Raw genomic sequence first — 60,948 nt, 5'->3', positions numbered from 1 at the left:
TCCAAGTCTTCCAACAGGAGATTGACTTTGCTAATAGGTACGCCCTGTGGTTTTTCAGGGCATGGGGATAGGGGAGAATCGCAAGATTCAGACAGTCACTTAATTATTGGTGTTTACTCATGTTATATATTTTCTTGTATTACATAATTTTATTAGGGAGAGCCAGAAAGTGAAAATGGATCATTTGGAGTGAGAATGGAGAGAAGAGAGGCGATAGGAAAAGAAGAATGGAAAAATTAAAATGCAATGCAGATGTGTTTTAAAATGTGAATTTTAAAAATAGTCATTATGTTAATTCATTATTTAGTGCGATTAATTACCAATACATGTGCTAAGAACTGGAGATAGAAAAGTACTAGTTCTTGCCCTTGAAGAAGCCTTCAGCTTGGAAGAGGAGATTATCTTGATGCAAGGCAGACTAATAACCACCCCGTAGGGGGCACAAAGTGCATACTTTGGGAGCACAAGCGAGTGAGGAGGGGAAGGCAAAAGCCGCTGATCCCAGCAGTATTACTCTAGTCCAGGCAGCTTATTAACGAGATTGTCAATAATGTCATGGTAAATGTTTCCAATGTTTTTTTAAAAGCCTCCAAGCATTTTATTGCATTTGACCCTTTATCTAATAAAGCTATCTGTCCATGCCAAGTGGTGTCAGCATACCAGTTAACACGGAGGAGCGCCTGAGTGAGTCTGTTCCAAGGCCCTCAGTGGACAGGGTGGGGGGAGGGGCTTCTTCATGGAAAGTGGTCCCTCCTCCCCTGTGTCTAATTCAACTCACAACCCAGGGCAGCTTGAGCTGTGTCCTGGGGTGTGTAGGCCAATTCCACCCAGGCCAGTCTGACAATCTCCTGGGTGTGTTGTGGGTCCTAGTTCTACACTGGACACCAAAAATCTGTCCCTACTGGGAATCCAAATAACATCATTCAGGAGTGTGAGCCAGCCAACATGTGTGGGTTCACATCCTGGCTCCACAAATGAGCCTTAAGTCCATGGTGAACACCAGTTTTCTCATCTTTAACACAGAAATTATGAGCACCTGCCTTGCTGATGACCTCTGGTTACTGTGGATACCTTACCAGTTCTCTTCCACCAGCCTCACCACCCCCAGCAATACCTAATGCTCCCTGACAGCTTTGCTGGTGCCAACAGCTAACCCAGGCCAAGTCTGTGCAGGATCCCATTGAATCCTCATAATGCCCTGGGGTTAACTGTGTCTTTACCTCCATTGTGTAGATGAAGTCAGTGTAGCTGTTACCTCAAGTAACCTGCCCAATATCACACAGCTATTAAGTGGCCAAGACAGAACTTGAACCTAGATTAATCATGCCACCAAAATAAGCCCTTAATGATCACACCACACTCACAAAAATGTGGTGCCTAAGCAGGCTAAAAGACCTAACTTAGAAAAGGTACAGTACAACACACACACACACACACACACACACACTAATGCACACCCCCCAGGCTTCACCCTGCAGCTCCTGATTTGGTGCATCTGGGATAGGGTCTAGCAACATGTATTTTTTTTAAACAAACAGTTCAGTTGATTTTGACAAAGCTGGTTCTTAGGAGCCTCAATTTGACTTGAAGAAGGTCTTGTTCAATTCTACTCTGATAGTAGAATCTGGTATACATCTTTAGACTTTTCAATCTCATTAGAAGGTCATCCATTGGTCCATTGATGCTGCTCACCCTTGTGCTGGACACTGGTGATACAGGCAAGAGGAGGTCACAGTTCCCAATTGGGAGGCACTCAAGGCTTATGTTTGTCCCATGTTTCCTGGAACCCTCCTCCTTTCTGCTTCCATGCATTAGTTCCAGAATGTGTTCTGGAGGCCTAGAGGGTGAGTCTCCCATCAGTCTCTAGCTCTTTTTTGCTCCTTTTATATTTGGGCACAATACCTCTGAAGGAGAGGTATTGCTAAAGCAAAGAGTGGTCTGTAAGGGTAGGTTAGATCTGTCAGGGCTCACCCTCTCTCTTGAGCTCTTCCTCCCTGGCAGTCAGCTTGGCACATACCTGTGGTTGCTCTGCCTACCTTCTGGTTGTATCTCAGCAGCTCCCTGAAATAACCATCAGCATCTATGGTGGGACCTATCCAGACCCCATCCTCTACAGGTATAAAAGGGTTTGGAAGCTTGGAGATGGGAATGTTCCATGGAAGGTCATGGATGAGTTTTGGAGGAGTTCATGAACCCTTGAAATTATACATACATGCCTTATGCACATTGCATGTGGGAGATTGGGAAGTCCATGACTGTTACTGGGTTTGGAAAGTGTTTATGACTCTCAAAAGCTTGAGTTACTGCTATTCACTCCCTCAAAGGGGGTAAAACCCTGCCTCCAGAGAAGAGCACATTAGGCCTCACAATTTTTTACTAAGGAGTCTTATCTCATTTGATTTTTGCCATCTTGCTGTGGAGTAGTTAGTGTCTCCACTTACTGATTTTTGAAAGTGAGGTCTTAAAGCTGAAAGAACTTGGCCCAAGTCTCACAACTACCAAATGGCAAAGACAGTGCCTACATTCAGGCCCAGCTGATTCCCAGTCCACAGCTCAGGCCATTGCATCACACGGGCTTGGTCCTGGCCACCCAGTCCTGCTGGCCAAAGACGAAACCAGAATTAGCATGGAGGAAACCGTTCATTCCACTAGAAGAAATAAAAAGTTTCTTTCATGCTCAGGAATAACTAGGGAATCAACTAGTTTAAATTAGTGATGAAAATTCAATGTCAGGTTTGGGCCATCTACTGTATGCCAAGTACTTGTGTATATTATTTCATTTCATTTACTAAGAACTCTGAAAGTCCTTATCTGTGGATAAGGGAGATGAGTCTCAGAGGGGCTGGATTAAACTGCCCAAGTTTCCACTGCTGGAGGGCCAAAATTGGAACCTAGGTCTAGGGAAGTCTTCACACTTTTGTCTCTTTCTACAACTTTTTCACATGCTGGTGATTCACAGTACCTGTGTAGGAAGTAGCTGGCTACTAGTTAAAGCAGAGAGTTGAGGGAAAGGAACGGAAATGGTAGGTTACTAAAAATCTCTCCGAACCTCAGTTTTCTCATCTGTGAAATGGGAGTAAATCACATTGTGAACAATGATTGTGGAGATCGAATGGTATAATGTATTTAAGTGCCTGACACAATCACTTAGGCCTCTGTGTGTTTAGCTATTACCATCTGATTAGAAGGAGAAGCACACGCTACCAACATTTGGACTATCTCTGCTCCAGGTTTCTGCCATCTAGCGATGACTTACTGGCCTCCCATGAGGCGGAACCAGCTCTATTAGAGAGTTTCTTTTTTTCATCCTGCTGGGAAATTTGAGAAGTTAAAAACCATTTTTCAAAATATGTTTTGACATTTAATTACACACATCCTCCTCTTTAGTTACAACTTACCTTGTCATGTCTGCAGCAAACAGGGGTTTTGATGTACTAAGCATAGCTCCTGCCCCTCACTTATCAGTTCCCTGCCTTTAACAATTAGTAGTCTGAATACTGAAGTCCAAACACCCAGGTCATTTAATTATTTCTCCTTTTCCTTCTCTTAACCAAGAAGAACCAGCAAATGACACCTTGGTTTATCTAGGATTTTTAAAAATGTGACTTTAGGCTGCACACTGGAACCAATGACCCTCCTCTTAGACCACATTCAATTAATATGCAAATGAATGAGACCTTCTGGGTCAGTATTCAAGTTCAGAATCAAAGGAGCTGGGGAGGAGCTGGAGGAGGGAGAAATGAACAAATGCTTAGAGGGATAGGTCTGACAGAATAGAAGATCTGAAATCAGATCAACCAGGACTTGAACCCTGGCTCTACCATTCACTTGCTTTGTTACCATGGTCATGAGATTTACCCTGTTTGAACCTTAGTTTCATCAACCTGGAGATGGGAATAATTCTCTGACCCCCTCTGACCTCACAGATGTTACAACATTTGCCACATGGCTAGGTGTACCCCACAGGAGAGCTGGGACTAAAGTATGTCCTTTTCTTTTATAAGTTGTCATTTTCTCTTTGTGCAGATGTTGCAAACTCAAAGGCCAATGAGTGTCAGGCAGGCATTGCCTGACAAAGAAGTCAAGTGGGTCAGAGCAGCATGAGGACTATAGGGAGTGGTGGGGACTGGGACAAACTAGAGAGTGCAATCCTCAAAGGGACAAAAGGTAGCAGCAACTACCCAGCTCCAATGGAGCAGACCTGGGTTATCATAACTTCTGATTTTTTAAGAGAAGCATGAAATCTGGATTTTATGTAACATCTTCCAATATTTTACCTAAACAAGACACATCTGTAGGCTCCATTTAGCTGGTGAGCGTTCATTCAATGCGCACCTTTGTCTAGTACGTTTGGGGCCTAGAGATTTGTCTCACTTTTGTTTAGAGTTAGTGTACATTGCAGCCAACCTCTTTCTGCACTATCTCTGATTTTCCCTTTAGCTCCAGAGACACCTAATTTCTGTCTTCCCCAGACAGAAAAGTAACAAATCCTGTTATTTTATTATGCACAGCAACTTAGCTCTCACTGCTATCTAAAAGCAAGCTCTGGAACCTGTGTTTGTTCATCTCAAAAGGTCTGTTAGCAAGCTTTCTTGAACACAAGAGCTGTGTTCTGTGAGATGGGAGCACAGGTTGGAGTAGGGGGGAGGGGCTGGAAACCTCTTGAGAGCATCCTTAGGATAGAGACTCCACTTTTAGCTCTACCACTAAGTAAGTGTGTAGAAATGTCACTGGAGATGTTTGTGTCTTAGTATTGTTATTTTCATGATAGAAATAATAACACATAGCTTCACCCCTCCCTCCTCAAAACTTTAGGAGAGTAAAATTATGAAATACAGCATAATTGAACAATATTTTCTGAGTGTCTGCTCTGGGCCAGGCCCTGTACAAGAAGCTAGAGATACTTACATCAATGAGACCATCCTTGATTTTGAGGAATTCAGAGTCTAGTGGGGCAAATATACATAATAACAAATGTTTTTTACAGAATAAGGTGACTGAACCACAAGAGGAATGTACGAGGACAGTGGAAAGGAGGAGGAAGGAGCTTTCAAATAATCTTGGGGTTTGAACAGTCAGGATGTATTACATGAAGAAAAAGAAATTTTATTGGTTGGGTAAAAGAAAATAGTAAATGAATTCTGTCAAGTTGCAGTTATATAAAAAGATATTAGAATTTCATTTGGTATGTTTACTGTTTAGAAATGTACTCAATGTGTTTACTGGGTTCCTGTGCTGAGAACACAAATTGCACTGTCTCATTTGAATCATGATTGCTAGATCAATGTGTTGATACCACTCAATGAGCTGGTCTCCATACCAGCCACTGATATTGGTTGAACAACAGAGCACAGGTCTGATACAGTTCAAAACCTTAGAACCAGCTTCTAAAAGTCTTTGTAAAGATTAATCTTTTGTGATTCTAATAATTTGGGTCTACTGCCTTCAAATGCTCTATGCCTGGGAAAAACTAGGGACAGAGATGTTCAGAACTCTTGAGTTCCTTGTCTTTAAAAAGAATGCTTTTTCTCTGAGGCCAGTTTATCATCTAGTTAATATACTTTTGCCTGGAAAGGACATAGAAAACAAAGCACAGGGTGGTGTGGAAAAGTGGGAACCAGTATTAGTAGCCTTTTCTCTCGTTTCCTTTGTCCAGTCTTGCTTCAGTGGTGGAAGGAATGTCAGTACTAATTTCAGCCAGGGTCATTAGCATTGTGCTTTCACAGAGAGTGGGGTGTGTCTCACTGCATTTGGGAGCCAGGTGAAGCTCCCAGGAAAGTGAGCAGAAATGACACAGAGCAGGAAGAGCAGGGTGGGGACTGAGAACTGAGGAGGAGGCTGGGAAGGTATGAACTAGCAGTGATTCAGTATTAGATTGTAAACACCCAGAACCTTCTTTGTATAAATGTTCAAAACATGTTTGGTACAACAGCATGGGAAGCAAAGCCTTCATCCATCCATCCACCCATCCACCCATTACACATCCCTTTCCCTACTGACCCATCCACTCATCTACTCAACTAAATTCTATTGGCAGACTCACTTCTAGCCATTGTGTATATAGCAATGAATAGGGATAAACAGGCGTGTAAACAGGTAAATTAGGATACAATACACTTAAAGCAACACAGAGAGACTGAGAGAAACCAGAGGACCAAACAACTGAGAGCAGGAGTCAGAAAAGGCTCCCCAGAATAAGGGCCAGTTGGGCTGGGACTGGGAAATCAAAGAGGGCAGGACAGGTGGTTTGTGACTTACACGAGGAGGTGTAAGAAGTGGCTTCAGTTGAATGGAGGCAGAAAGGGTCTGGAATATTCTGGGAAATGGGAGAAGTTGAGTGTGGCTGCAGTACAAGCTTGTGAAGTTTATACCACATTTTGTAGGTTTGGCTGACTTTCAGTTTGTTGAGTTTTCAAGAGCTGACTTAGATGATATGGGTTTTGAAGATATCAAAATACATTTTAATATCAAATGCGACTAGGTTATATGCCTCAGCTCTATGCTCTTATTTGTATGTCTCCTGGAAGCTCCCCTTTGGAATGCCAATTGTACATCATTCATTCTTCTATTCATTCATTAAAAAATGTTTATCAAAAAAGTACTCTGTTCCAACAAATACACAGAAAGGTTAGTCTTTCCATGATCACCCAGCTACATTTATCATAGTAAGTGACAGAGGACAACTCAAACCCCAAAGCTCATGCTACTGCCACTTACAACAGGCATAATACAATGTGAATATTTCTGTAGACATAAAGGAAGGTATGTAAAGTACTAACTGTTCATGGAAACTGAACTCTTCCAATTCTAAGCCTCGTTTTGCCTGTTGTCATTTAATACTGTAATGGTGAAGTCAGACCAGAAAGGAAAAAAAATCATGGTTCTACTGTGTTCCAGGCACTGTATTAAAATAATACGTGGAAAAGTACTTGGCTCAGTGCAACTTGTCCAGCATTGGCCTGTAACAGATTCAAAAAATAAGAATTATCAATATTATGCTCAGGTCTTTTGGACAGATGCATTAGGTGGTTTAGATTTGGAAGAAAAAAATCTATATCCTATAAACAGGGGTTTTCAGTTTGAATCCTGACTCTCACTTGTGAGTTGTGTGGTATCATCTTAGCCTCTCTGGGCCGTGACTCTTCACTTGTTAAAACAAGAAGTAGGTCCAATCGTTTCTACTCACAATCCTTCCTCAGCTAAGCCCTTTCCTCTCACTTACCACTGCTAAAGAATGGATTCAGACTTTCTTAGGTAACATTCGCTGCCACAGAATAAATGTTTGAATCCCTGTCCCCGCTCCCCAAATTCATATATTGAAAATCTAATGCACAATATGATGGTATTAGGAACTATGGCCTTTTGGAGGTGATTAGGGCATGAGGGTGCAACCCTCATGAATGAGTTTAGTGCCTTGTAAAATAGTCCTAAGAGAGCTCTGTAGCCCCTTCTACCATGTGAAGACACATTGAAAATATGACATCTAGCAGATGACATGATACTGCAGTAGAAACCCCTAAATATTCCATACAAAAACTGCTAGAACTTATAAATGAGTTTGGTAAAGTAGCAGGATACAAAATTAATATCCAGAGATCAGTTGCATTTTTTACACCAATAATGAGCTATTATAAAGGGAAACTAAGGAAACAATTCTATTTACAACTGTATCAAAAAATAAAACACCTAGGAATAAATTTAACCAAGGATGTAAAAAATCTACACCCATAAAATTATAAGACACTGAAGAAAGAAACAGAAGAAGATACAAATAAATGGAAGCACATGCTGTGTTCATGGTGAAGAAGAATTAACATCATTAAAATATTTTTGCTATCCAAAACATAGTATAGATTCAATACAATTACTATCAAGATTCCAAAGATGTATTTTACATAGCTAGAAGAAATAGTTAAAAATGTATATGGAATCACAAAAGACCCCAAGTAGCTATAGCTACCTTGAAAAAGAAGAATAAATTTAGAGGAATCCCACTACCTGATATCAAACTATACTACAAGCCCATAGTAATAAAAACAGCATGGTACTGGCATAAAAACAGACATGTAGAGTAATGGAATAGATTACCATATGCTACTATTTTCAATTTTGTCCACAAAGTTTCAGCTGTCTGGGCCTCAAATATCATATGATTTTACTTATAAACAGAAAAACCAAATAAAAGAGAAATAGACTCATAGATACAGAGGGGAGGGAGGCTGCCCAGCTGGGTAAAAAAGTTGAAGGGATTAGGCAAAAAACCCCTGCAAAAACCCAAACTCATAGACACAGACAACAGTATGGTGGTTACCAGAGAGAAAGCAGTGTGGGGAGAGGTAGAAAAGGGTAAAGTGGGGATACATGGTGATGAAAGGAGACTTGACCAGGGGTTTGGAACACACAACACAACATTCAGATGATGTATTAAAACCTATATAGCTTTATTAACCAATGTCACCTAAGGAATTCAATAAAAATTAACAACAAGAAGAAAACACAGCTATCTATGAAGCAGGAAGTAGTTTTCTCACCAGACACTTAATCTACTGGTACCTGGATCTCAGTTGGACTTCCCAGCCTCCAGAATTGTGAGAAATAGGTTTTGGTTGCTTATAAGCAACCCAGTTCATGGTCCTCTGTTATAGAAGCCCAAACAAATGAAGACAAATAACAACCCCCCACGGCTAGTTCATGTACAAATTGGAAAATGATGATTCATTTAGGCAAATTAGAGAGAACTCACTTTCCTCTGGACTGACCCAGCCCCTTGCTAGAGCTGCTCGTAAGCTAACTGAGGGCTTGATTTGACCTCCATATTTCCCAGCCAGGCATTCCAGCACAGTATACAACCTGCTTCCTCATTGGTCTCTCAGCCTCTAGACCCAACTGTTCCATTCTAGTCCTTCCCCTACACCATCCCAGGAAACCACTCAAACTGAATCTGACACAGTCACACTCTCCCCCACCTCAAAGCCCCCAGTGGCTTCAGGATAAAACTAAGCTGCTTTGCTAAGCCTCATAGAAGTTCCTGTTCACTCTGTGAACCTATTACTCATCGTATCTTTGCAGTTCCCTCAACATGCAGTGCTTCTCCTTGCTGCCCTGCTTCTGCACATGCAGGTTCCCCTGCTCAGGAGAACCCCTGCCCCAGGTCCTCCTCTCCACCTTTCTTCTTGGCTAATGCCCTGTTACCCATTGAGACTCAGCTAAAGTATCATGTCCAGTAATCTTCCTGTGATCCCCAATCCCCAGGACAGATCTGGGGTGTGTGTGGGGGGCTTCATTGAGCCTTTGCACAATGCTAACTCTCCTAGTGAAAGGTCTTATGTTACAATTGAGGAAACTGAGGTCCAGACAGCAGAAACTTCACTGACAAGAATGAAAATAGCAGCAGCCATCACTGACTGAGAACTAACTGTGCCCGGCCCTGACAGGCATACTATGATGTGAACATTGTCATTTCCATTTATGGATGAGGAAGCTAAGGTTATGAGTGGCATCTGTTATCTAGTGCAGTGGTTCTCAGAGTGTGGTTCCCAGTCACATAGCCTTGGCAGGAATCTTGGGAGAAATGCAGAATATCCAGATGACCCAGACCTACTGAATTGGAAATTCTGGTAATGAACCCAGAAATATGATTTAAAAAGCCCTTCAGGTAATTATGATACAGATTAAAATTTTATTGAATTGTACAAAGCACTGGCCTATATATCATGCAGCTGGTAATGGGTGGGGCTGAGATTGGGAGCCATATGAGTGATGGTCAGAAAAATTAATAAGCTATGTGTTTAACTTCTATGCTGTGACCACCTCTGGTCACCCTATTTAAAACTGTAGCTTGTCTCCTTCCTCCATCCACTGCCAGCATTTCCTATATCCTGCATCCTTACTCAAAAGCACTTCCCATCAGCTGGCATACTATATTTTCAAGTATTTATTTATTATTTATCTTTATCTTAGTCATCTTGGGCTGCTATAACAAAATACCATGGGCTGGGTGATTTAAAATAGATATTAATTTTCTCACAGTTCTTGAGGCTGGAAGTCTGAGATTAGTTGCATTCTGGTGAGAACTCTCTTTCTGGTTTGTAGCAAGAAGGTGAGACAGCCACTTTCTCCCTGTGTCCTCAGATGACAGGGAGAGAGAGAAAAAAAGTGCTCTGGTGTCTCTTCTTATAAGGGCACTAATTCCATCCTGAGGAATTCACCTCATGACCTCATCTAAGTCTGCCTCTCAAAGGTCCTCCCACAGGGGTTAGGGCTTCAACATTTGAATTTAGGAGGGCACAAACATTTAGGGAGGGCATAATAATCTACTATTACCTGAATGTAAGCCTCAGTTGGGAAGGGTTTTTTCTATGTAATTCACTTGTGAATTGCTAAATCCTCCATGCCTGAAACACCACCTTGCACATAGTAGGTGCTCAATAACTATTTGTGAACTACCTGGTCATATAGCTGGTTGGAGACATAAGAAGGTGTCTTGCTAGGATCTATTGGTTCCTTTATATTTCACATGGTCCCCCACTCTCTTTGCCTCCATTGAGCATTCTCCTGGTCAGTGGCTCTCTCCTTCCTAGACGGTCATTTTCCAGAAACTTTCCTTCACCAATCATCACTTGCAGGAAGAAAGTCTTTTCCCAACAAGCCCTGCAAAGTGGTTACCCTAGGCATGATTTAGCTAATTTACTCAGTGCTTTGTCTTAATGGTTCACCAAGTGAAGATTCTTTCAGTAATGACAGTAAATGCATTTGAAATGTAGATATCGACCCAGGCAATGCTGCATATTCGGCTCATCAAATTTTCATGTTAAAATTAAAATCAAAATCTTTTTTTTTCTGGGAAGAGAGAAGTTGAAGTGTTGATTCCAATCAGATCACAGTGGCATACTTTTCTCCAAATGAAAGAAGAATGCTTAATTGTATATCCCTCCCCTGGCCACTGCCACATAATAGATGATAACAAGAGGGAGAACAAAAACAGATTTGTTTAGGACCTATGAGGCCCTACTCACAATATTAACTACACACAGAAAAGGTGCACAGGATCCTTTGTTGTGCCACCTCGGGCAAAAGAAATGCCATCCTCTTCTGTTATTTCTTTCAGATAAATTCTTCCCAGAGCTTGCTGCTGCTTCAGTTATTATCAGAGGTCCTCCAACCCCTGCCACAAGATTAGAACCATCTTCATTGTTTTGTATTCAATTTCCTACTTTCTCAGTGTTCTTAACTGATCACCCTATTCACACAGGAATCTCTTGTTCTTCCCTATTATCATCCTGGTTACTTTCTCCTAGCATTTATCATAATCCATAACTATTTTGTTCATTTTTCCCATTAGTTTATTTTCTATCAGTTTGTTGTCTACTCTTTAGGAAAGCCAAGATTTATGGAATTGCAACTAGCTTCCCCTTCCTGGGGTGGGAAAAAAATCATGATGCTAATCTATTTCTTATTCATTCATCCTGCTATACATACTGACCTGACTTTTTTACTTGCATCAACTCTGTGAGGGAGGAAATAGCATCTGTACTTTGTAAATAAGGCCACTGAGGTCAAAGTAGTTACATAATTCAGCTTGTACAAAACAGATCATAAGTGAGGGGACCTCATCCACCAGGTCTGCCCAACTCCAAAGTAGAGATCTACGGCAAAGTCTGCAGCCTTGAAGCCTGCAGACTGGGTTCAAATTCTGACTCTGGCACCTAGCAGTTCTGTGATGTCGGGTGTGTTATATAACCTCTCTGTGGTTTAGTTTTCCCACCTGTGTAATGGGAATAGTAATAACACTTCATAGAGAGGTGAAGATTAAAGAATTAAAGACATAAAGGACTATGAATAATTTCTGCACATGGTTGTCACTCAAATACCTCTTGGCTGGCGTTTCAACTTCACCATGCTGGCAATGCACAATTTCTCACATTCTAATAGACTTTAACAACAGGCTAAATAAAGATAGCCACTGTCCCCAGATTTTGTCCCAACATTTCCCTGTATTTCAGATGAAGAGGGAGACTAAGGACCAGAGATTTCCAGCCATTTGCTCAGGGTCACAGAGCTAAGAATTTAGCAGAGTGAGGACTAGGTCCCAGGTCCCTGGCTTCTTCTCCAGTGGTCTGCCTTTTCAGGCCAGAATTTATATTGGCTCTGTATTCTCAGGTTGCATCTGTGGTCTTACTATGCCAAGGGTTTTTCAATTCCTTAAAAGAACTTGAAAGAAAGAAAGAAAGAAAGAAAGAAAGAAAGAAAGAAAGAAAGAAAGAAAGAAAGAAAGAAAGAAAGGATGCGGTGAGTCATTTCTCTGCCAAAACAATGTGGTGAAAGGCAATCCAAGCCAAGGATTTTTTGTTTTTTAAAGGGTCTCTATGTCAACTTTTTAAAAATTCGATTTTATTTATTTTTAGAGAGGGGGGGGGAAAGAGGGAGAAAGAGCGGGAGAAAAATATCGATTGGTTACCTCTCTCACTCTCCCAACTGGGGACCTGGCCCACAACCATGCCACACCCTGGCATGTGCCCTGACAGGCAATCACACCAGCAACCTCCTGGTCCACAGGCTGATGCTCAATCCACTAAGCCATACCAGCCAGGGCCCAAGGTTTTGTAAAGAGGGGCCTGGGGGGCAGGTGAGAGCAGTGATCTAGGAACCCTGTAAACTTTCGGTGATAAGAAAGTAATTGTCCTTATGGCAAGACTGGTGCCTGCTTGTACAGTGTTGGAAAAATTCTGCCTGAACATTATCTTCTATCTAATAAGTTCAAAATAATCTCCCTCAAAGACTGTCAATTCCACTATTCAAGACACTTCTTCGGGATAAAATGCTGCCCCTCCATCATCTTGCCCAAAGGGCAGGAAAAATTTTCAGACTCACTTCGGCAATCTGCCCCCACCCCTCAGCCCCAGGCTTTCCTCTAATCTACCTGCCAAACAATTCTACAAAGCAGAAGAAAAAGCCTCATATTTTACCTTTGGCAGTTTCTATGTCTAGGGATGGGTAGCGTGTTTTGCACATATTATATTATTTAATCATATTTGATACTACAATAAAAGTAGCATTGTTTTTTTTTGATGCATAAGGAAACAAGCTCAGAAAGCTTAAAGAACTTGCCAGAGGGCTACACAGCTCATAGTGATAGACCTAAAAACTCAAACCTAGGCATGCCCAGCTCAGATCTCTGCTGCTTCCGTGACACCAACATGTACGAGACCATTAGCAATGCACCAAGGCTTTTTGTGTGACTGTGCAGGTATCCGCGCAGCCTTTTCTAAACTTACCAGGCCACTCAAGATGGTGATTAAAATAACCCTTTCGAACACTTGAGTCTGTTTTCTTGAAGGCTTGAGATCATGCTGAGGTTCTGGAGATCTACTTTCCTGAAGTCAAGAATGAATGAAGGTGCAAGTGGGAAGTCTTGACCTAGTTTGACTCTCTTATGACACAGTTTGTTTCTACCAAACCCATGTCACATGTGCATCACCATCGATGATTCAGTACCACTCAGCCCTGAGGGGGGTCCTAAGGGACAATTCTTCATGTGGCTCCTACCTTTGCATATAAAATGGTCAAGAAAAAAAATGTGTCAGTTTTTCTTCCATTATCTAAGACACTAGTGGGGGCTATTACCCTGCACAAGTCCTGGCTTCTGTGTTAGGGTTTCCTGTTGATGAACTCGGTACATGACTTGGAAGCTCATTCCATGATAATATCATTTATGTGTCTTTTTTTCCTTTTATCCATGACCTAAATGCTTTATCTTGCACTTCCACAGCACTATGTAGGTGCTCAGCATCTTAATACTTTTAGATCACAGGTGGCAAACACAAGGCCTGTGGGCCGAATACAGCCCTCCATCTTGTTTTATCCAGCCTGGCACCTTGTTTCTACCCAGAGGCAGTGCTGAGCTCTAGCTTAACTGTTAAGCAGTAATTATATTTATACAGTCCTACAATTATATTCATCCCTTTGAAGGCAACCTTGAGGCTGATGGGGCCCCCAGTGAAAATGAGTTTGACACCCCTGTTTTAGATCCTCAATCCCTCCTTTCATGAGAGTTTTTCCTCCCTCCTTCCTTTCCTTCCTTCCTTTCTTCTTTTTAAACAGTATCTCTCTTTCCACTGTTATATTATGATCATGTAACTCAGCTCACCAGCAGTATTGGAATTCCAGGTGCACACTCTTGAGTGTTTTTTGCTTCCTACTTCTACTCTAAACAACCAACTGCAGACAACTGAAGCCACGTATAAACCTCTAAACAGCCTTCTTTTGTCTTCCCTGTTATACCCAACACAAAGACTCACAATAATGTAAATCCAACCTTTAAGGAAGGGAAATTAATGTGTACTGAGCCTGAACCATGTGCCAGGCACTCCTTTCCCTTAGGTCATCTTAACTGTTCCTTAGAACAACTGAGTGAGGAAGAAATTACATAGAGAAGGAAACTGAGGCTCAGAGAAGTTAAATAATATGGCCAAACTCAAACTCTTGAGGGTCAAAGTTAGGACTTTGATCTTTTTTTTGTCTAAGTTTGAAGCTAAGTCTTTCTAATACAAATTACTGAGTAGCATTCAAGACCTTCAGACTATTCTGACTTGTTCTGCTTTCTGAAGGAGCCAACTATTATATGCTGTTCTTTGTCACTTGTGACCAGGTTGAGAATTAGAGCAGGTACATCAACTTTATGCCTCAGCAGTCACTTTGCAAAGCAATGTGAAACACGCATATCCACAAACAGAATTTGAAAAAAGAAGTGTGACTTTTTTAAAAGATGTTTTAGAACCTATAGTCAAAAAGCCATTTATTAACTGTCCCATTCACACTCACCACCAATTAGGTCGCCCTGTCATTTATCTGTTTGAACATCAAGCAGATCTACAACTATTATTTTAATTAATTAATTCAGCCTTGTATACCCATGGCAAGCCCTGGGGGACATCTGGCTTATTTTCACAGCAGTCCCTGATGCTCAGCTGTCAAGCCCCATCGTGGTTGTCACTCTGTGCTTCAAGGCAGGCTGAGCAGTTAATCTCTTTAACAGAGACCTGCCATCACTCCAGTGCAGCCCCAGTCTAAGTTGAGATAGAATGTCTTATGCACTTGCCTCTCTTTCCCGTTGTAACAGCCACCATCTGGGTTCAAACACTTCATGATTCCTCTCTGAATCATTGTTCTCAAAGTCCACTGAGTGCCTGCTCTATGCCAGGCACCATGCTGTTTCGTTCTTTTTCTCCCATCCATAAAACAATCACGCAACGTAGTATCATCCCCATATTCTCCAAAGGGAGATGGAGTCTTAAAAAAGTAAAGTGACCTGACCAAAATCCCTCAACCCAGAAGTTACAAAGCAAGGATTTGAAGGGAGGTCTGTACTGACTTCAATAGTCATGCCCCTTCCACTCCTCTGCATTGTCCCTTAGCTCTGCCTTTAAACTCTAAGGGGTGTTAAATTCATTTTCCTCAGGGACCTCATCAGCCTTGCAGTTGCCTTCAAAGGACCAAAATAATTCTAGGACTGTGTAAGTGTAACTACTCCTTAATTGTTAAAGGGTTAAAATTACATTCAGCCCTTTGAAGGCAACTGCGAGGCTGATGTGGCCCCTGAGTTTGACACCCCTGCTCTAAGATCTGGGAATAAAAGATAGGTGCTAGATCAGCCATAAACCACATAAAAGGGTAAATACACAAGGGACCCCAGAGGAAACATGGTAGGGAAAGGGCCTAGGGCAGATAAGAAATATAAAAAAACAAAAAAAAATCCAACAACAAAACCTCAAATGTTATGTGTTATGCAATGTAAATTCTCTCTGCAGGCTCCTCTGTGGACTCTTAAGTAAGTTCTACATTGCTCCTGATATCCATGTGCAGTACATTTATTTGGTGGTGGTGGTAGAGCAGGTATTTAGGGCTAAGAAAAGAAGGAAGAATTAATAGACATTTGGATTATAATTGGTTTTATCAAACTGGTTGATTAAAAAAAATAAACAGCAGACAAAACAGGGCATTGGAGTGGGGTGGTCCCCAGTACCTGAATGAGGGGGGAAGGCATTGCAGGTGAGAAAACAGCATGTGCAAAAGTCCAGAGCAGGGACAGGGCCCACACTGCCAGCCATACGTGTCCCTGGGGGTACAGTCGTTCTCAGAGGGATCCACTCTGCAGAGAAGATGCGGATTTTCTCTGCTAATGTTCCTGATCTGCTTTCAGTTCCAAGCCATAATTTTAAAAGTTCTGACTGTCATATTTTTCCCTTGGTGTTAAACATTAAAAAAATATCCAGCCATTTCACATCATTGCTTCTGAGTGCCCTGGATGTGCTGGGCTACCTCTAAGCTGAAACCTCCTATAATTATATGGGGTGCACAGGGCCTCCCAATGACTCCTTCATTTAATGCCATTACAGTCTAGCTCCAGGTTCTTAAAGCTCACTACCTGCCCTCTTTACTTCTTGCTGCCAGAAGGAATTGCTCTTAAAAGCTATCTTTTATGCTACTAAATTGCCTTTCCCTCTTGTGTCTAGGGAAGACAGTGGGACAGGTAAATCTCTCATGCTCTGGGCCATGGAAGCTGTTTGAAGCATGTCTGCTGAGTGCTTTGAAAAATATTGGATCCTATAGAACCCTGGGCCCATGATGTGGTCATCAAAATGCCACTTAGCGGTCAAATGTCCTTGGGAAACATGGTACACTATACCCCAGACTTAGAGATTCCAAAGGCATATTGGCAGCTTAAAGGCACAGAGAGGTCCTGCAATAAGAAGCCTCTTCAGCCCAGTATTTCCTAATCTCATTTGGCTAGAGAACACTACTTTTTGCATTATCCCTTACACCTTTTAGGAATTGCATACTATCCCTTGCAGGTGTGCACAGAATCTGATATTTTACATTCTGTTAGGGTAGAAAGTGAGAAGGGTAGTATGAGTTGTATTTTACAGGTGACACTGAAGGGTAGACATATACATGACTTGTGTTAGGGAATGCATCTAGTAGGGGGCAGTGGAAGTCAGGATTTCTGATGTACAGTGAGCATCTGGTTGCCAAGCTACAAGGCTTTTTTATTTTTGCTAAAGCCATTTGTACCCTTTTTCTAGACAAATCTGCACTACACCACACACATGCATACACCAAACTGAGCTTTGTAAATAGTCAAGTTAAACCCACTTGGCCTCAGTTTCTCATATATAAAATAAAGGGTTATGAGAACATGCCCAGAGGTGATAATTCTATGGATGAGGTCTCTGTCTAGAGGAAAGAGGGACCCCCTGTCTGGCCAGGATTTTGTCCTCTGACCTAGTTAGTCCTGGAAATAGAGGTCATTTTAAGTCACAGGATAAGAGAAATTTTGGTGCCTTAAATCTCCTGAAATGAAAATGAGATGGAGTATCCTATACCCTACATTTTGCAGAGAGGGCATTAGGAATGACAGACCAGGGGCCATAAGACTGCTCTCACCCAAGGATATTGGGTGCTTTCTCCCATTGGTTACCTGAGTTCGAGTCCCATGTAGGGGAACTGTAAAGGGCTTGCTTGTTGTTTATCTATCTGTGGAGTTGCTAGTGTGGAGGTGCAGGGCCCTGTTGTTTCGGTGAGCAAAGAGAATCCTCAGAAATGGAGCAGCTGGGGGTGTGCTAAAGAGCAAAGGAGGCAACAGGAGCCCCAGGGCTGGTGAGAAGGAAAGGGAAGGAGCAGGCTGCCAGCTGGGGCTTGGGCAGGGACCTTGAGTCTGAGCAGTAGAAATTTCCAGAGGCTCTCACAATAGGAGGTTGGTTTAGACAATTACTCAGTTCCCTTCTGACTCACACATTATGTGCTAATTTTATTTCTCTGCCTTCCTGGAGCAACCCTACAAACAAGGGTCTTGGATGAACTCAGATTTGAATGCGACTCAGTGGAAAGTGTTGGGGCAGCCGGGCTTCAGATGCCAGATCACAATCAGCACCTTCACAGGCGCCTGCACACATGAGGCCCGCTCCAGAGGAAGCTCTTTGTAACCTGCCCTGGTTTCCACAGGCAAATGTGGTTGGTGCGCAGGTGCAGTTCCGGCTCCACAGAGACTAGCTGGGTGCTGGATTCCAGATGTCATTGGGGCCTCATGGGGACCACTGCCTTTTTGCCTGACAGAAACAAAGACCTTAAGAAACTTTACCACATGGGTTCCTCAGCAAGTGAAAAGGAGTGGGTCCCTGTTGCTATTTGGGAGCAAGACACAAAGGCAGCCACACCTAGTTTCCAAAGTGTGGGTGGTAGATGTCATCAATGCTTGAGTAGCACCAGCTGTCACGACCCACCCTCAGGCCTCTACTCCACTCTCTTCTTGAAAAGCTGGTGGTTTTCCCTCCAGAGAATGTGGGTAGTAAGCTCTTCCATCATGGGGGCTGGGGCCTGGAAGCAATGTCATCAATGCAGTCAAGGTGAAACTGAGATCTGTCATCTACAGAGGACAGCCAGTCTGTGGCTGAGGGTGTGGCTTGCAGGTCCAGCACAGCAGCTCTGAAGACATGGACAAGCCCAGCAGAGTTCCTAAATAAGCAGATGTGGAATGACTGACTAGTGTGGAGGTGGTGACATGGGGATTTTTATGTGGGTCTCAAGGTGACTGGAGATCTTGGGAAAGCAGCGGTCTCTGGAATTTAGATGCTGTGAAGGAAAGAGAGAGTCTGGGGAGGAACTGGGTACCTGCTGTGAGGGATGGATGTTGTGGTTGGCATTTCACATGAGTTACTTTACAAGGAATTATTACCTCTCCTAAGAGCTGAGAGGCTAAGTGAATTGCCCAAAGGCCATTCATTTGTTAAGTGGCAAAGACAGGACTTAAACCTGAGTCTTCTGATTTATCTGCCTTCCTATTTTTAGGCCACTCTTTTCCTCAATTTACAGAGAAGACTGAGGCCCAGAAAATCAAATAGAAGCAAAAAAATTCCCAGCTAATAGAAGGCAGAGCAAATACTAAAACTCAGAATGCTAGCCTCATGGCTTCACTCTGTCCAGCACTCACTGCCTGCCTGACGTTCCCAGCGACATGCAGGCTCTCTCACTCCAGGTGGCACTGACTGTATTCAGCACCTCATCCTGTCCCCAAGAGGGGTTGGACTCCCCTGAACCTGAAATCCTTGTCTTCTCCCTCATCTGCTCATCAAGACCCAGGGAATCCCTTGCAGCCCTGTTGGGGAGGGCAGACATCTGGCTCACAGCTGGCTTGAGTATGGCTCATGCAACTCTATAGCATAGAATGTGGGTTTTCTGTGTTTACTTTTCTTTTCTCTGCTGATAATAAAATTGGGTAATGAGGCTGATGAATGAAGCCCCACCAGAGACAGGGCAGGAGTCCTGGTTGAGGTGACAAGCTGTGCCATTGGAGTGCCTGGTCTGGGTCCTGGTTTTCCGTCTGTGACACATGAGGTGGCACAGAATGACAGTCCAGAGCTCCCTTGTAGAAATCTATTTAAAGCAGGTCAGCACACACATACCAGAGGAGTCAAATACTCTTCCTCATGAAGCAAAATCTAAAATTAAACATACATAAAATATTTTGATGTTTAAATCAAAACTTGGCATTTTATGTTTTTTTAATCCAAGTATGAATTTTTTAAAAATAGCCATTTTATGAGAAAAGTGTATTTTCTCTTAACAAGTGCACAGAATCTCAAACTTTTGTTCTCATGCATTAAAAATATGCTAATTACAAATAACAAGACAATAGGGTGGGTATTTGGGAACAGTGGGCTACATTTAAAACCTTTCTGGGGTCCCTGTTTGTCTACATCTTGTGGTAGCTGATTTTATGTGTAAACATAGCTAGGCTATGGTGCCCAGTTATTGGTCAAGCACGAGCCTAGATGTTGCTGTGAAGGTATCTGTACATGGGATTATCATTTATAATCAGTTGATTTAGGGTAAAGCACATTAACCTTGATAATGTAGTGGGCCCCATCCAATCAGTTGAAGGCCTTAAGAGCAAAGGCTGAGGTTTCCTAGAGAAGAAGTAGTTCTGTCAAAGATTCAATATAGAAATGTGGCCTATTATTTCTGTTTCTCTGGAAAGTCCTGGCAGGTGTATATATACATATATATAGATATAGATATATAGATATAGATATATATGTGTGTGTGTGTGTGTGTGTGCATGTGTGTGTGTTAGATTCAAACCTTTTTTTCTACCAGAAATGTCATAAAATCCATTGTTCTCAGACCTTTTTCAGGAATGTTGTTCTCATGTTCTGGCTGTTATGTCAAGCTTATCGGTTTGGGACTCACGTGACCTGAGAGTGAATCCAGCCATACTGCCCACTACTGTGGGGCCTGGTGAGGGCAGTGCACCCTCTGGGCTTCAGTTCCCTCATCTGTCCCACAGGCAGATGGGAATAGGGTGTGATGATAACACCTTGCTCAGGGATTGCTGGGATGGTCAGATGAGATGATGGTTTTTCTTTTTCTCTTCAAGATTTTATTTTTTAGAGAGAGGGGAAGGGAGGGAGAAAGAGAGGGAGAGAAACATCAATGTGTGATTGCCTCTTGTGCATCCCCAATTGGGGACCTGACCTGCAACCCAGACACGTGCTCCAACTGGGAATCAAACCAGCAATGCTTTGGTTCGAAGGCCAGTGCTCAGTCCACTGAGCTACACCAGCCAGAGCTTTTTGTTTTGTACTTTAATGTATGTTTTTACTTAAATAAAAAAATTGTAACAAGTAAGTAGACAAGAATGTTATAATCTGACTATATAATCTTATTCTTGTTGGATCACTAAAATATAACACAGGATTGTTCTCTAAGTTAATTTTAAAGTTGTCCAGTTACACCATTGTTTGGCATCTTTTCAACAGGCTAACCTCTTAACTATTTCGAGTTTCTTCTTAGAGACATTCACATACACATATTATACAGAAAACATTTGTATTTTATTTGGGAAACATTCATATTTTATACAGGATACACAAATTTGAGACAATAACAACATTGTAGCTACACTATCCTAGTTGCATTGTGGTGATTATGCCACTCAGTCAGCTGTCCACCACACATGACTGGATGTTAACAGCGTTACTTCATACACCCTGCGGACAGCACGGGGCACGAAGTCCATCTCTAACCACAACCACAGGTCTCACAGAATCAGGTAGACAAGGTCTAAGGTAAGGTAAGGTGACTTTTCCTTCATGAGTATACTTCTCATTCACAGGACACTTTTCCCAGGACACTCCTCACTTATTTCAAATATGGTGCCAGTGCTGAAAACATTTTTGGAACCCCTTTTTGGGGACTGCCTGCACAGTCCACAGTGAACTTCTCTGAACATCCTCAATGGTGGCAAGTCTTTGTCCTTTGAGGATGGATTTGATTTGGGGAAACAGGCATAATTATTCACAGGCCAGGGAACCAAATGGTGGGTGATGACCCTGGATCAAATATGAGGCACCACTATAGAACAATGAGACCAGTTCTCTTGTACAGCTTGTACAATAAAGAGAGTCTGAGCCATGGCAGTCCTGCAGGAACAAGTACAGATTCTCCTGGATGATGTCACAGAGGCATCACTCACTTGAACAGTACATTCTGCAGCTGTAAAAGTCAGCCATTTTGCCACCTCTCACATAGACTTCAGTCTTTCTCTTCGTTTCAGTCCCTTTGGCTTTCTTATGGATTGCCCAGCTAAAGCTGTGGCATGGGACCCAGTGACTGTCCTGAAGCCCCAGCTTACAGCCAGGGAAGCCCTCCTGAGAGCGATGGCAGCACATCCAGTACCCTGGCCCGTTGCACAATGCCTGGCAATAGGGCTTGGGTTGCCACCAGCACAGGGACACATTCCCTTTCACATATTTCTTCTTAAATTGCTTACAAGGGTCTCTGTAGTGTGGCATGGGTCTTGAACCCAGGGAGAACCTGCTGGCCTGATGTTGTAGTGTTCAATGATAAACTTGAAATGGCAGCAGGTACACTTAAGAGCCACTAAACATGTGGTGGGAAGCAACCTGAAGATTTTCATCATAATGTGGTGGGGCAGGGAAGCCATGTACTGCTTAGGTTCTAAAAGTTGCTGGATTTTAAACCTTGTCTCCAGAAAGCCATGAGATACCTGCTTCTTCTAACTAGATGCCTCAAGCACTGACACTGTGCTTTTCACAGGAGAGGCTGGTGTTGGCACAAATGAATCAGCTGAAACGTTTCTTTCCTCAGATGCACTGCCATCCTCAGCAGCATCTGCAAGCTGGCTGGCCTCCCAAGACTCTTTAGCTGTGCTTTCATTCAACTGGGAACAGTCCAACTGGTGCTGACTGGGTGGCAAAAAATCACAACCTCTGTGGAAGTGTGTCTTCACAGAACTTTAAACTAGAAGGCTGGCCTTTCTCCACCTCAGACTCAGTGATGCTAATGCACACAGATTTTTTTTTTTGAACAGGACTTTGTGGCACAAGCTTTCTATTCATACAATCCACAGCCTCTGTGGGCAACTCAATGCTTGGGGTCAGATTTGAGGAGGAAAAGGTGATTCAAGTTCCTCTGTCATGTCTACATCTTATTTATTGCTGTTTCTCACAGCTGTTTGCTGATATGGCTCCAATGCTGCCCTTTCCATGTGGAAACCCACACTTGCTGGCAATGAGCAACAGCCTGGAGGAGCCCCATCCCAGGCCTGCTTCCCCATTAGACAACAATGGTCAGCTCTTGACAGGTTACAGTCCACAGATTCAGTCCCACAGAATTCACCCGACCTGCAGGTGCCTCCAGGCACCTTTGTTTGTTTCAACTTCATTCATCTGAGTGCCATTTGCAGACAACACCCGGCCTCCTTTTCCATGGCTGTTATTCTTCAAGAGGCTTCCAGGCTCACGCTGGCTCTGCTGCTTCAGGTACTCAGACTCCAGACTGACTACTGTGTCAACAACATGGACTGGCCCACTCTGTGGTTCATCAACCTGAGGATTTCTTCTTTCTGTGGGTTCTTTGCAATCTCCTGGGCCAGAAAATGGCTCAGAGACTGGGGACACACCTCTGAATTGCCCAGAACTCCTCACCATGACAGGTGACTTAGTGCAGTTTTTCCCACAACAGGCTAGCAGAGCAGTGCTCACTTTGCTCCAGGAAGGCAACCATGTCCTGTGCACAGCTGTAACTGGGTGATCCATAAGAAAGTGAAAGGGACTGAAACTGAAGAGGAAGGAAGGCTGAAGTCTATGTGAGAGGTGGCAAAATGACTTTTACAACTGCAGACCACCACCTAGACGTATTGTTCAAGTGAGCGATGCCTCTGTGACATCATCTAGGAGAATCTGTACTTGTTCCTGCAGGACTGTTGTTGCTCAGGCTCTCTTTATTGTACAAGCTGTACAAGAGAACTGGTCTCATTGTTCTACAGCAGAGCCTCACATTTGATCCGGGGTCATTACCCGCTGTTTGATTCCCTGGCCTGTGAATAATCATGCCTATTTCCTCAAATCAAATCCATCCTCTGTTTGACCAGCAGAGGCCTCTCAGCACAGACACCAACCCCACTGTCACTCATACAATGCAGAAAACTGTGCTCAGTGCCACACAAACAAGGCTCAGGCCCATGCATCTAATGTAGATTTCCCTCATCTTTTCTAACTGGATCTTAGCCGCTTTACGATTGCCTGATTGTTTCCCTCTTTTAGTAGCTCTCCCATCAATATCCTTGGAGCTTTTTATTTTCATCCGTCCTACCCTATTGCTACTCTGGTGGGCTGGAAAGAATTCAGCCTTCTCCTTGGTATTTGCCAGTTTCAACACAGCCCGAGTATCACATGACCCTTCCCCTTCACCCTGGTGGACTATTGCAGATGGTGCATTCTTCTTGGTTTTAACATTCAAGCTGCTTTCTACAGGGCTCTTCCCACTTATACTGTACAGAACATCTGGAGGAAGGACTTCAAAAGGATTTTGAGATGATACTTTACCAGGAGAGGTAGGAGGAAAGACACTTTCTTTCATTTGGCTAGCTTCGTATTCTTTGTCCTTTATGGCCTCCTGGTGGCTCATGGGAGTTCTCAGAGCTTCCTCACTGATTTTCAGAGGATGCACTTTGTTCTGCCATTTCCAACATTTTTGGTACATAGCAGAGGCTCTCAAAAGTCAAGCTCAGTGAAGGACTGAGGACTTCTATTCAAGCTTCCTACTGGAGAGAGTCAGTAATGGCAAGTGACTAGATTCTCTTTTGGTCTGATCTCTAGAAAGATCAAACTTGTAAAATGCTGATATTGAACAACTTTCAATTCAAATCTACTGCGATTCCAGGCAACAGGAGACTGCAATTTCTTCTTCTCATCTATGGAACCAACTGGCCTTTCCCCTCCAAGTTCTGGGCCAAGGACTGCTATGACGTCACAGCCCATCTCCTAGAAACCCTGAAGTCACAGACAGGAGGACCCACGGTACTATGACCTCACCACCAACTGAGGCTGACCCGCAGTGGACTTGGGCCAGCTTGGGGGTGAAAGAAACTTCCGCACCTCTGTTCTTCCTGGTCTCGAAAAAGGTTAAGGGCAGGCGCACCTGCTCTGGGACAGGAAGGACAGAGTGGCCGAGCCCAAAGGGCATGACTATGGGCAACCATGTGTGAGGTGACCCCACCCAAGGGCCACTGGTCCTGGATCCAGGAGAGACTGCCTGATTCCTCCCCATGGCCTATCCATAATCTCCTAGGCTTCAACCTGGGTCCTTGTCCACTGGTCTGCCTGACCCTCGGTGGCCCGCGAGGGTACTCTGGGCCTGGCCCATGCAAGAGTGGAGGCTGGCCCCTAGGAGGAGGTATGGGCTGCTGTGTTCCTACCCCAGATGTATCCGCAGTGCCGCCACCTTCCCAGGTGATGTTTTAAGTAACCCAAAACATAACATGTTCTCAATAAAAAAATAAGCACTACTGATATTATGAGTATGACTCCTTCTCCTTCTATCACCATTATTAATTGGACTCAAACAACATTTATGGAGAACTGGCTGCCAGGCCCTGTGTTGGGGACCTGGTGAGGAGAGATGAAAGTCAGTGTCCTTCCCCTTCAGGAACTCAGAGTTAGAGAGGAGAAAGCTCTGTGTCCTCCATGAGCCACAGACAAGATAGTATAAATCATAGCTCTCCCAAGCTTTCAAGGTTCAACCCAAATTCTATCTCCTTCATGAAACCTTTGCAGATCCCCCTATTAGAAATTAATTTCCCAACTCCCATGTCCCCAGAGCCTTTGGCTTGTTCCTTTCCTGCAGTACTTACCACTATTTACCTTGCATCAGAGTGATTTATGCACATGTCAGTGTCTCCCTCTAGAATGTGAGCTCCTGAGGACAGAAATATTTATGAAGGGTCTTTTGATGACTTTGGCTATTGTACGAAGGACCAACACAACAGCATCAATAACCTGCTTCACATTTTAAACTGATTTTAAAACAATTCAAATGAAATATAATTTTTTAACTATTTTCACATTTTTTTCTTATAGCCATTGTCTCTTTTTTGTGTCCATTTTATAGATGCCATGCAGGAGGCAGAGAGCTTGCCATGACCTGTACAAGGTCACAGAACTAGTTAATAAAAGGGCTAAACCCAGAATCTGCCCCGTTTGTACTCAGCACTGTAAGGCTGGCACTTAACTGAGGCTGCATATTCCTACTCTCATTATATCACCCTTACCTAGTAACTCCGCATTCTGCTGCACACAAGTAGTTTGGCTCTCCTTGTCACGAGTGGGGTTTAGTAAGTTCCCTCCCTATTTAGACATAAAATGAAGCCAGATGAAACAAATTGCATCTTTTAACTGCCTTGCCAGACTGATTGTAACTCCTGCCCTGATGATTTTCAGGTTGGCAGAGTCTGGTCTTTTAACAATTTCCCCTACAAAACCATGCGTCTTTAAAATGATTAGAGTTGGATGTGCTTGCACACTCATCTTTCCACAGCTCTGCCCAGGAACTCTCAAGGCCTTGTGACAACATTGAGGGATAGGCTCAATTACCTGCTATTGACAGATGAGGACCTTGAGGCTTAGAGAGATGGAGTGCTTATGTGCCCAAGACCACACACAGTCAGGGGTCAAACCCATGTCTGATCTGATGCTAAAGACTTCATTATACTCACACAGGATTCCTTCTCTAATTGGGAGGAACTGGGAAAACAGGGGCTGACTCTACTATCTCTAGCTGGCCAACTCTTTTGGTAAGATACTAATTAGAGGAGTGATTTTCTGGGAGAATTAGTCAAAGCCATTAGACAATGACCACGATCCAAAGAATCACTTTTGAGATCGGTGAGGCTGAACTCATGAGGCTGAACGTGATATTTTTTTTTTCTCTCCCAGTTTGGAATTTGAACACAGATTGGCAGAATTCTCCACTGAGATTTTCCACTACAATATTCCTTCCTGCAGCCACATCTGACTGATGGGAAGACTGACTAAAACCTTCATCCTTCCACCCTCATGCCTTTACTTCAGCTGTGTTTTCACTTCAAATGTCCTATCCCCTCACCTTTCCTCCTTCAAGATCCCATTGGATTGGGCATATGGACTGGATGAATTTGTATTTTGGCCAGACAAGGCTTCATGTAATGAACAGTAGGGGAAGTATCAAAAGCAAAGGATAACCCATAATGGGAGGCTAGGTAGGAAATTTGGTGAGAGGCAGATTTGTTTAAGAAAACTGAACTCCCTTTATTGGTCAGTGTGGAGCCTGGAGCAGAGGGGTGGGCTATGATATGACTAATGTTCAGAGAAGGTAAATCTGGTAGGAGAAAGGCATGAAGACTGTTTAGTAAACTCTTAGAATAGTCTATCTACAAGGTGAGGAGGGCCTGAGCCAGGGCAGTGGCTATAGACTGGAGAAGAGGGAAAGAGGATAAACTGGAGTTCTTCTCCCAGTGGAATCTCGATAAAGTGGGGCACAGCACCAAAGAAAGGGTGTGGACTTGGGGATGAGGCAGTCTGGGTTTTTAATCTCAGCTCAGCCACCTGCAGGCATGTGACCTTGGGCAAATCATTTAAACTTGCTGAGATTCAGTTTCTTCACCTGTCAGAAGGTACTATTACTAACCACTCATAGACTTTTGTGAGAATCAACAGAAATAACAAACGCAGAAAGCTAGTCATGTTGTAGATGAGCAGTTAGTGGTCATCATCCTGGGGAGTGTGGAAGAGCATCCTGGCTGAGACCTGGGCTAGAAGTGTCACACTTCTGCCCTTTGTCTGCTATTTGACCTTGGGCAATGACTGAAACTAAGTGAATATCAGTAAAATGAGGATGATAGTGGCTCTCTCTCATATCTATTATAATGAACACTAAGTTAAATGAGAGGAATATATGTGAAGTGATTAGCTTGTGATGGGCACAAGGAAGCACTCAGGAAAAGGGGGGTTATCATCAGCATTATTAGTGTCTAATAGACACTGCTTGTTAGCTGATTCAACTTGCATTCCCACTGCATTCTCTTTCTCTCATATTATAGAATCTACAAAAAACAAATACTCTATTATTGCACAGCCTCATTTGCAGATATGAGTGGCCCGATGACAAAGTTCTGGCCAAAAAGACACGAGCAATGTCTGCTCAGGGGATTCTGGTAATGCTTGTACTTCCATGATTAAAGGAAGAGACACACTCAGTGGGCCTAACTCTCTTCTGCCTTTGATTCCTGCCTTAAATTCAGGCATGATGCCGATACTGGGGCAGCTAACTCACAACCATGAAGAAAAGATCAAGAGATTCAAAAAGAGGCCAACCAGCCCAACATTGGGGAGCTAAAAGTCTACACTAATGCCAATAGCCATCCATTTATCCAGAGTGCTTGGCATGTGAGGAAAATAAACCCTTATGTTTAAGTCACTATATTTGGGTTCCCTGTGCACTTGTAGCTGAATGCAGGCCTAACTGGTAGAAGAGAATGACAAGACAGCAGAGAAAATCACTAGGTGTATTGAGCAGCAGCATTGCAGCTAAAGAAAACTATTCCATGTTCTCCATACAGGCTCTGTGTTTTCCTCCTCCTGTGATTTTTCTTACAGGGGTCTCTAGGAACCTTCTCTCTCTGCCCCCCAACACCCATCTCTGTGTGTGTAAATCCCCCAAGGCTCAGCCTGGTGCCACCCCATCCAAGAACCATCTCCATCCCTCCGTGTAGAACAAATCTCCCCTCTTTAAGTTCCCACTTTAAACACAAGGTTTTTATGTTTTAATACTTTCAAATGACTATTTAGTTTGGTGTTCATATGTTACTTTCTTTGGTAAAAACTAAACTCCCTCACATACATTATTTCTAAATGAGAATGTGCATGGAAAGTGAATAATACAGTCTCACACAAAATATTAGATATTATTATTATTTTGTACTCCCGATGTTTGGTTTATTCAGTCAACAAATATATACTAAAAATCTATGTGAACTGTCAGGATTAATAGCCTCTGCTCTGATGATAAACAGTTTGGAGTCCATGGGACAATTTACTCAGTTTCTTCATCTCTTAAATAGATACAATGCGGTAACAGAGGTATTATGGAGGATCCATGAGTTAATATATGTAAAATATATAGAAGGTATCTTACATGCAGCAAACACTCAGGAATATTGTAATTAACTACCAGGCCATCTAAGTCTTAAGGTATGTGTCTAACATGTTCCCTGTCATATAGTAGGTCTTCAACAAATATTGAATGAATAACTTGTATATGTGTACTTCTGAAATGTTTAAACATCTCCAAATGAAGCTAATTTAAATTCATATATACTTAATACATTAATGCTCATGAATAATTCACATTAAGAAATATGTTTTTAAATTTATTTTCTTTGGAGATTATATTGAGAATTTCACAACAGCTCTTGAAGTAATTGAAGAAGCACTGGCAAATACCACAAAACCAGAGAGAGGAACAACTTGGGTCAATTAGAAAATTCATTTGCTTGGAAATTCAATAGCCGTCTACACTCTCCCTGCTCTGGTTCAGCACCTGGGGAGGCTCTCACCACCTGGGTCTCCAGAGTGGAAGTTGATCTTCAACTCTAGCCCACAGGGACCCCCACAGTCTGAGGCCAACATGCATATAGGCTTGGTTTTCAACCCCTTGCCAAGAGTCTGTGTTCTGCAAGCAGAATGCCTGGGTTCAAAATCTTGTTTTACTGTGCTAAGTGTGCACTCCCTTTGGACCTTAGTCCACCATGTACAAAATGGAATAATGGAATAATAGAGTTTCCCTCATATGGAGTTGTTGTGAAGCTTAATTGGGTTCATCCAAGTGAAGTGCTTAGCACAGCACTGAGCACATGGTGCATGCTCAGTAGGTGTGAATTGTTTTATCCCAGTCCCCTGACAGTCCAGCCACAGCACACAGCCCACTGGCCTCTTTCCTCCCTCCACAACTTTGCACTTGCTCTTTACATGACACAATCCTTTTTCTTGTCTTCCAATGATAAACTATTGATTTGTCAAGACTCATGAAAAATGATATAATAATGAGGTATGTGACATGACATGATTATGCATTCTCAGAGTTTATAATCTTCATGGCAAAACAAATAAACAAACAATAGCACTAACACCACCACCACCAGATAACCTTATGAGTGAGCCACTTAAAGGACCCCTTTCCCACATACCCACAGGTCTCTAGTGAGGTATATTTGACATGTCTTTCTAGACACCATTCAATCTAAGTGAGTACAGTAACAGTCTAAGAGATTTCTATTCCCTTAAATTGAAGTGGAATAGTAGCTCTTTGTTGAGTCAGGAAGGGGACTGATATTTGTTGAGTCCCTATGTGTTAGCACTGTGTGAGGGCTTCAAATGTCCTCATATTTAATTTTTACTATAATCCTACAAAGTAGACAGTGTTATTAATTTTACACAGGAGGAAACTGAGGCACAAAGAGGTCATCTGACTTGTTTGCTTTTATACAGCTGTGAATACTGGCTCTGGGAATTGAATTCAGATGTCTCTGCTGACACAGTTTTGCAGTTCTCCAGGTTTTGTTGGAGAGGAGATCGAGTAGTACAGGGTTAGGGCCGGCAGGAAAGCTGAAGTTTTCTATTCTTGCCAGTCCTATTAAGCACTGATCCTGACTAAAATCCTGCCAGGTATTCATTAATAACAGAGAAAAATACATCTGTTTAGTCTCATTTCATTTGCAGAATGGGAATTACTGGGCCATGATCACACAGAAGTGTTTCACTAGGAAACCAAGAACTTTGATCATCCTATTCTTCTGAATACATACAGAATTACCCACAGGATGCTGGAAAGATCCCTACTTGAGAATCAGCCATTCCTCAGCTGGAAGGTGGATTCTAACACGCCAGTTGCCAGACTTCAGGCAAGTGACTTGACCTCAATGAGCCCTTAGTTGAATCATCTAAAGATGGGATTACTGGCGATATCAACTCAGAAGACAGACAAACTATTAAATGAGGTGTGAGTAGAGCGGATATACAATTTATTGTTCAAACAGGGACACTGTGTGTGTGGAGGGGGGAGTTCTGCAAAAATTACACTGGGACAATAGGTGTAAATTGGTATCACCTTGAGCAAACTGGATTATATGGCTACACCAGGTGTGACCTATAGAAGTGTCTAGCACAGTGGTTTACATCCAGTAAACACCTGTAAATGCTCTTTCCTGTATTTTAAGGGAAGTATTAAGTATTTAGCCCAATTTAAAAATTAAGCTTGTTGTACCATTAAAAAATTCCTGAACATGTTAGATTTGCAGACAGAGGGAGCTCAGCCAGGGTCCTATTAGTCATGTTATTCATACTCTCCAGTCTGACAGACCAGTGAACATGTACAGACTCACCAGAACAACATAACAGACTTCTCAGTGTAGTCAGAAGACAACTTGAGAGGATTTGTTCAAAGGGAAGAGGAAGGAAGGTATGTGCTGTAATCTATTTAAAAACAAACAGAAAACATACCAGTTTTAGATCAAAAGATGGAGGGGGTGTAAAGTAACAGAAGAAAACATGTTAGAACAGTCCATTTATTCATCGATATCAGCTAAGGAGGGAGGGTGAGCAGCCAAAATATTCCAGCAAGATAAGGCATCTTCAGCAACTGCTGAACATACTCTGGAAGAAATAACAGGGGATGAAGGTAGAAATCCTAGGATTTTGTCTTTCTGACAAATAGTGTCTTCCTAATAAATGTTAGTTTCTTTCCTTTTGCTTCCTTTGTGGTAAGAATTTGTAAAATAATCTGAGAAGCTGATTTATAGTTTACACCCATAGCCTATTAGCTGCTGGACTGAGTCAAAGTTGATCACTAATACCTGCCTAATCATCAATCTCCCTTCCCTCCTTCTCCCTTCCTCCCTCCCTTTCTCCCTTTCTCCTTTTCATTTTTCCCTCCTCCTTCCCTCCCTCCTGCCACCCTCCCTCCCTCCCTGCCTCCCTCCCTCCCTCTCTCCCTCCTAACTTCTCTCTTTTCATCCACAGCTATTTATTGAAATAGGAACTGAGGATATGGTGGTGTATGGACAGGCTCACCTTTGTTAGGGAAGATAGATACTGAGCAAATAGTTAACTACAACTTTAGTACAATAACTGCCCTGAGATCAGAGTCTACTCCTTACTTCGGGCCCTTGATTGCTGATACAAGTGTGATATGTGCATGTGGCTATCTCAAAGATTCTTAAATATAACCTGTTCAATACTCAATACTCAACTAATGATTTTCCTCCCACACCTAACTCTTCTTTCTGCCTTCCTTGTCAGAGTAGATGGTGCCATTAACTCTCAAGCCCTTGTCTTTATACTGCACCACAGTTCTTGGTTTATTGGAGCAGAGTTTTGGAGAGACTGTGAATGTGTTTCCAAAGAGCTCTGTGGAAAGTCAGTGTGCATGCAGGTGTTGAGGGTACAAATTCTAACTGTTAAGTTTTGAGTTGTATTAGAGATGAATGTGTGTGTGTGTGTGTGTGTGTGTGTGTGTGTGTGAGTGGAGGTATATGGAGGGGGTGGTGGGGAAAAGAGAAGGGATCTCTGAGTTGAGATAACAATCACAGTTCTGCAAAGTTCATCATAGACTGCGGGATGTAGCTTTCCTCTCTCCCTTCAGAGCCACCCCCCTCTTTGACTTGACATCTTCATCATCAGTGTTTTTTAAAAAACCCAAATATGGTAGGAGAGTCCAAGTCTTTGTTCAACCTGCTTTATCAGACTAAGAGACTTACTTGTTAAATGCCCTTTGTGACAAGAAAACAACCACTAGTGCAGCAAGCTCCAGCCCCCATCCCTCCTTATCTATCATCTATTTACCCATTTGAGTAATGGGAGGAAAAACTAGCTTCATAATCAATCTCATTTTCCCTGAGTGTTTAGAGTTTAAAGTCATTTGCATTTCAACAATGGTCCAGCAGTTCCTTATCCCATCCATCAATTTGATTGGTAAATTGGCTGCTCACTTTCCATCTAATCTTTAATTGAATAACTGAATGTTATCAACACAAATTTGCAGTTTGGTCTAGAGCTTGTTTTTTTGGAAGGAGGGCTTCGCTGCCTTACTAACTGCTTCCAGTTTCACATGAAGATTATGTCCACATAGTACATGTGTATGGAGAGAGAGAGGGGGAAAGATGTGACCAGGCACAGGAGAAGGTGTATTAAGGGAGTTGGAATTGCAGACATACATGCCACTAATTAAAATGCAAAAATAAAACTCACTTGGGGCCACAGGCAATGACTGCTTCTTAAAAAAAAAAAGTGAAGCCACTAATACTTAGAGATTTACAACTGGATAATAACTTTGCAAAACGTGACTGGCAGTTTACCAGATTATCTCCTTAATCACACTGTTATTTCTATTAAGCAGGGCTTATGCTCCCAGCAGGTTTCAAACATGTGTTAATGGTGAACATCTCATTGAAGAATCAAAGGGCTGTAGCAACTGGAGTTTTGTGGAGGGACTCTAGAAATCAAGGCATTCACAGAGTTTGGCAGAAAAACCAGGGTAAAGCAAATACAGCTTCAGTCTGCTCTGACTTAAACAAGTGTCTTCCCATAACCAGTGCAGAATGTCAGTGGCTCCAGAGAAAAATGTTAGAAATGTAGGGGAAGGCATGCAAATTTGAAAACCCTGCAGATTTTTTTGTCTCAATGAAATCTTAGGATGTCAAGATTTCATTGTTTCAAAGGACTCATTCCCATAAGACATAATCGGCATTTATACAACATTTTATTATGTGTTCTATTTCTTTCATGCCAAATGACTAACCATTATGAATAGCTAACCTGGCAGTAAACCCTCAGAAAGAGATGAGGATGATCAGAATCCCACTCTTTGTGGTTTAACATTGAGCCTACCTCAAGGCCCAAGATACCCTCACAGTTACTGGAACCTCTTTCCAGAAGTTTGCATAGGAAGAACACAGGGGAATAGACCAACGTAAAGGGTCTGTCTATACTAAGCACTGCATATTAACTAGGTTAATTCTGTCATCTGCGCTCTGAGCTAGATGTTATTATCCCATGTTGGAGATGAGGAAACTGAACAGAGATCTATCAACTTGCTTAAGGAACCATAATTAGAAAATTATAGAGTCATTATTTGAACCCAGATCCTCCTTCTTTTAGCCAACTAAGGGAATGGAACAAAGTGCTTCGGAGCTGTTTGGAAGTTATCTCTGGATCGGATTTCAAAGGATCCCCACTACCCTTCTGTTCCCATTTCTCCTGTTTTTCTTCTTCTACCTTGTCTTCCACTCCTTTCCCCTCTTTCTTCCCCATCTTCCTCCTTCTTTTTCATTTTAAAATTTCCTTCCAATCTCCAAGTGTGTGGGTATTTTCCACCGGCTTTTTCTACCCTGATCTGTGCTCCAAAAACAGTCACCCTTGCCCTCTGCTTGGAGCTCTGTTTGGTCAATGGGAAGCCCTGGTGGCACTGGAGAGAGGGAGAAGGTAGTCTTCCTTGGGGCATTTATTTCCCAGGCTTCCTCCCTGCCCAAATGCCTGGTCACCACCCAGGTCCTGCTGGGTGGCCATCTTCTACATTGACCCTTTCTGAGCTACAGCCACCCAATAGTTCCCAAATGTTTTATCTCAGGACCCCTTTAGACTTCTAAAATTATTGAGGACCCCAAAAGAGCTTGTGTTTATCTTTTACTGTTTATCACATTAGGATTAAAATTTACAAATACTCAAACATAAGAATATACAATCATTCTGGGGCAATGAATGGGTGGGGCAAGAGTAGGTTTACAGTCATGAGCACACAAAACATAAAGTTTATTCTTGTACTTATCTATTAATTATTGTATTATTTTCCATACCAAACAACTGTAAGCCTATTTTTGCCTAACCATGTATATTCCATTAGCTATTAGAGCAATGAATCCATTACAAGTCATGTAGCCTCTGGAAAATTCTATTTTGTACTTGTGAGAGAATAAGGGTACGAAGACAAAAATATCTTGGTATTATTGTAAAAATAGTTTTGATCTTGTGGTCCTCTAAAAGAGTCTCAGGGACCTAACAGATTTCCAGCTTTGAGAACTGCTCACCAAACTGCTCCTTCAGACTTGCTCTGGGGTGCTTCTCCATTCTGTGTTGGATGCCTTCACTGTGTCCATAAGGTCATACTTACTCCCTTTGTTCAACTCTCCTCAATCATTCTCTGTGAATGCACCTTCTGTTTGCTGCAGGGACACTGACTCATCACTGAGTTGGGGATGACTGGAATTTCACCTTGGAGGAAGAGCTTGGGCCAGAAGTGGATCAGAAATGTCAGCAGCAAAGAAAAACATTTTTTTTTGGTGCCTGTCCTGACCTTTTTCCTGTAAACTTTGATTCATCTTTTAAATTATATTTATCATTTCTTTACTGATAAAAAGGAGTGCCTGGAATCAGATTCCCATTTTTCTTTCCTGGATCCAGGCCAGAGCATAAGAGATTTATTTCCTCTTACAGGTGTAGACAAACTGGACCATCTTCAGAGGAAGACAAATAAGATTCTGAAAACCAAGTTCATGAGGAAGAAATAAAAAGTTTCTTCTGAAGAAAAGAAAAGAAGTCTTAGAGGAACTTGGCCATTTTCAGCTATCTCTTTATCAGCTAGCCTTTCTTGCTTTAAGGAATAATTCTTCATCCTGATGAATTTAGAACAGATCTTAATTTCCCCTATCACTTTGTATTGTTATTATTTACATACTTCTCCCCTTCTAGACAGTTTTAGTCATCAAGGTGTGTAATAAACATTTGTTGAATAAAGAAATAGAGGTGGCAATCTTTTTCATAACTACCATTTTGTTTTCTATAGTCTACAGTTCATGCTCCCCAGCTTTACTGATCTACAAAGAAGCGCACGTACTGAATATGTACAATTTGATGTGTTTGGACATAGGCAGACATCTGTGATGCCAGTAGGACAATCAAGGTTTGGGACCCATCCAGAACCTCTCAGTTTCCTATCCTTATGTCTTATTTATTTGTTTGTTTGTTTATTTATTTACTTTTGTGGTAAGAGTATGAGATTTACCCTCTTAAACTCAACAAATTTTGAAGTGCAAATACCATATTAACTACAGGCACTATGTTGTACAGCAGATCTCTAGAATTTATTTGTCTTGCATAACTGACACTTTGTACTTGTTGAACAGCAGCTCCCCATTACCCCCACCCTTAACCCCTGACAACCACTATCTTGTTCTCCACTTCTACAGGTTTGATTATTTAGGTATCCACCTTATATAAGTGGAATCATGTAGTATGATTTTTACAAATCATTTAGAAAGTCATTCAATGTATCTGAAGAAGCAGAAAGGGAAGCCCCAGAGGGCTTATGCAGTGTATCAATACACTGGATTTGAAATGAAAATGCCTGACTTTCAACCCCCATCCCAACACTGACCATTGGCGCTGACTTTCACAAGTCACTCCCTTGTCTTCAACCTCAGGTTCTCAAAATGAATAGTTTAGAAGAGTAAATATCAACTTATGTCTGTGGCTCCCTGTCCCAGGGGCCGTTGCAAGGTGCTCGTTATCCATCCCTAAGGACACCAAACATCGTTGGCTGCTTAAAACATTAGTATCTCTGGTTCATATCTGAATTATGTTTTCACATATGTAGAAATATGGTTATAATTGATAACACACAAGACTCTTAAGTCATTCTTCAAATTGTGAATCTATTTTGCATTTTTTTAAATTAAGAAATAAAATTATCTGGTGTGGTGGGGTCCACAAAATACTCTGGCACTAGAAAAAAACTCTTGTTCTTGGGAAAATTGGAAATTGCTAAGGCTTGAGTCTCAGTTCTGACTCTGAAGTCTATGGATCTGATGACTCAGAGAGCAGGAGTGAGGTGGTATCTCTCACTTGAAGCAAGGAAGGGCTTTGCTAACCATAGTTATGAACACAATAGAGGGAATATCCACAAAAGCCAATGTCTTCTAGTTTTCTAATTGATTTCTTCTTCACAGACAGTACCGGTGATGTAAACGCAAGACCCCATATTATGAGAAGAGTATAAAAATATTTAAAGGAGTAGAGACAATGACATTTTTTTGAAGCAGACAAAACATTATATGTTCTCCCTTTCATCCATCCTTATCTGTTATCATCACTTAAAAATATTTTAGAAACTTCCTTTTCTAATGGATGAAGAGGATTTGGGGGAAAATGTAAGTTACTTAACACCACACTTTGGCTTTGGGAGCTACTAAATAGATAACAAGAAATTCTTTAGCTTTCAGGTGTACCTGCCAATGTGCAGTTAAAGGAAATCAGTAACAATTGAATGGGAATTGTCAACTTTTAGAACAAATGAACTAAAAACAATGCTTTAACATTTTTCAATAAACACTTTTTTCTTTATTTTTCTACTTACTAAAATAATATATATCCATTGTAGAAGTTGGAAAATATGGAAAATCTCAAAAGCAGAATATGTAAACTACCATTAATCTGCATACAGTATTTTATATTCTTGCACATGTCTCTGTATCTATATTTACAGATTAAAATTATATTATTCATTCTTTTTTTGATAATTTGCTTTCTATTAAAAAATTTTATTATCTAATACTAGGCACATATCAAGGACTGTAAGTAAGGTATATGTAAGTTATAAAGCATGATGATGAAATTAACCACCATGAGGTCACCATCCAACTTACAGATTCAAATACTACGAGTATGATTGAACATGTCTATGAGCCCCTCCCTATCCATGTGGTAGCCATGTGTCATTTTTAGTTTATAATCCCTTTGTCTTAAAAAATGTTTTTTAAACCACCTAAATAATTATTTAATTTTAACTGTACTTATTTTGTATCTTGTAATAGTGTTTTTACTGTTTTTCTTGAGATTATTTTAGTTCAATTACATGTTTTATATTTCTAATTTGTCAAGTTATATGTACCTGCTTTTCAAACTTTAACTGATGTTTTGCTATTTCAGAAAAAAAAACCTATCATGCGAATATTTCCTGGTACACATGTGCAGGAACTTTTCTAGGGTGCATACCAGAAGTAGAGTGGATCATAGATAAATATATACATATAACAATAAATTGTTTTCCAAAATGGTTGTACTCTATTACCAGTATGTAAAAGTCTCCATTCTTTTACATCCGTGGCAATATTAAATATTTTCCATTTGGTAATACCTATACATTTCTCAGTATGGTTTTAATTTGCATTTCCTTAGTTGCTTTGAAATGTTTATTGGACATTTGTGTTTTCCTCTCTGTGATACACCTGTTCAAGTCTCTTGTTCATTTGTCTACTGTTTTGATCGAGCTTTTTAAAATACATTTATTTGTTTATTTATTTTTTTAGAGATAGGGGAAAGGAGGGAGAAAGAGAATGAGAGAAACATCTATGTGAGAGAGAAACATCAATCAGTTGCCTCTTGTATGCCCCCAACCTGGGACCAAACCCACAACCTAGGTATATGCCCTGGCTGGGAATCGAACTGGCAACATTTTGCTTTGCAGGATGACACCCAATCCATGGAGCCACACGGGTCAGGGCCTGATTGACCTTTCCTTACTGGCATGTAACTAACATTACTGACTATTAGGAAAGGGGTATTCTTTTACTGCTTTAGTATTTATAGCTGACATCACCAATCAAAAGTTATTTCTAACTTCTTTTTCCTAGCTGTCTCATAATATTGGAACTTCAAAGCCACAATCTCTTTCTCAGACTCCTCTGCAGTTAGAAGCAGCCACATGACTCATTTTGGGAGCCATGTCATATAAGCATAAGTCTTTGCTGATATATCTAAAAAAGCATCTGCTTTCCTGATAACAGGATACAGACACAGCTGTCACAACCTTGTGCCATCTTTGCTTAATCCTGACTTGAATGTAGGTGTGGTACTCAGAGCTACAACAGCCTCCTGGTGGGCATGAGGGAGAGGCTAAGAGATTTATGAAAATTCTGGCCTTGATAATTCTTATACCCATTTATCTCCAAATTTCTGGTTATGTGATTAAAAAGAATCCTGGCTTCCTAAGTACTGTAAATATGCTTTTCTTTGAATGAGGGATGGCTGTCATCCTGGCATCTTTTATATACTTAGTCCTCAGACTAGAGTCACGTGTCTGGCAGTGTCCCAACAGGAGTAAAGATGTCCCCAAAACAATTTTATTACATCAGAATACAAATTCCTTAACAAGGCAGGTGTGAGCTGGCACTCTTCTCCTTTTCTCTTCATGTTGTATCACTCTGCCGCCGTTCATGCATTTAGCTTCACCTACTGGATCCTTTAACATTTCCAAGAAAATACTGAATTATTTCCTAGTTCATAGCTTTGAAACATTCTATTTCATTCCCTTGGATTCCCTGTTCCCCTAACTTTCCTTCCCATTGTAGATGAGACTCGACTCTTTGTAAAGCACATCATAACATCTCTCCACTAGGCTTTTACTCTTTGAGAATAGACTCTATGTCCATTTTGTTAATTGTACACCACACATAGCCTGGCATGGCCCATGGGAAATAGGAAGCACTCAAAAATATTTTGTTAGAGGCACAGGTGAATATCTTGTCTGCCAACCAAGTGTCAAGACAAAGCCTATCCTTAGCTTCTCTTTCACTTCCTAAACCTTAGGGTTTTAATCTTTGAGATGGTCTAATAATTCATAGTATTATTAATATATACTATACATTATTATATATTAATTATTATTATCATCTCTCAGTGTGTCTTGAGAATGAAATGTGATCACTGTATGTATATACTTAGATATGTGATTGGAATGTGGTTTGGGTCATTTGCCTCTGATAAGAGGAATCTTAATTCACCAACAACAAATTTTCCTTCTTACTTTTGTTCTTCACACTTTAAAAGTAATGCTTGATATAAGTATTAGGGAGAATTATAATTCAACTCAATGGGCGTTGAGTGCTTGCTCATGTATTGTTGTATGCCAGGTACTTTATATACACAGTGCCTTATTTATTTGTATGACATAGCCTTTGATATGGCCCCCTTTTTATGGGGGAAACTGGGACTAACAGAGTAGGGACAGGCCTCATAGGCACTTGGACACTGTCTGTGGACATGCACAATGAAGCTGCGGTTGGCTGGAAGAGTCTGCTATTTTTCTACACCTGTTTCATTTTTTTTCCTGAGAAAAAGGCAAAGAAGAATAAAATGTGCTGATATCAGATTTTTCTTAAAGAAAAACAACTTCCAAAATCTGCTCAGAGGTCAATGTGGATTTTCATTCCAATCTTCTCTCCTCATAAATCCACAGGCTCTAAAATGAAAACTGGTACTCAGGCTGGTGCTCCCAAGGCAGGAGACCCAACCAGAAAACAGTGACGGAGTTAGGCTTTGTGTGGCATACTTTGGAGGTCCAGAGAGTAGACCTCCAAAGCACAAATTAGTACCTAGCACAATTTTTGCTACAATAATTAAAAACAAAAGGCATTTGTTTTAACCAGAGCTTCTACTTTAGCACCTCACCCATAGGAGGTGCTTGAAACACATTCTGTGCATCTTACGATAGTATGAGATTTTACTATAATGTTTAGTGTAGCTTATCCTGAATGCCACTCAATTTAATACAGCAAGGCTCTTCAAAATTGGCCCCAACCTAGCCTTCTGAGTTCTTTTCTTAACTTTCTACCCCTTGCACATAGTTCTAGCCATACTTAAGTACTGTTTCCTAGGTACACCCCAGTGTTTATAGCCTCCAGGCCTTTGCTGTGCTGTTTCTGCTTCCTAGAATTCCTATTACCTAGCCCCATCTCTTAAAAAAAAAACAAAAAACCAAAAACAGGGAAACTCATCATGTAGGTCTCTGTTAGGCTAACTTTTTCTCTATTAAGCCTTTTCCCGGTAAGGTATATCTACACCTAGGAGCTTCCAAATCTTCTAGATATGATTATGGCAACATTTTCCATTTTGTGGCATGGTGTGGCTGGTGGATAGAGCATACGCTTTGGATTTGGATATACCTGGGCATACATTCTAACTCTGCCACATAAAAGTCATGCACATTGGTGTGATTTACCAAAATGTGAGCTTCAATTTCCTCTTTGGAAACCACGGTGCTATTACCTGCCGCTGAGGGCTGTTGTGAGAAAAAGGAAGCAAGCATTTAACACACACCGCACAGAGTCTAATTCATGGTCAGCAGCTGTCTGCCTGTGGTTATTGAGGTTCTCACCTCAAATATCATCTCTTGAGAATGGACCCCATTTAATATCCCACCCCTCCACCCCACTCCTTTCTTTAAGCCTTGGACCCAAGTTGTCTAAATGCAAATTCCAACTTGACCACTTATAAGAGAGTAAGTTACTTAACTCTCTTTCCTTACTTTCCTGATAAGTAAAATGGAGCTAATAATGAACACCTAGGCATGTTATAGAGATAATTTATGCCTTAGATTAGTGCCAGACACAGAACACATTCTAGTTGTAAGAGTACTGTTCACTCCTCTGCCCCTAGGGACCACATTAGTGCCTGGTTCAAAGAGGTAGTCATTTCATAGCTGTTGAATGAATGAATGCATATACTCTGGTTCTTTCCTTCCATTCTATCCCTGGTTCTTAGAACAGAATGTGGGCTCCTCTGGGGCAGGAAGAGGGTGCCATTGCTGTTAGGTACTCAGTATCCAGCACAGGGTCTAGCACCAGGCAACCCTTAGTCAGTTCCATGGAATGGAAAGGAAACTTTTCTGCTGTGTCTTCCTGTTGAACTTTGCTGGAAGTGAGTCCTTCAGCATCAGCTAGCTAGCACAAGAGTCGGCACTCTGCCCACCTCTCAGCAACCTCTTGCCACCACTTCCTCAGACTTACTTAAAAGGGGATGACCCAGGAATAAAAAGCCACTTCCTCTCTGGCATGACGAAGACTCAGATCATTGTCTATCTTGACTGGGTACAAGATTTACCTTATTCCGTTGGCAGATTCATTTAGACTATGCCCTATTTGGCTGGCATCAAGGAGATTCTTTTGTGTTTTGTGGGTCTAATCCCTTGAATCAATATTTGTTCCCACCTCACTCTGTTTACACACAGAGACTGCTAAGCTCATATGGTATCTCCTAGGTAAGCGGAGAAGCCTGGGCCATGAGAAGAGTGTCAGGGAAAAAGAAGGAATGGTCCATCCTGAGAGCATTTCAACAGTTCAGGCACTTTGCTTTCCATTAAAATCAGTCATTCAATTCTTTGGTGAATTTATTTAACTTCTTTGTAAGCTTCTAAAAACAAGTGATGTTGGAGAAATATAGGGACAGTCTATTAAAATTCAGTCTGATCAACAAAGAGAAGTAGGCCATGGCTGACTAACAGAGAGGCATTGACTGAGGGAAGTCTTGGCACCAGGAGTCCACACTGCTTGAATGTTCTTTTCTTCCCAAAACAAGAGGACATCCCAAAGCATGGGGTTATATTGTCCATGTCTGGGTTTATAAAGTGTGTGTTTCTCTCATATAGAGCCCACAGCATGATCCCTTTGGTTTATTCTCCTTCCCCTCCCTTCATCTCCACAGGGCACAGACTATTTTTGTCCATTCTCAATGCCATTATCACTGAGTTTTCTTTCTATTGCCAGATGTAATATCTGCACATGGCCTGCGGGCAGATTCTGAGTCTGCTGCTAGACAGATGCCGTTTCATAATATATTCATTTTTCATGCCAACCTAAGAATCTTTCCCCAGGTCCTTTTCTGGCTGATGACTTTTTAGATAAGGTAAGGAGGAAGGGGAGAGGGAAAGGGGGAAGCAGGAAGCATGACATTTGAAATCTGAGACTTTTAAACCAGATGTGACAAAAGGCTGTTTGAGAGAATGGCATACCCACTTTCACTTGTGTGTCCTAGAAAATGGGTGTGAAAGCTGAAGCATAAGAATGTCAATCAAAGAGCTTACAGAATAAGGACATTCTCTTAAAAGCTAAGTGAAATTAAACATTCACCAATTTTCTTACTTTTTAGACATAACAGTGAGATATAGTCCTTTCATTTTGTATACAATCTTTAATTTGGCTTTTTCTTGCACAACTGAATGTAAGTTGGCATGTTTTGGTCTGTGTACAACTGAGGCCATGGTTTACTTTTTGGACAGGTATACAATTTATTGTCCTTGACTCAGTTTCCTTAAGGTAATAAGGCCTACTTATACTTTTTGAGCTGTCACTTAATTATAATAATCATCATTGTAATCACAGAGGAGGAAGGGGTCACCACAATTGTCTGGGGGGGCAGCATCTCCATGTCTTGGTGTTCATTTCATCAACTGAGGGACAACCATGCATAAAATAGGAAAATTGCTAAAAAGCCAAGTGATATGTAGTTCAGAGCCACCTGTGGTGGGCAAGTGGTCAGCAAAAACATGGGCTTTGTAAACAAAGGAGGGCTTGTGTGCCATTGGCTTCTTTTAAAACTCTTTCCATAGTTTCTGGGGGTCCAAAAGAGCATGATATCTTTAAAGGTTAATGCTTTAAATATCATCATCATAATGAGCTATATAGTCTGATAATGGAAGGAATAAGGACTCAGAACAAAAATAAATCCTATTGTTAGCTAGCAGAGAAATTTATTTGCCCTGGAGGGGCCTGGCCAGTTTTAGTGTTTGGCCACACTTTTCATCTGTCAGTTAATCCCAAGTCACCCAATCTGGGTTTTGTCCTTTTTAGTAGGGCAGATTGGAGGTTGTGGATGTTAGAGTCTGAGACCTGGACTGGACCTGGGCTTCCCAGCTACTACATGAACTTGGGTACATTAATTATACCCTCTGAAATTATATTTCACTTGTAAAATGGGGATAGTGCCGCTTACTTAATATTACCTCTTAGAAATGTTGTGAAGTTTAAATGGATACAAACAGTTATTAACATAGTGTAAAACAGAAAAAAATACTTAGACTGATGTTCTTCAACTGGGGACAATTTGTGCCCCCTTGAGACATTTGGCAATATCTGAGACATTAGCACAACTGTAGGATAGGGCAATAGATGCTATTGGCAGGTAGTGGGTAGATGTCAGAGATGCTGCTAAACATCCCACGATCCACAGGATAGGCCTATGAAAAGGAATTATCTGCCTCAAAATGTCAATAGTGCCAAGGCTAAGAAACTCTGGCTAGATAAACAATAGTCAGGATGCATCAGGCTAATTTTCCTGGACATGTCTGAACTCTTTCAATTGTACAAACTCCAAAATGTGGACGCTGAATTTAAGGCTGATAATAATAGCATCCACTCATTTACAAACAGCTTTTACATATATAATCTCACTTGATTTTCAGAAGCACCTGTTGTTAAGTATTATTCATATAATCTTCATTTCACAGGTGGACAAACTGAATAAACAGCATGCCCAAGTCGAGGCTGATTTCAGATCTTGTGTACCATCCACATGCATATAACTCATTTAGGTAACATAGAAGCTCAGCTTTGTATAATCTGGGTAATGTGTTCACCTGTGAGATGAAACAGATGATACTGATGTATGGAGAGCAATTATTGTAAGAATGACATGAAATGATGCACATTCAAAAATCAGAGCTCCATCAACATCCCTGCTTCCTCTTAATGACTGGGCCATGAACAGTCTTCAACCCCCCACGGAAGCCAGAGACAACCCCACAAGGCCAAGCCAGGCCTCATGTGCTGTGTTGGCCCCCCCTGCAGAAGCCTGTACATGAGTCCCAGGCCTCACAGGCCCCACGATCCACAGTTGCTTTGTTCACTGAGTGACACCACCTGTCAGGCACCACCCTGTGCTGGTCACTGGGACTTGGCGGGAGCTATCAGTCCTTCTCACGCCCACTACCCCAGGGCTGATGCCTTGACAACTAGGTCACTGCTCTCTCATTACTTCTTGGGAGGGTCACCTTTCTGACAGACAGCTTTGAAAATCCTTCATTAAAAATGTTTTTAGAAGAAAAGACAGATTATAGTTTTGACATGCTCTACTTATTATGACATGAAACATTGTTCTTGTTCCTGTTGCTTGGGGACATTTAACTGCTGACTGGCTCGTGTGGTATGTCACTATAATACATGGGTTATTTGGTCAGACCTTCCATAACCTTTACATATTAATCCATTCACTTCATTCACATCTATTCATTCATTCCTCATCTGTACATTTGACTATCTATGGTGAACCTAGTACTGTGCTACACATTTGTTGGATAAAATAATACACTTATCTTTAGTCTTTGATCTTGAGGACACTCCAGGCAACATAAGGGCAGAAAGAAAATAAAATTTGAAAGTAGTAAGTGCAATAAAAGAGGTACATGTTGTACATGGTAACTGAAACTCTGGCAGATGAAAACCAGAACTGTCGGTGGATCTGCAGAGAGGAGCACCTTGTTCACTGGACAGTGATAGGGAGGTAGCAGCAGAGGATGAAGGTGGATGTTGTTGGAATTATACTGTAATCTGTGTGCAGGGATGGGAGAGGAGTGAGCACCCACCACTGAAATAAACTGCTGATACTTGATCTTGGGAGAAGTCCTAGATACTAAGTTTTTGGCACTGAGTGACTTTTAATGGTCCTGACATACACTTGATGAATAATATTTCAAAGGTACAACTGAGTATCTGAGTGTATAGACAGGAAGCTCTTGAAAAGGAGCTAAACTTACTGGGGTGCAGATGGGTATAGAGGTCGATGTGATATTTGAACAGGGCATTAAGTATTTAGAGAGGCTCACTGTGTGTGGAAGGAAAGTGAGGGTGTTCTGGGCACAGCAAAGGTGAAGGTGATATTGTCAGAAGTGGATGATAATGGGGTTAGAGCAAAGCATGGGGAAGCTGAATGCAAGTGAAGATTAAGGGCACTTTTGGGCCATTTGAATGTTAGCCCATGGAATCTGGACTCTCTCCAGTAGGCCTTCTTGGGCTTGTGGCTGGTGTATGCAGAGGGGCAGCCTGGTAGAATCTGCACTGTAGACACATCTCCCTGGAGAAGTGTGGGACTGTGGGAGTCGGGACCAGGAGCTCAGGGGCAAGAGGCAAAGATGCAAGTCAGGTGGCTGCTGTAACAGCTCCAGAGAGAGACTACGAAACCCTCCCTCAGGTTTCATTCAGCCAAACAGCCTGGCTACTCATGCTTGCATTTAGATGACCCAACACATATTTAGAGAAAAAAAAGGCCCAGGATGAATGAGTTTCTTCAAATATTTAAAAGAAAGAAACTAGCATGTGTTCAATAGTCTAGCACCTAGTGAAATTTGAAGTGCACATTCTTTATGGAATAAATGCATAAAGACATCAGAAACAGTTAAGCGTGGAATAAGGTGAGCCAAGTAAAAGAGACCCTGAAAAGTGGTTTGTTAATTTGCCATAGTGCTAATGTCTCTGTCATTCCTATGCATGTGCGAGACATGGGGCTACTGATTTGACTCATCCTCTCAGTAAACACTCAGCTTCCGTTGACAGAGCACCAGCTATGTTTCATCAGGCACAATGCTCCGCATACCACATGTTGTCTTAGTTTATCTTAATAACAGTGCAAAGCAGACTTTATCAGGTGTGAAGTTCAGAGAGTTTAGAGATTTGCCCAAATTCAGAGTAGTCAGTGTAGAATTGAGGTTTGAACTCCAGCCTGTCTAGCTCTAAAGCCTTCTGTGTTAGTATATCCTACAGAGCACAGCAGATCCATTATCGTGGGATGAGAAGCACCTGCAAGTTGTTAAGCTCGCCTTCCTTTCTAGACCATGCTTCAGTGTCTTCAAAATATCAATGTGGGCAGAAGAATCAAAACTTTTGGTGAGGAAGGAATTGGTGGGAAAGAGAAAAGGAGAATAAAATCATGACCTTCAACTTTGGTTTTGGGCTTGTGTAAGTTTGTTATCTCCTTTAAATCTGAGATTTTTCTTTTGTAAAATGAAATAAATGGACTAAGTCAGATGCATTCTGCCTTAACAGTCCTGAGATCCTATGCAATAACTGAGCTTGTTATAATAGAGTAGAAAGCAACATTGCAAAAAATAATGGTTTTCAGTTCTTTAACCCAATCTAAAGATAAAATATGAAATCATTGTGGTCAGTTTCACACTGACCACAGAATAGAAATGTTATAAACCTCATAGGGTTTCTAGTTTAGCAAATAAAAATTTAGGGTATTCAGTTAAATTATAGTTTCAGAGATGCGACAAACATTTCCTTAGTATAAGTATGTCCCGTGCTATATTTGGGACATAGTTAGAGTAAAAGTTTTCCATTGTTTATCTGAACTTCAAATTTACCTGGTATTCTGAATTTTGTCTGGCACCCCTACAATCTTCACAAAATAACAGTGATGGCATAGTTGACTGAAGTCAGAGGAAAGGTTGAGGAAGTATAGAGGAGCTGACCTCCTCATCTCACAGAGTGGCAAACCAGTTCACTGTCTATATTGAGAGTTAAAGAAACAGAGGTTTAAGCTTAGTATTTGTAGTTATAAAAGTAACCAATAGAAAATCAAAGCAGGAAAATATGGTAAAAGTAATAAAACTCCTGGAGGTGGGAGAACAGGAGGGAAGTAATACAAGAAGACCAATTTCTCTCTAAAGAAGGGAGCCCAGGATACAGTCTGCAGTAGATAAGTCACAGAGTAGAAGCATAAAAATATTATTTAGCATTATGGTGGTAATTAACAAAGAGCCAAAAATTAAGTAATTAAAAAAGGCTTTCTCTAGCAGCAGAACTTGAAGAGTGGATGAAAAGAAAGTTACTTTACATTTTATTTTACCCTCATTAGATTTTTAAATTTTGTGTCATGTATAAAATTAGATTAAAAATAAAACAATTATATCAATCGGTATTATTGCCAATCATCCTTCAGAAAGTTATAACATTTTTGCTCATGTACAATCTCATGTTCTCAATCTAAGCCTTCTTTTATTTTCTTCTATTTTGGGGTATAAAAGTATTAACAATCAGATTTACAAACCCAAAGGATGCACAAATATCTGTTATTGCTGTGCCACGATGTGTGGCAAAAATATTTCCATGTTTTTCAGTATAAAAGAAAAGCTAAAACCCTTCAGATAAATACACATGGTTCACTTAATTTACAGCACAACTGAGGAGAGTTACTCCCTTAGCATGCTTTTAATTGTGAGCTGCCATACATTGCCATTAACACAGACAGGCAAATGGATTACTTCTGTAAACAGAAACCAAGGCAAAGTTTGGTTGGTTTGATTCATTTGACTTATAAATACATGAATTTTCATCCAACATTTCCATTCATTTGGAAGGGTTGGGGCAGTCAGAGAATGTCAAGTGTGAGGAAGTCACTTGATGTTGAGGCCTGATTGTGTGTGTGTTTGGTGGGGAACACATAGAATGACTAAGAGACAGAAGGTTTGAACCATAAAATGTCACTGAATTCAAAGTGAAGCCCCATTTGGAGAAAGCTTGTTAAGTACTGCAAAACCATACAGCTTAGTTTTAATTAATGACACTACTAACCAAAATACAGGGTCCGGCAGAAATCATGCCTGCATGAGTGTGGTTGGGAGGGTAATAGTATGGGTGTAATAACTTAGAGTTTTAATCTGAACACTTCACCTGGAATGTCATATGGTATTGTTATGTTACAGAATTACATGCTTATAATTTTGTAATAAAAAAGGGGCATTGTTTGTGCCAGACCCTGTAATACTAATGCACTCTGCAGTCTGCAAACCCCAAGTAACCTTACATCCAATGGGGTCTTTACAGTCCTTGAATGTTGCTGCCATTACCAGCTGGATGCAGTCCTTTAATACGAGCTTGTAATGTGTTAAAGTACACCGTATTTATAAGGGCAGTAAAGAGCCTCAACAAGCTTGCTGTATCTCCCAGGATGGAGATCAATACCCACACTTATTCCTGGGCACTACTGCAGGGAGACTCTAAAGGGACATGCACTGCAGCTTGTCTTTAACCTGGCTCTTCTCTCATTGCTCTGCCATGGACTTAACCCTTCCCACAGCCTGAACCTAAGGCCACCTCTTCCAGAAAGACCTTCTGTCTCTCTCAAATCAAGAACTAGTATTTCAACTCCTTTCAGAACTATTTTGAAGAGTAAATAAAATGATGATGGAAGCTTAAATCTGGACTAAGGAACTAACAATTTATAATGTATAAAAAGCTAAGGCCCATCTAGTTTCAATGCAAAAAACACAGGAATTACAAAAGTAATAACAAAAAAAAACACCCCAGCAATAACTACCACCATAGTTTTCAACATTTACTGAGTATCTCTTATGGGCATAATAGGGCTTTTACAATTTTCATCTTATTTACTTCTCACCACGGGATGGGACATTATTATTCCTCATTGCAAAGAGAGTAAAATAGGGCACAGAGTGGTTAATATCCAAAATAAATAAAGAACTCATGCAACTCAACAGAAAAAAGTCAGATTAAAGAATGGGCACAGGAACTGAATAGACATTTTTTTTAGATTTTATTTATTTATTTTTAGAGAGGGAAGGGAGGGAGATAGAGAGAGAGAGAGAGAGAAACATCAATGTGTGGTAGCTGGGGGTTATGGGCTGCAACCCAGGCATGTACCCTGGCTGGGAATCGAACCTGGGACACTTTGGTTCGCAGCCCACGCTCAATCCACTGAGCTACACCAGCCAGGGCTGAATAGACATTTTTACAAAGACATACAGATGGACAGTAGTACAAGTCAATGTGCTCATCCTCACTATCCACCAAGAAAATGCAAATTAAAACCACGATGGTCACCTCACACTTGTTAGAATGTTTATCATGTAAAATGACAAGAAATAACAAGGGTTGAGGAGGATGTGAAAAAACAAAACCCAAAAACCTAAAAACAAAAATGGGAACCCCTGTGCATTGTGGGTGGGAATGTAGATTGATACAGATCCTATGGAAAACAGTATAGAAGTTCCTCAAGAAAACTAAAAATAGAACTACCATATGATCTAGCAATTCCATTTCTGGGTATTTATCCAAAAAATGAAAACTCTAGCTCGAAAAGATGTATGCACCCCATGTTCTTTAAAGCATTATTTATAGTAGCCAAGAGATGAAAATTACCTAAGTGTCTACCAGTGGATGGATGCATAAACAAAATGTGGATATATACAATGGAATAATATTCAGTCATAAAAAGAAGGAAATCCTGCAACAACATAGATGGATCTTGAGGACATTATGCTAAGTGAAAAACATCAAACAGAGAAAAGCACAACAAGCATATAGACACAAAGAACTGATGGGTGTTTTCCAGAGACAGGGGGTCAGGGGTAGTGAGTGGTGAAGGTAGTCAAAAGTTACAAACTTCCACTTATAAAATAAATGAGTCCCAAAGAGGTAATGTACAGCATCATGACTATAGTTAATAATACTGTTTATTGCATATTTGAAAGTGGCTAGAATATTTCTTAAAAGTTTTCATCACAAGAAAAAATTTATAACTATATGTAGGGTTGAATATTAACTAGTTTTATTGTGGTGATCATTTAGCAGCATATACATATATTGAATCATTTTTTGGTATACCTGAAACTAATATAATATTATATGTCCATTGTATCTCAATTAAAACTATAAAACAAACAAGGCCAGATAGGTTAATTAACTAGCTTAGAATCACAAAGCAAAGATGCTACAAAGCCATAATTCAAACGCAAGTCAGTTTCAACGTGAAGCCCATGCTATAGACTAGTGGTGGACTTGGTAAGAAGGCGAGAAGAGTCACTGAGACAAAATAGCAGGAGCAGCTCACAAATAAACACTGACATGTTTTGTGTGTAGTCTGCATCAGGTATTTTAAATCATATGCCTAGAGAATCCCCTTCTAGGTCATCTCTCCATCTAGAAGTGTTAAGGCACACATGGGCATGCCCTGGATTTGGCGTGCCAGTTATACATGATGGTGCACTGCTGCATCGTGACTGTGGGCATAGAACAGAGGAAAGGGTGGGCTGTCCATGAACAAGGAGGCCATGGGGTATACAGCCCTGTGTGGACCCTGAGCAGCAATGAGCCTTGAGATGCTACACAGCTGCTGCCTTGACCATACAGAGCAGAGCAGCAAATGAAAGTGATCCAATACGCCTTCTGATGTCTGCTGCTATGAGGACTCCAGGGACACTGTGGCCACCGGAGAAGGATTCTGATGGCAATGAGGGGTTTAAAAGTGTAAAACAGCTTCTGAAGTACTTGATAGGCATTAGTGGTTCTACTGAGAGGCAATCCCATGGGCTAGTTTACAGCATGGCCTTCACCTTGAAAATGAGCTGCATCTGAATTATGGCTTTTGCAGCTGTTTGGTTCTGAGAGTCTGGAGCTTGTTACTTAACCTCTCTGTGTCTTATTTTCCTCCATTTGAAATAATAACAATGCCCCATCCTGTGGTGAAAATTAAATGAAATAAAAATTATAAAATCTCCAATATACTCATAATAGTAAGTACTCAATAAGTGGTGGGAATTGTGGTGGTAGTTGTGGCTGTTTTTGCTGTTACTTTTATACTTCTTAGGTCTTTTGTACTAGAACCAGGTAGGACTTTGCTCTTTTCTAAAACTCAGACTTGTCAGTCCTCACACTGGCCAAGAGGTCATGGACAAGCTGCTCCCTGGCTTGACCAGAGGATGGCTCAAAATTAAGGTTTGTTCATTATGAGTGCCCAAAATTAAGTTCTGTCCATTAAGGTCTGCTTCTCTCTTGGTCAATTTTCCTTTTTGTGCTTTTGTCTATGTAAGTATGTAAGTATGGATCTATCTATCTATCTATCTATCTACTTATCTACCATCTATCTATCATCTACCTATTTAGTGTTGTCCTTCCTTTTTTTTTTTAATATATTTTATTGATTATGCTATTACAGTTGTCCCATTTCCCCCTTCTCTCCCCTCCACCCTGTACCCCCTCCCACCCACATTTCCCCCTTTAGTTCATGTCCATGTGTCATATTTATGAGTTCTTTAGTTTCTACATTTCCCGTACTATTCTTGCCCTCCCCCTATCTATTTTCAACCTACATTCTATGCTACTTATTCTCTATACCTTTTCCCCCTCTCTCCTCCTCCCACCCTCCTGCTGCTAACCCTCCATGTGCCCTCCATTTCTGTGGTTCTGTTCCTGTTCTAGTTGTTTGCTTAGTTTCTTTTGGTTTTGCTTTAGGTGTGGTTGTTGATATTTGTGAGTTTGCTGTCCTTTTACTATAGATGTCTTTTCTTTCTCTTCTTTTCTTAGATAAGTCCCTTTAGCATTTCATAAAATAAGGGCTTGGTGATGATGAACTCCTTTAATTTGACCTTATCTGAGAAGCACTTTATCTGCCCTTCCATTCTAAATGAGAGCTTTGCTGGATAGAGCAATCTGGGATGTAGGTCCTTGTCTTTCATGACTTGGAATATATCTTTCCAGCCCCTTCTTGCCTGTAAGGTCTCTTTGGAGAAATCAGCTGACAGTCTGATGGGAACTCCTTTGTAGGTGATTGTCCCCTTACCTCTTGCTGCTTCTAGGATTCTCTCCTTTGTTTTTACCTTGGCTAATGTAATTATGATGTGCCTTGGTGTGTTTCTTCTTGGGTCCAACTTCTTTGGGGCTCTCTGAGCTTCTTGGATTTCTTGGAAGACTGTTCCCTTTGCCAGACTGGGGAAGTTCTCCTTTATTATTTGTTCAAATACGTGCTCAATCTGTTGCTTTTCCCCTTCCGATTCTGGTACCCCTATAATTCGGATATTGGAACGTTTAAAGGTGTCTTGGATGCTCTTAATCTTTTCCTCAATTTTTTGAATTCTTATTTCATCATGCTTTCCTGCTTGGTTGATTCTATCTTCCTTCTGGTCCACTGTATTGTTTTGAGACTCATATTCCTTCCTTTCACTATTGGCTCTCCTCCACGAGTCTTCCTGCATCTGTTTTATGGTAATCTGCATTCTTTCATCTAAATTTCGTCCAAAATCCACCAGTTCCGTGAGCTTTCTGATCACTAGTGTTTTGAACTGCGCATCTGATAGATTGGCTAATTCTTGGTCACTCAAAAGGATGAGTCCTGGGGGACTGATTTGCTCTGTTGAAAACATGGTTTTGTTTTTTTTTTTCTTTCCCCCTGTCTCTCCTTTTTTTTTTTTTTTTTTTTCGGTCTGGTTGCTCTAGTTACGGTGGGGGGTGGAGCCTTAGGTGCTCACCAGGGCTGGGCACCCTGGTCGCTAGATTGTGACGTTATATGTGGGGGCGGGGTGGGAGTGGGGCGGGAGCAAACAATGGTGGTAGTTCCGTTCCCCTGGACTCAGACCCTTGTCTGGGCTTCCGGGCTGCGAGTTCTGCCCTGGTCCACAATCGCTGCCCCTCTGGGTCTGCCAGCCGCAGCTTGCGTACTCAGGGATCACCGCTGCCTTCTTATGCGCCCGATGGCTTTTGCGCCGATTTCGCGCCAAACCTTCCCCCGACCTCCTCACGCCCCCGACCCGAGCCAGCCCTGCGCCCGCCCGGCTCGTCTTCTCCTACCAGTCCGGATGAACGCGTCTACTTCAACTTCTTGGCTGCCCGACTTCCATTCAGATAAATCCTCTGCCGGATCTGGGTGTTATTCTGATAGTAAATTATTGTTGTAAATTATTGGTTTTCTAATCTTGGTTGTACGAGGAGGTACGGTACGTCCACCTATTCCTCCATCTTGCCGGAAGTCTTGTCCTTCCCTTTTTCAGTTCCTATGGAATTCCTGGTCCCTGTTGCAATGGCCTTTTACAAATCGCTTTTCCCGCCTTTACCTATTTTTTGTCCCATCTCCTAAAATGTTTTACTGTGGTACTGAGTTCCCTGTGCTGCACCAAATACTGTAAGTATAGAAGATGGACTCTTTCCTAGTGACCTGACATCTCTACATGAGGAAAAAAAAAGACACCACATTTGTAATAATAATACAGGACAGACTGCATAAAGTATCATTCTTGTTTACTCATTCAGGAAATAGTCTTTAATAAACTCATAATAATTGCAAAGCACTGTGCTTGGCACAGATAAGATTCTACAGGAATTTGAGAATGGTATAGTTGCTTCTGGCTGGCCACTGGCAGCCAAGAGGACAATATTGGGTAGAAGAGAACAGTTACCAAAGATGAATGTTAAGCTCTTGTAAGGAAGCCCTGTTCCTTTATGTTTAGCCCTATCTTGGCCAATAAAATAGGAATTTCTGTTGATACTCCTGCTCTTTCGGGAAAGCATCTCCTCTCCATTCGCTGATCGGGTGTTGCCTATGGACATAGGTACCATCACATCACAACACATGGATGCGCACACACACATCATCCCCTCCCCTCTCTTCTTTGTGTTTCCCTTGTTTTCTCTTTTCCTTCTTTCTTCTCTCCTCTGTGTAACTTAACTCATTCTGGCAGCTTTAGTTTCATGCGTACTATTTAGCTCAGAATGCTTGCTGACCTCAAAGTGTTTGGCAGTGATATTTTAATAATGAAATATTTTCAACCAGGCACATGTTGAATGTCAGATGTGTGACTTGCTGCTCACCCACTTTGCAGAGTATTATAGAGCCTCACTTTAGTGAGACCTTTGCTTAATTGTTATTTCAGCCAGCCAGACAGAAACTCCCTCAAACAGCACGTGGTCCTCATATCCTGACTTAGTTTCCTCCACCGCACTTGCAACTTGTAAAATGATTTAGCTGTGGCATGTCTCCTCCACGACCCTGCAGGCTTCATGAGGCCGCAAGTATTGGCTTCAGTACTAGACATCTGGCAGATGTTCAATAAAAATTTCTTGATGGAATGGATATGTATAGGCATTATAATTGTGTAAATCAGCATTTAACAACACGAAATTTCCCTTTATATTAAATGAAACAGTAGATGCTAAACTACGCTATAGCATGATCTCAATTGTATACAACACATGGCAGAGAAACACTATGAAAAGGAAGAATTTATGTTCACTCTGCTCTCTGGGTGATAAGATTTTCCTTAGATTGTTCTATATTCATCTGAACTTTCCCAGTGTTTTCCAATAAGTATACATTCGTTAAAAAGATAGTCTGTTTAAAAAGAGTTAATGCTTCTGGCTCAGTGCAAAGATTGCATAGCTGGGGCAGTCTGAAGGGGTGGAAGTGACAGAGGGATCAGTGCTGTGTTTGTGAACATAACCCAGATCGAGCTGACTCAGTGCCCCAGCCGAGAGCTGGCTGTTCCTTTGCCTGCCAGTGATACATTTAAAGTGAGTATTCTGATGATATAAGTGAAAATGAAGAAGTAGAATCAACAGGCTCAAGACTGTTTTAAAGATGTTAGGGCTGAAACATGAAAGAAAGTGAGGGTTTGGCAAAGCCCATGGTTTTGGTGGTGCCAAACCCCAAATGATTAAAAACTGCTTCAAGATGTTGATGAAACCTCAAATGGGGGTTGCCCATGGGCCATCCATGCAGTCTTAATGCTTTGCAGCCCGAAGACAGGCAGGGATAGAAGAGGACTCCTGTGGCTGAGCAGATTGAAGGAGGCTGTGTGCAGAAGGGCCTTGCAGCCTTTCCATTGCTGCCACCGGTGATGTCCCACCACAGACTCAGCTTTCTTCTTCTCTGAGGTCTTTGTTCAGTTAAGTACTTTCAAACTTACCAAGTAGGGACATGAACAAGTCCTGCTGTCTAAATTTTCACCCATTCGTTCAGACAGTGTTTATGGATTGCCTGCAGTGTGCCAAACACGCGACTGGACACTGGGAATGTAGGCGTTAATAAAACAGACAAAAATAAATTCTTGTGCCCGTGGAGCTCACATTGTAGTAGCGAGCCTATAGTTTAGACTTGAGTGCTTGCCAAGCCCCAGTCTTCTCTTACTGCTTTTTTGAAAAATTTCTGGAATAGTTTCATCCTCACAATTGGATGGCTGCCTCAATTTCCCAGTTAGCACTAGTTTCTGGAAGGGGTTGGAAACAACCTTGGAAAACAACGTTGGCTATCACCCTGACTTGCTCCTAAGAGATTATTTCCTTAAAAATCTGGAGACTTGCTGACCCCTGAATCTTTTGAGCCATCTAGAGTTTGTCTGTGAGCCAATGATAAAACAGAATAACCACTCTGTTAGCTCCTCCTTCTCCTCCTCCTCATCATATCTATTTAGTGATCATTTACCACATGCTCCAAATGTGCCAAAATTTTACTTTCATTGTCTCAATTAATATTCACAATGAGGTTTCTGCTTTTAATATATCTCCGATAAGATTCCACACTTCCACTGATAAGAGTATAACTTGTGACTAAATACAAACAAAAACAAAAACAAAAACAAAAACAATGACCAGTAGGCACTAGAAGGTGACCAAGTAGTAGGCAGATTCTAAAGGGAAATAAAAAATTTGGAAGGAGATAGTAGCATGGTTTTCTTTTTTTTTTCATTTTTACAGCTTTTAGCCTGAGGATAGGCCAAATTGATATTATACAGAGTGGGTAAATCTATGGTACAAAACCCACAGTTTTTCCGGCCTGGAGAGCAAAATAACAGAGTTCAGGGTAACCATAGCCACTGAAAAGTGAGAAAGGAATCTTGGAAAAGAGACAGAGTCAAATTCTGTTTATAAATTCTGTCCTAGTCCCTGCCTTACTCTGACACATTTGGGGTAAACTAAAAGTAGCTTGTACTTAAGGGTTAAAGAACAGATGTCTACTACAGTGTGAAAGTTTGTATTATAAATCTAACCAAGTGTGATGGTTGTTAGTCTTATACATCAACTTGGCTAAGGTATAGCATGCAGCTACTTAATCACATATTAATCTGGGCATCACTGTGCAGGCATTTTGTAGATGTGATTAACATCTACAACAGGTTGACTTTAAAGGAGATTGCTCTTGATAATGTGGATGGGCCTTTTCCAATTAGTTGAAGGTCTTATGAGCAAAATTGAGGTTTCATGGAGAAGAAGGAATTTTGTCTTGACACTGAACATCAAATCCTGACTGAGTTTCCAGCCTTGAGCCTGCCCTACCAATTTCAGGCTTGATGGCCCCATAATTGTATGACCCAATACATTTATTTTATCATAATAATATGCATTGGTTCTGTTTCCCTGGAGATCCCTGAGACACCAAGTTCACTATTTTCGAAAATAAAAGCATCAACATCTTCAGAACTGTAACTAAATTTAGAGGCTCTACAACATAATATTTGTAATAACCAGGATAAAATCCAACATTACTTGACATTTCAAGAACCGGAAAATTGTAGCTCAATTGCAAGAGAAAAGACAACCAACTGAGAGGGACCCTAAGATTACCCAATGGATTGAAGTGGTAGACAAGGATTTTAAAGCATCTATTATAACTATGCTCAGTAAACTAAAAGGAAATATATTTCTGATGAATAAAAAGATATAAAATCTCAGCACAGCAAGAAGTTCCAAAAAGAACCAAATGAAAATGATCAAACTGAAAAATCCAATATGTGAAATAAAAATTACTAAATGGGCTTAACAGCAGAATGGAGATGACAGAAGAAAAAATCTAGATATTATACAAACTGAGAGTAGAAAGGAGAAAAATGTCCAAAACAATGAGAGGAGACTCAAAGGAACAATGGGAAAATAACAAGAGGTTTCCTTCTGAATATAAGGAAGGAAAAGAAGGAATGGGGCACAAAAATTAATTAAGGATATAATGGCTGATGTGATGGCTAATTTCATGTGTCAACTTGACTGGGCTAACAGATGCCCAGATAACCATTAAAATATTATTTCCAGGTGTGTCTCTGGGGTTATTGCCAGAGGAGATTAGCATTTGAATTGACTGACTGAGGAAAGAAGATCACCCTCACTAACGTGGGTGGGCATCATCCAATCTGTTGAGGACATGAATAAAACAAGAAGGTGAACAAATGAATTTGCACTCCTTGATTGAGCTGAGAAATCCATCTTCCACCGACCTCAGACATCAGTGCTTCCAGTTCTCAGGCTGCCAGACTTGGACTGTGACTTATACCATCAGCCCCTCATTTCCAGGGGTTCAGAGTTGTACTGGATTATACAAGCAGCTTTCATGGTTCTCTAGCTTACAGGCGGCATGTGAGACTTCTTGGGCTGCATAATCATATGAGCCAATATCTATATTAGATCTCTTCTTTTATATAGATCTCTCTCTCTCTATATATATATATCCCATTGTTTTGTTTCTTTGAATAACTCTCACAAATACAGCTAAAATTTTCCAAACTTTGGAAAAGAAATAAATATATAAATTCAAGAATGCAGAGAACTCTAAGCAAGAGAAGAAAAAAAAGAAAAATCACATCTAGGGAAGTTACAGTTGAATTGCTGGAAACCAAAGCTAAAGAGAAACATTTAAAGCACACACAGAAATGACATGTGATACAAAGGGCAATAAGAATTTATTTTATGAAACGTTAACGGGATTTATCTAAGAAAAAGAAGATAAAAAACATGTATAGTAAAACGACAGCAAACTCGCAATTATTAACAACCACACCTAAAACAAAAACAAAAACAAAGCAAACAACTAGAACAGGAATAGAACCACAGAAATGAAGATCACATGGAGGGTTAGCAACAGGGGAGTGGGAGGAGGAGAGAGGGGGAAAAGGTACAGAGAATAAGTAGCATAGATGGTAGGTAGAAAATAGACAGAGGGAGGGCAAGAATAGTATGGGAAATGTAGAAACTAAAGAACTTATGGCACATGGACATGAACTAAAGGTGGGGAATGGGGGTGGAAGAGGGTGTGCAGGGTGGAGGGGAATGAAGGGGGTAAGTGGGACAACTGTAATAGCACAATCAATAAAATATATTAAAAAAAGAATTCAGATTCTTGTTAACTACTCATCAGTAACTATAGAGCTCAGGAAATGGCACAAATATCCTTTAAGTGCTAAGAAAAAAAACAATAAACCCAGAGTAAGAATATCCATTGATATTTTCTTTCAAGAATAAAGCTGAAAAAAAGACATCTTACAATAAAAAAACAACAATGAGAATCCATTGCAAGAAGATCTGCACTATATGAAATAATGAAGGTGGGGCTTCAAGCTAAAGAGAGATTATATCAGGTGAAACCTTGAATTTTTGGGAGGGAATGAAAGGTGATGGAAATTGTAAATATCTGGGTGAACATGTCAGACTAGAGTTTCCTCTTAATTTATTTAAAATATATAGGGCTCTTTAAAGCAAAAATTACAACACTGTCTTGTGAGGCTTACAGTGTATGTAGTTGTAAGAATATGCCAACTGCAACACAAAGGGAGGTGGGGAGTCATCAATAGCCTTATAAGGTTTTATGACAAGTGTTGCAAGATTAGCTCTAAGTAGAGAGAAGTGTTATGAATGTACATTGGAATCACTAGATCATTCACTTAAAAAATTTTCGAAGAGCTCTGGCCAGTGTGGCTTAGTTGGTTGGATGCTGTCTTGAAGAGCAAAGGGTTACTGGTTTGATTCCCAGTCGGCCAGGGCACATGTCTGGGCTGCAGATTTGGTACCTATTTGGGGCTGGCATGAGAGAGAACTGAACTGATCCGTTTCTGTCTAGTGTCAATGTTTCTCTCACTCTTCCTCCCTTCCCCTCTCTCTAAAAATAATAAATAAAAGATTAAAAAACTGCAAAAAGATATATTTAATGACCCAAGAAATAAAATTGAATTCTATGTAAGTGTTAAAAAGACCCTAAATCAGGTTGTAAAGAAGAAAGAAGCAAAACAAAAGGGACAGACAGACCACAAATTGTAAACTAGTAAACCTGAAACTAACCATATCAATAATTACAATAAATGTGAATGTAGTAAACATTCCAATTAAAAATCATAAATTGTCAAAACATGATATAAAGGCAAGAACCAACTATATATGTTCTCTAAAAGAAATGTATTTCAAATACAAAGACACTGATTATTTGAAAGTTAGTGGGTGGAAAAAGATTAACCATACAAAAAGTAAAAAAATCTGAACTAGTTGTTTTAATATCAAACAAATAACACCTTTTCCAGTTATCAATTTATTGTTTCTTGAGCCAAGTCCATCCTGCTTGGCCTGCTTTGTGGTACTGCAGGTGGAATCTGAAAAATTTCACCTTTGCCCCCTCTACTAAATTTTGTCAGTAGAGGGCAGCACATGGTCATCGCAGGAAGAAAGGGCTTCTCTTCCTGATTGGCAGGTCTTTGCCCTTCCTGCCTCCAGGGGTGTGTGGTGGGCGCCTGTGTGTGTGCAGTACAACCGGTGGTGCTTGCCCCTTGTTGAGTGTCAGTGGCATCCTTGTGAATGTCTTGTTAGCAAGTTTTACACCAGCAACCCAGATGATTTTCCAGTGACTCCTCATAGACACCTTCTCAGAGAGTTTCAGAGCACCCTAACAGGCATTATCTCAGAGAGATAGCAGGTGCCTCAGAAGGAGGCTCTCCAGTGAATCTCAGTGGTACCTCTGTAACTTCTTAGGGAATTACATCAATACCCTACTGTGTTCTCTCCTGCATGCTACCTCTGGTCTGTGCCACTTCAGTGCACTTCTCTGGCATCAAATGTGCCAAACCACCCACTTTCCAACAAGGTCTGAGTTCTCTTCAGCATGTGTCTCTGCCTTGGGTACTTGTTATCCCTCAGCCCCAGAGGTAGTGGGTGCTCCCATATTGGCTATTCTTGTATTCTTTCTTATTTTATTTATTATTTTTAGGGTTATTTATTTTCAGATGGGGGGGAAGGGAGGGAGAAAGAGGAGGAGGAGGAAAACATCGATGCCTGAGAGAAACAACCACCAGTTACCCCTTACACGCCCCTGTGTGTCCTGACTTAGACGCAAACCAGCAACCTTTCCTTTGCAGGATGGTGCTCAGCCAGCTGAGCCACACCTGTCATGCGGCTCTTGTGTTCTTTAGAGGCCTCTTTGCCCCTTGGTAATTAATTCCTTATTAGTCATTAATGATTCTTTGTATTAAACTTGCCCTGTTCAAATTCTGTGTGAATTTGACCCTGACTGATAGAGACTTCAAGACAAAGAGCTTTATCAAGGATAAAGAAAGTCCCTTTATAAAGATAAAAGAACACTGATGAAGAAGACCTTTAGAACTGCCAGAATTAAAGGAAGAAATAAGGCCCTGGCTCACTTGGTTAGAGCTTTGTCTCCATACGTCAAGGTTGAGGGTTCAACATGAATCAATCAATAAATGCATAAATAAGTGGAACAACAGGTCAATGTTTTTCTCCCTCTCTTTAAAATCAATAAATAAAAAAATAAAAGGAGAAATAGGTAATTCCAATCATAGCTGGAGATTTCACAACCCTCCATCAGTAACTAGAATAAAAAGTAAAGACTTAAAGAACAACTTTTCAACCATCTTGACCTAACTGATATTTATAGAACACTATACAATGAAAAATCACTCATTATATTCAAATGCACATGTTCATCAAGGTAAAATCATGTGCTTGACAAAAAATTTATCAAAAAATAATTGAAAAGTAGTGAAATCACATATAGCATGTTCTCTGACCTCAATAGAATTAAACTGAAATCAATAACAGTATAATATCTAGGAATATTTCAAATATGTGATAATTAATCAATACACTTAAACAACACATAGATCAAAGAATAAATCATGAGGGAGATTAGA

At 41.1% G+C, this 60,948-nt stretch overlaps 1 pseudogene; it reads right to left on the bottom strand.

Moving 5' to 3' along the window:
- Positions 1 to 21,521: 21,521 nt before the first annotated feature.
- On the bottom strand, positions 21,522 to 24,246 carry LOC114498853 (annotated as a pseudogene).
- Between the last annotated feature and the right edge of the window lie 36,702 nt (positions 24,247 to 60,948).

The sequence above is a fragment of the Phyllostomus discolor genome, chromosome 6 (assembly GCF_004126475.2).
Source record: "Phyllostomus discolor isolate MPI-MPIP mPhyDis1 chromosome 6, mPhyDis1.pri.v3, whole genome shotgun sequence".
In the NCBI taxonomy this organism is placed as follows: domain Eukaryota; kingdom Metazoa; phylum Chordata; class Mammalia; order Chiroptera; family Phyllostomidae; genus Phyllostomus; species Phyllostomus discolor.
This window is presented reverse-complemented; position numbering and strand designations above follow the sequence as displayed.